The sequence below is a fragment of the Schistocerca serialis genome, chromosome 7 (assembly GCF_023864345.2).
Source record: "Schistocerca serialis cubense isolate TAMUIC-IGC-003099 chromosome 7, iqSchSeri2.2, whole genome shotgun sequence".
Classification (NCBI taxonomy): Eukaryota; Metazoa; Arthropoda; class Insecta; order Orthoptera; family Acrididae; genus Schistocerca; species Schistocerca serialis.
This window is the reverse complement of record NC_064644.1, coordinates 248,334,025-248,403,597: the sequence shown is the minus strand read 5'-3', so window position 1 is coordinate 248,403,597 and position 69,573 is coordinate 248,334,025. Positions and strand designations below refer to the sequence as shown.

Here is a 69,573-nt window from a genome sequence, read left to right as displayed (position 1 = left end):
TTGAGCTTTGTGCTAACACTAACAGTGAGACATACACAACAAGCAGATCAAATTTAAAAGTGCATAGAATTGCTAATTTCTTCAGAAGCATAGATATCATGATGCCTTAGGGCTGCTTACCCTGTTCTAATGACACAATAATACATCAACCTTCATACTTCTATTTCTTTCTCCTGTGTATCCAGGTGTTCCTGTGCAGTGGGAACACTTCAGTGTTTAATATGTAACCCTTCTTGAGCATTCTGCAATAATATTGACTTTTAGAAAGACACGTGTAACATGTTGCCTGGCAAATTTCCTACGTTCTACTTTCTATTAATAACAGAGAGAGGAAATTGAGCCTGTATGAAATTTACAGCTTACTTGATTTATCATGATCCTTTACTACACTTCTCTGTGCAATAAACTGTAAACCTATATGAGAGTACAAACCTTGTATATGGGTCATGTGGCACATAAAGTGGCTATAATTTACATAAGGCACCCATAGTTTTGACTGTTATTATCACTGCCACCTTTTTTTTTTCTCATTGCTAACAAAAACTGACAGGAGACCTACGATATCTCAACATTCTAAACATTATTACTACAAGTTTGGTTACATAAAGTTCACATTCACAACAAAGAATTGACTGTTGTGTTTTATGAACAGAACATATTTATGGAAGGACTCACTCCCAGGATGTGAAGAGAGAAATCAGGAATATGTTGAAGAAACTACCCTGAAAAGTGCCTACATATCATACAGACAAAAGTTGGCACTTCTGGAAGACACTGAATGTATCAAATGTGAAATGGGTAAATTTTTGTATTCAGTTTATTTAAACATGCAAAGGTCATGTTGACTTGAAGATATTTGCAAGGTTAAATTTACAATTGGAATAAATATAAATATCTGTTTTCATGAAGAATTTTTATTGCAAGTTTTGTTTCTCTCTACAGCTGATGTAACACTTCTACTGTCTCTGACTTACGCATGATTTTTTTTAAAAAAATAGAATGTACTTACATTTCTTCCTTCTATTATAAATATAACTAACATATTCTTGAAGCATGTCCTACTTTGTCCTACTTTTATTGAAATTTAACCACAGACAATGAGCATATTTTACAGTTTTATACTGATTTTAGTGCCTTGTTACAGTATTGTGATATTTTAATTAGATTAAAAGAAGAAACTGTGCTGTAGATTTTGTTATAAGTAAAAGTGTGTTATTCTCAAAGTGCCTTTGTCATTGTCTGGCAGTGGCCTTTATTTGCTAATGTGATTTTCCCTATACGAGGAGTGTATTGAAAACCTACTGAGTGAGAGGATGGTCTACTACATATGTCGATATGGGTTGTTCAGTACATGGACCGAAGAAAACTGGTGTTGTATAATTCTCACTATAAATTTTGCAGGAATGTACGCTGGCTTTGGAACAATGATATAAAGCACTGTTTCTGTTCTTAGTGTTGTTTGGCACTAAAGGTTATGACTCTTCCTTGTGCCCAAAATAATCAGTTCCAAAAAAGCTGGTCTTGTTAGCAACAAAAACTTCTTGTTCCATGAATTCAGATTGAGAACAAGATGTAATATCATAAAAAAATCAAAACTTATAACTTTTTTAAAGTCATGGGCAATCATAAAACATAATTTTTAATAACCTTTCTCAAGCTTTATACATATGAAGGCCTTCAATATACAAGAAATATTATATACTGACTACTGTTATTATCGTTATTATACATTAAAATTCTCTATATTACTGAAGATATTATTGAAGTCACATTTTGATAATATTCTTGACCTTTATATTACAGATTATCATTGCACAAGTGCAAGCAGTTGTGTTGTTTAATAAGAGCTTTTTGCAGGACTTCAGTGCAAAAATGTTTATTTTTAAAAGAATGTGACTGGTAGAATACATTTTCTACATGCAACAATAGAAAATATTCTTCTAACAAATAAATAATTTACACTTGTGCCTTAAAATACTTATTATATTTAAATCAATGTACATCTTTAGTTGTTCTGTTGTCTATATGTACAAATGAAACAGCTAACAATAAATTTTTACAGACATTCCATATGCTTGAGTGGGTCTACACATTCAGTGTACAAATCTGGTTTCTATTTCAGCATTCAGATCATTCTTTCATTAATAACCTTGAAATGTCCTGAGCAGCTAACGTATAGAACCCATACTGTTTGTTTAGAACAGGGTCAGCCATTGTGTGCCAAACTGCATGCAATCACGAAGTGCTGCCACATGCGGGCTAAGGCTCAGCCTTTCTCCATTTGCTAAGTCATTCTTGGAAGCAGTCAGTAAAGAGCGACATTTCATTTAGCATTGCAGTGCAGCATTTTTCAGTCAGCACAACTTTTTTCATTTCAGCAGAATCATGACGTCAGCTATGTTCATGATGTAAGAGTAGTTCACAGGTTTGGTGGCTGTTTGCACAAAATGAGGCAGCCCAGCAATCTGTCATCACAAGCCTTTAAAATGAATGGGAATGATAGGAGAGAAGGATAAGAATCCTCAGTATCCATTATGTGATATATAGTTGTGTAATTGACAGGTAATGCAATTTTGCTATGGAATGACATTACCCCACAGAAAGAATTTAATGATTTAGTAGCTAATAAAAGAGCCAAAAATTACAATGATCAAGAGACAGGATTGATTGATCTGTATGACAAGAAGCATTCCATGCTAAATTTGCAGGCATGGAGCATGTGATGAAAATTGGTGGTGTGAGCAGTACATTTTCTAGAGTCACATGAATTATTCCACTGTCAGTTGCAACAGTTTTCCGTTGAACTAAACAGTGAGTATGGAAACTTTATATATTACAGTAAGGTACATTAGTTAAATCAAAGGGCATGCCTGGAATGACTTTTCAATTTAAAACCCACTATTGTTGAATTTATGAAGGAAAAAGCAGGAATGAAAATTAGAATATCCAGAATGGATTGCAGACCTCAAATGTATGTGGCCATGACAGCACACAGCCCACAGTAAGACCTGCAAGGAGAGAAACAACTTATTTATGATTTGATGGGGATGCACTTAAAAAGAAAATTGGATTGTGGAAAGGACAAATTCTGACAAAAATATTTCCCTTTCCCTAACCTCACATGCATTTAAAAAAACGCGACTTTTGAAGTATTCATTGTGGCCTTGAAAGAATTACAAAGATAGTTCAAAATGTCTTGAGGGCATTGCCAGTCTTACATCTGTTTTCAAGACCATCTCCCATTTCAGTTGAAAGTGCCCCTTTGCGTGTGCAGATGTACAGATTGATCTCCATTGTAATTCCCATTTAAAAGACAAATTATTATATATTAAGACTATACAACAGATCTACATTGTTTTCCTCAGGAAGAGTTTCCATGGCTCCACAATGAGGTTGGAAATGTGATAGAAATCTTTCAGTTAACAAGTGTGTTTGTGAATGGCATTTTACGATTATGAAACAAAATAAGTCATGATTACATGGCAACCTGGTGTGAAAATCTGTGAAATTGTCTGCATCTGTCTATTTGCTGACAGTTTATATCAGGTAAATATTAAATATTTATGTCTTCACTATGCCAAAAATAATTAAATAACTCTAAACAGTTGATTTGTTTGTGTTCTGTGTTGTTGCGAATGTGAAATATAAAACAAGTCTTAAGCAGTGTGAGTGCATTAGCATTTAAATGTGGTGCATTTGCAATTCCCCCTTTCCCATCCCCATGCTCAGACAGTGTGCCACGGTGATACATTGAAGTGTGCAGCCAGATGAGAGAGTTATGCCACTCGGACCAGAGCATGGTTTGTGTACCAAATTCCTAGCTGTCCCTGGTTTAAAAAATATCTAAGATCTTTATTTTGTTTCTTACACAATTCCATGACATTATGTGAATCATATATGATACATCATGCAATCAAACTGCTTGTGATTGTACAAAGATGCATTTGAAATCATTGATTTTTATGTTGCTTCACACTGCATTTGAAGCATTTTACAAATTTTGATAAGAAGGTGGCAGAATGATATGCACCTAGTACTTAACTGTTCATCATCAAGTCAAAAGTCTGCTCACTGCAATTTATAATGCCTCCGATTTCTTTTGTATAGGAATTTCTCAATACACTCTCCCAAATGATGAACACTATATTTACCAATTTTAACACTTCAGTTCAATAAGATACCATTTCTTCTTTACGAAAATCCATTAGTACAGTACAACTCCCTTGTACACTGACTTGGCAGACAAACAATTCCCAGCTACTGCTATCACGTAGTAGACTTGGTCATGCAATCTGTATATCTTCGACACCATCAAAAGTGTTACAAAGTATTGTAAGAATTCTCAGGTAATTGTATTTGCAATTAAAAGTTATAGCATTATGAAATTTTGGATACATTAATACATTCTACAAATGGTCTGGCAAAGTTTATCACAAAAATCATCTCCAAAGACAATTTTCATCATTACAAAAATTTACAAAATTAGCACACTTAATAATGTATTTTAATTAGACATAAAATATATTTTAATTACTTAAAGATAAAAGTTACTAGTATGCTTTCAAAGTCATATGTGAACATCCTGTGTATTACAACAGATGTTTTCAGAATGCCTTACATAATTAAATATGCTTTTGAATAAGAATAAGTTCACATTGTTTTTTAACAGAGGCACAATTTTAAAATGAAAATAATGGTTTTCAAGTCTAATAAGGTTTTGTGCTTCTTTACAATGTCAGATATTGAGTGATAAAGTATTGACAGTAAATACATGAAATTATAATGTTCATAATACTAGATCAGCTATATCAGTGCAAGTGTGTGTCCAGTCATGAACTGAATGAGTCTTGGACTAGTACATTACAACCCAAAGAAGAGTAATCTTTAGACTGTAGAAAGAGATGTAAGGTGGTAGATATAAGAATATGGTCATGCTTCTATATGGGCAAGAAATCAAGCTAATGAATGTTGTCATAAGTATGTCTTGTACAAGTGGTGCTCTGCAACTAGCAAATGTTTAAAAATTCATGTTATTTTAAATATAAGTGACATGTATACTGGCTTCTGAGGACAGGCCACAGACATTTGCTGATAACATTCACATAATTATCTAATAATATGATTGTGGTAATCAGCATACAAATTTAGATGTCTAACATAATTGTATTTGATTGTGAAGTTCACAGTATTCTTGTAGAGAAGTTCAAAAATTGTGGTAGCAAAGATTTTATTGGTCCCTTGTTTTCATCCCGTCTAACTAAAGGATATGGGGCATCACTTTAAGAAACTCAGGGTGGGTACACAACAGCAACTTCAGAATGGAGAATACTCACTACAGATGTACCACAGAGATTGATACGTGGGTTACTCCTGTTCTTGTGTAAAAATGATCTGCCATAATATATCTAAGAAGCAGAAATAGTCCATTTGCTAATGAGTTAAGTATTATAATCAGGTCTAATGGAGAAACTTTGACCCTAGAAAATGTAAATAATGTGAAGTCCAGGATGGAATAACAACAATACAGAAAGGATAGATTGCTTCTCGCCACATAGAGGAACCACTGATTCAGAACAAAAAAGGATATGAGAAATATTTGTGCTTTCATACTAAGTCCTTCCTCAGATGTAAAACTCTCACACCTTCACCCAATAACAACCAACACACGTGACTACTGTCTCCAGACACTAGAACACAACACAGATAAAACCCAATACAAGCAATTGTGTACTGCTTGGATCTGACCATATCATTAAAAAATAACACATGAAGGTAAATCAATGAAAGAAATATAATAAGCTAAATTCTTATAAGTTTACATTGGTGAGAACCTGAACTGAGACACACATCTACATCTACATCTGTACTCTGCAAACCTCTGTGAGATGCATGGCAGAGGGTAAGCCTCATTGTACTAGTTATTAGGGTTTCTCTCTGTTCCATTCACATGTGGAGTGCAGGAAGAATGATTGGTTGAATGCCACTGTGCATCCAATAATTATTCTAATCTTATCGTCATGATCACTATGTGAGTGATGCATAGGGGGTTGAAGTATATTCCTAGAGTAATCATTTAAAGCCTGTTCTTGAAACTTTGTTAATAGACTTTCTTGGGATAATTTACATCTGTCTTCAAGAACCTTGCAGTTCAGTTTCTTCAGTATCTCTGTGACGGTCTCTCATGGATTACACGGACCTGTTACTATTCATGCTGCCCTCCTCTGATATGTTCAATATCCCCTGTTAGCCCTATGTGGTATGGGTCCCACACACTTTAGCAATATTCTAGAACCAGTTACACAAGTGATTTATAAGCAGTTTATTTTGTAGACTGATTGCACTTCTCAAGTAATCTACCAATAAACTGAAGTCTACCACCTAGTTTACCCATGGCTGAACCTATGTGATCACTTCATTTCATATCCCTCCAAAGCATTACGCCCATGAGTTGGTGGATTCCAACAGTGACTCATTGATATTATAGTCATAGGATACTATGTTTTTCCATTTCGTCAAGTGAAAAATTTTACATTTCTGAACATCTAGAGCAAGTTGCCAATCTCTACACCACTTTGAAATCTTATCTAGGTCTGACTGAATATTTATGCAGCTTCTCTCAGATTATAGATAACTGTGTCATCTGCAAAAAGCCTAACGCTGTCTCTGGTATGTCATGCTATTCCATATGTATGTGTAAATATGCCTTACGGCAGTCCAAGACACTGAAAATGCATGCTCTGCTAAGTATTTGCGCGAAGTCTTGTATATGAGGTATAGGGTAATTGCCTAATACAGTCTGCACGATGAGGCGGCGATAGCTCAGAGGCTCAATGCGCCATCTTTTTTGGAAAGTAAATGTATGAGCAAAGACCAGTTACTGTCCAGCTGGTGTACAACACCTGCCCGCAGAAGTTCCTCCACTGCAGCCTTAACAAGATGTAGCTTATGTGGTGATAGTCAATGTGCTTTATGATGCACTGGTGGCCTGTCTGTCATGACAAAATTTTTGTGTTGTTCCAATCATGATAGCATTCAGTTGGGCTGACGAACTTGCTCAGAGGCCATGGAAAATGGGAATTGGTAGCACACAAGAGTCAGTAACCCAATGTGCCAGAGGAGCTGTCCACAGCATCAGTGTCAAAGTTCCTTGCAGTGCGTTGCTGGTGTTGGGGGATGGCAGCATTGACAGGCATTGTACGAGGCATTGGGCCTTGGCAATAGCTCGCATAGCCAACAATATGGCATGGTCCAGTTTGATGTTGAAAGTGCGGAGATCATCAAGCACAGAGTGCTCGTATTGAAGCTGGGTGATGGAAGCTGCAAGGCTGTCCACCAGTGGAGAGCACTTGGTGAGACCTATGTCAAAATTGCTGGGATGCTGAGCGGGAGGGGGAGCTGAGGAGGCACCTGAATGCACAATCTGAGTAGATGAGGCATGGTGGAATAATGCGGCCGGCTGGAGATCCGGAGAGAGACCAAAGTGAAAAAGGAAGTCAGTGCCTAATACTGAGTCTTCTACATCAGCCATGCAGAAGGACCAAGTGAAACATTTGCCAAGTATGAGTTCAATAGGCAACTCAGAAAAACCACCAACATGAAGTGGCAATTTATTTCTGCTTGAAGAAACAGTTTGGCTGCTGTTGTGTCCATTACATTAAATGAGGGAGGTATGACACCAACGTCTGCTCCAGTATCAATGAGAAAATACTAGTGCAAATCTAAATCCTAGGCATACAGGCAATGTTGTGAGGTGGTGGATCTGACAGAATACGTCATCTGTGCGCACCCTTCCATATACCTGTGAGCCACAGCACCTTCTGCAGCCCGCGTGTGGCATTTGGGAGTGCACAGGGCGGGTGGCAGTTGCAAGCAGCATTCCTGTAAGTGGAATGAAACCAGCACAAGTGCGAGTCAACACTACTTGTCCTGCCAGCTGAACCACCAGGCAAGGGGAAGGTGGGGAGGGGAGGCGGTAGCCCAGTTGGGGTGGGGAGAGGCTGGCACTGAACTGCTGGTGATTCCCGGTCTTGGCTGCTAGGTAGCTGCTGTTCCATGTGCTGTCCATGATATACACATGCCCGGCCTCTTCCACCTAATGGTGGAAGTATACTCACAGTATTACCAACCTTGGCAGTATTAGGCACTGTGCTATGCAGAGGGAGGCGGCAGTGCCAGATAATGGAGTATGCTTGGTCTGCCAGTCATAGTTTATCCTCGAATGATGCTGTGGTATGGGGAGATAAATGTAATTGTAGTTCTTGCAGCAGCTTCACCAACCACAACACCCAGAGCACTAAGTTCGGCAAGATCTCATTAGTGACCTGCACATGCAAGCATCACCACAGCCGGGAGGGTGTTCTATCACCTGAGTTCTGCCCGCCACCGGCAACTAAGTGGTCAGTGCTACAGAATGTCAATCCTAAGGGCCCGGGTTCGATTCCCGGCTGGGTCGGAGATTTTCTCCACTCAGGGACTGGGTGTTGTGTTGTCCTGATCATCATCATTTCATCCCCATCGATGCGCAACTTGCCGAAGTGTCGTCAAATCGAAAGAATTGCACCTGGCAAACGGTCTACCCGGCGGGAGGCCCTAGTCACACGACATTTACATTTTACCTGAGTTCTCATCATAAATAATGTTGTGAATAGTATCAGCTGCCAAACGAGAAAGGCATTTGATGAGTAGTGCACGTGCAGAGGCATATTTGTTGCTCTTGGGTTCAGTACCAAGTCACTGACAAGATCAGGGTGGTCATGCAGATGGTTCACTAAACACACAAAACGAGTGTCGTCATCCACAATGCCATGTATGTCAATATGTTGTCCACCAATGTAAACCACATCATTTGGTTGTCCGGATATAACAGTGGCAGCTTTGGAAAATGACCTGGGGCCAGTGCTCGCAGGGGTGTAGGAAAGACACAAATCATGCGGGAATTCTGTAATGCTCACTGAGGTGAACTATGCCTCGGTAATGGGCAATGTGGTATGTTGAATGTCCGGAAGATGTGCAGGAAAGACATGGTGTCCATTCCTTGTAGGAAGGAAATCTGTATGGCCACGCAATTAGCATGGTGCAGCAGGCACAGAAGAATCAGTGGCTGATGCAGATGAAATCTCGAGCAGAGGCACAGAATTGCAATTGAGCACCAAGTGACAGGGGGGAACTACGACAGGTGCAATGCCTGAGGTGCGCACGGGGTGGCAGGATGGGTAAGCATATATGTGGCCTGGCACAGTTGACGTGAATGTTCCTTCGACTGGTGAGGAAGGGCACACATTAAATGACAGACCACTCTGAGGAGATGGCATCCATGCGTGTGGACTCTGAAACTGGACATGTGTGTGGTCTGTGTTGGGCGAGGGGAACCCAGAATCTTGTGCTGGAGAAGCATCCTGTTGAGTGTAGAATGCCATAGAAGGCATCTACACCAATGTGTACAGCACCCGGTGTGATATGCCAGTGAAGATTAGAGTCATCTGGCCTGTCAAAGCAAACACTGGAGACACAAACATTCCCAGTGGATTAGAAGTGCACTTCACAGTCAAAGGTCCATTCCTCAGTTGTGGCGTCCAGCATTGCCAGAAATACTGGAGGTTGTGACATTGTCTACAGGCACGAAACCAGTGATACACAGCTAGCGAATGCAATGTATTTTCATGACTCAGGGTCACCAACGTGGATTTTCTAACTATAGCAACTGACCACGCACAGAAAACACCAACTGATTATGATTGGGCATGTTTATCATGGCTCGTATAATTACACCACACCAGGAAAACAGTTACAGACAGAACAAATCAAACATCTTCACCAGAGTCCAAAATCACACACCCCATCCAAAGAACACATCGAGTCCAAAGACAATATACTCTGCACTTGGCAGGCAGCAGTTACTGGCGGTCAATAGTCACCACAATTAGGTGGATTGTGAGGTAAAGAATGAGGAGGTTCTGCACAGAATCAGGGAGGAAAGGAATATTGGGAAAACACTGACAAGAAGAAGGGACAGGATGATAGGACATCTATTAAGACACTAGGGAATGACTTCCATGGTACTAGAGGGAGCTAAAAATTGTAGAGGAAGACAGAGATTGGAATACATCCAGAAAATAATTGAGGACATAGATTTAAAGTGCTACTGAGATGAAGAGATTGGCACAGGAGAGGAATTCATGGCAGGCTGCATCGAACCAGTCAGAAGACTGATGACGCAAAGTAAATAAATTTGTTAGTAGTCTTTTGCTAACTTACAGTCTATCATTTCTTCTAGAATACTCTATAGCAGCCAAGTTTCAATCACAAAAATTTATACTGTTGTTAAGCTAAGGTACTATGGGCACATTTCCATCCATTAAATTCAACGAAATATTTGTTGTGAAAAATTTACATTGTTATTCACTTTTGACACATTGCTGTTCTTTAAACTGCCTAACTGCTATACCACTGCTATCAGTGCATTGCCATCCTTTCAGTTCAATGAAACATCGTTTACACTTTTCCTCTCCGTGCGGTTCTGCACTTAATTTTAGTTGAATGTCGCTTACAGACATCCACATAATATGTTCCAAATAAAACAAGTGCAACACCTATACGTTTCACAAATACATAGAGACAGAAGAACATTATCCTTACACCTTTTACCAGAACATCCACAAGCAGCCCACAATTGCAACCTTTATTGATGATTCTGTTGTCCATGATGTTGTATGGCATTGTGAAACTCCTGACTTCACCAACTGATGTCGAGTTCAACAACTGCCAGTCCATTCTCCCATCTCCAGCCTCAGCATACAGCTCCAGCACAGTTCCATAAAACAATACAAAATGCCTTAAATCAGTTTCCTAATAATTTTAAATAAACATGTTTTCATACATTATTAAAATATAAATACATAATACACAATGTTTTGCATTGATTTTGGGTGTTTATAAACAATTCCACTGTTTACATCGTGCTACAACAGTGGTTCATCAATGTTTTTGTCTTGGTCACAGCTGTAGCTACATACGGCTGGGGCATTGTCCTTCACACACTTTAAGAGCTCTTTGCTTGCTCGCACCATCTGTTATTACTTACTGACTCACTTCAGTAATGGCTCACACTGCTACCCAGCATCACCTGCTATGCTCTTTTAATTCTTACATATGGAGGCTTACAACTGCAATTCACAGGTGCACTGAGAGAACATTTAAAATCGTGCTTCAATCATAATACAATAATTGCTTCATTCCAAAGTATGAGTAGTATTCCTTCTACATGTGAATGTCATATTTGCTACAAATATTACTAGTGGAACTGTATTCATGTAAGGACTGTGTAGTTTCTACTGACTTCTGTATACAAGCATTGTGTGATTTTTTAATATGTAGGGGCTAATTACCTTATTCTTAGTTAGACCTTTATTCTACATTCCTTTCATATTTAAAACTAGTGTGTGTTTTTTACTCTCTGTACTTCATATAACTTGGTCTTCTATATAAATCTTATTTACTACGTTTATGTCTTTTATGAGATCTCAATGTCAATGTTGTGTCCTATGTCGACAATATGTCTACTTCCTTGTGCTTCATAAAATAGTTGGTGGAAACAACTTCCCTCTTAAATAACATAAATAATATTTAACAGCTGACTTACATGTTGCCTTTGGCCTTTCCCCCCCTCATTCTTCATAAATGATTGACCGACTTTTCTGTCACCCAATAACAATACTTTGTGGCGCTGATGAAATCGACACCAACATCGATATGCATTCATCTTTGGACTCTAAGCATTATCTTTGGCTGTTCCACCATGTTCAATTCAGTTCTTTGTGATCCTTGTATGTGTTAAGGTTAATAAATGAACTATTGCTAAATGGGTGTGATTATTAGTGCAACCAACCCGATAATCCTCCTCAACTTCACCTTTCTCTCTCTTTTCTATCACCTAATAATCGTAGCTCTCCATTTACCATAAACTTCTTTGCAAAACTATTCCTAGCCTGTCAGTGTATCATAATTCATTATAGTGGAAACCACTTCACTCTTTCAATTCATACTAAGGAGTAATGATATGTCTGTTTTGATACGATCTGTACATAATCTGAAGACAAGATTTAGTGATTTCGATTAATTTTGCCACCGGAATTGCTTCTATTGTACATTGTCATATTCACTTATCTGGTTTAGTGGTGTCCACTTCTTCTGCAGTCTTCAGTTTATTTTTATGCTCTATTTCATCTGTGTTTTATACAACAGCCCTTGTCATGCATTCCTATTCTTACTATGTTTTCAAGTATAAAGGTTTATGTATTGTTGTTGTAAACATTTAAAAATTATTCCACTAGATACTGGATGGCATGTTTTTGTTATGTGCTTTCATCTGGTACTGTTGTCTTGTTGTAACTATATACTATGTCCTCTTGCTGGTATATCTGTGATCCTATACTTCGTACACTTGGGCCTATCTATATAATGCCAGTAAATGTCTGTTTTTCACCTGCACTATGCAGACATTTATTCTGCTGGATTACTTTGTGTGAGTCATAGTTTGTTTCTTTGTTGTCAGTTTCAGTGTAAGAAAACTTGCTCATCTTAATGTTGATAGTGCAGGATGTTAAAAAAAGACAGATATGGTTCTGAATGAAAGAAGGGGGAGAACTAACAGCAGAAAAAGAAAATTAAGTATGTTGTCAGTTAACTCAGGCACCTGGTAATCTTAATTTACGTAGCAATACAAAGAATGTTACTGCCTCCTGAGGTTTAGTAGTCACAATATTTTTTGATGTTGCTGATTGACATTTCATCCAATAATTGTTGTGGCATTATTTCCATGGTAGAATGAGGCACTTCATTCACAACTTTCTCAAATTTAATCATGTAATCTACCCCTATATGATTTTTCTTAGAACAAAATGATAGCTTTGTCTCCCATAGAAGAATGTAGTAGACCTCTGACCATTTCTTGCTAACGGCCTCTGACAAAAGCTGGCTGTCAAGTCTATGTTTATTGATATCTTGATGCCATTGACTTCAGCACAGGACTTTCTTGACCTTACTCCTATGTGTGGTATAATGGTATTTTCACCATAAAACCTTCTGTTCACAACTACCTCACCTCTTGCTCTCTTTTGTGTGCTGCAAGACCAGCATTGAGTCAAGAACACTTGAACAAATTCTTTAAATTTTTTACATGTGTTCCTGATGCTTGTTCCCTTGCTTCTCCTTCTTGGCTACTGGCCACAAATTTGATTTTTTGTTGTTCTGTCATGTTTTTAGGAATGATGCCCTCAAACTGTGTAATGAAGGCTACTGGGTGTACAGTTCTTTACAACAGTAATCATGGAATTTAGATGCATTAGCATGATTTGCTACATCACTTACATAATCAGTAGCTTTCTTTCTTTCTTGTTCATGCCAAATTAACTTCATTTTCTTTTTTGTCTTACATCACAGGGAATATTTTTTATTCTATGTATTTCTCTCACTTTACCTTGAATCACACTTGTGTTGCCTTTACAAAGGGTTTCATTTCTGTCTTACAAGCTTCTAATTTTTAACCCCATTCTTTTGTTTGATAATCTGTTTCCTTGCAACATCCCTCAGTTTAGCTTCAAGGTGTGAGAGCTTTTGTTCAAAAGTATCGAACATAGCATTAAGTTGAGATATTCCTACATTAATTACTTCTAACCCCTCATCTATTTGATTGCTTAATTCTTATCTATTTTCTCTATATCATTTTTTTTTGTTTTTCTTTATTCCTCCTTATATTCTTTTTGTGCTACTTTTTGTTCTTGTAAAATTAATTTTAGTATAGCCCTTATATCCTGATCATCGTCCTGAGTTGATAAAGTGTCAACTGATGCTGTACAGTGATTTAATTTGCATAACTCACCTATTGGCTCATTGGTAATGTTGATGTCATAGTCATTTTCTCTGGCATTGTCATTCCAATTTATCATTTCATTTTGATGAGGTACCACATATTCAGGATTTATATCGTCATTGTTTCCCACTTAATCTACATTTTCACTGTCTTCATTAAAAGTCAACTCTACATATCCAGTAAAATCATTCGTGGCTACTTCAGAATTCTCAATGTATTATTGTTTATTGAATTTGCTGATTTGGATTCATCAGCAAAGTTTGGATTTACATTTTCATTTGGGTCATTTGTGACTACAATCTGACTTCACTACGATTTACTTGTATCTGACCCACCTGGTCGTCACTACTGCTGTGAGACTCATTTCCTTCTCTACTTCTGAGCACATAATGGTTCAAATGGCTCTGAGCACTATGGAACTTAACATCTGAGGTCATCAGTCCCCTAGAACTTAGAACTACTTAAACCTAACTAACCTAAGGACATCACACACAACCATGCCCGAGGCGGGATTCGAACCTGCAACCATAGCAGTTACGCGGTTCCGGACTGAAGAACCTAGAACCACTTGGCCACCGCAGCCGGCTCTGAGCGCATATCTTACTTCCTTTTCCCCAGACATTTTACTAACACAGATGTTCAAATCACAAATCTTAGACTGCTATACACATGTGCAACACTTACACTATTTTTCTTCCTTGACATACTGCCACTTATTCTCATAGCTGTGGGCTGCACCGCTGGCTGCAACCCTGCTGTCATTGTGTGCTGAAGCTGACACTCCAAACATGCCCTGTACTGCCAACTGTGCTGGCTGCTGTTTGCTGCCTCTGCACCTTTTACCTGTGGCTGCCCCACGCTGTTCTGCACGCTGTGCTGTAGCATTAAGAATCTTGAAGTGATGATTAGTAACATAACCCCATGGACCACAAACATAATGCTAACTTTTCTTCTCATAGCACTTCAGCACTTCTTATTCCTCAATCACCGATACTACATTTATTATAACAGAAAATTTGATTTTGCAGCAACAGGTATTATAGTTGCACTTAAATTCAAAATTAGTTCAAACACAGTTCAAAGCCTGCTTATCACAGTTCTCGTGCAGTTCACTGCTCAGTTACAGTTCACAGGTCTCGCTAATAAAATCTAGCTTCACAATTCCAAAGGACTTGGACTTCGAAGATCTTCACCACAAGGGATGCCATGTATGGCAAGTTGAAAAAGAGAGAGGGAATGAGGGATATATATGTGCATATGATAAACCCATCCTTCAAAAATTTCTCTCTTTCATACCTGCTCTGTGTTACCACAGATAACATGTCACTGATCTCATTTGTACTAAGTTTGCAATAAACGTGAGGTGCCTATTTGTTTTCTTCTGTATTTGTTGCCCCCTGTGCAGAACACAGCACGTAGGTCATGAATCCATTCTGATGCTGTAAGAAACTCTTAACAAGGAACTGATATTATGTCAACAATTACATTTTCAATTATTTTATTTGTGCGAGATGTCACTCACTTTTTATTAGCAGAATACAAGAAACTGTACAGTTACATTCCACTTTAGAGTCAAAAATAATTTCCATTCTTTAACCAAAGAATTCAGTGCATGTTTCCATAGTTACTATCACACTGTTCTCAATAACAAGTCCAAATAACCAGAAATTGCTAATAAAACCTTAACTGATACTGACCATGGCAGGCAACATGTCTGTCGTCTGAGACTGCAAAACCAGCTCTGATTTACAAACTAGACATTGCTAATAGTGCCTTAAACGATACCGACTGTGGCAGACAACATGTCTGTCCTCTGAGGATGCCGAACCAGCTCTGATCGAACTACTTCATCTGGCATCCAAGTTAGGTGCAATCTCAAAATCTCTGAAGCACTTCATCTGCCTTTTCGTTTAGCTATTGTTTTTCATACTACTAATAATTAACACTTTTGAAGTAAAGGAATGATAGCCAGCTGTTGGGAGATGCTTTTACATGAAATGCAAGTAAATTCACTGTTTAGTTTTTCTAATATTAATAACTCAAGATTGTCATTTTGACATGAAACTTCTGAATGCAGAAGCCAATCACAGAGAAGGATCACAATTTAGGTGTCTTTCTCATGATTCCCTTACCTAACAAACCATCTGTCATTGGTACCTCGCACCACATTATGTCATCTTCCCACTGCTGCCTTCTCAACTGTTCTAAGTGGAGCTTCTTGTACCTGAATATGATGGCTGTAAAGCCAAAACATATTACACACCTACTGGTACTGTGGTGAATGATGAAATCAAATCATCTTTCAACACACACTTGTTATGATTATGTATGTTGTTCTCTGTAAGTGTACCCCCCCACCCTTCGTATTTCGTATTCTAACTTTTGAAGTCTTGGCTCCAGTTCGTTTTTATTAAGGATATTACATCTGGTTCCTATATGTCACTTTCTGTAAGATAGTTTTCATTTCTAGTAGTTCTTTGTTTAAGGTCTAGATCAGGGCCAGCGGCAGTCATGGTGGTGCTTATCTGTTGCTCATAGGTTGGCAAGAAGTCAGCTTCGGGTGTAGCCAGTGTTACCATTCTTTGACATAACCAATGAAAGGCGAGAAGAAAGGCAATGTATTTCTAGAGCCTAAACTGAAACCATTGTCTCGTTTGCTGTTTTTCAGTGTATTAGTGGATTTTGAGAGAAATATCTTGTGATTATGGCAGTGAGTGCTATGAAGTGGACTGACAGAAAAAGTATCAAATATGGTGGTGAAATGAATACACAATCGATCTGCATGAGAACAACAAGTGCAGGGATTAAGGTTTTTTAATTAAATCATAGGAGGAGGCAGGTGGATCAATGTTTATTCATAATAGAGTTGCATGTTCAATGTATTAATAAACATTCATCCACCTGCTTTCTCCCATGATTTAATTAAGAGATATTGATCCACCAACCTCCTCTCATGATTTAATTAAAAAACATTGATCCATCTATTGCCTCCCATGCTTTAATTAAAAAACATTGATCCACCTACCATCTCCCATGATTTAATTAAAAACACTGACCCACCTACATAATCCCATGATTTAATTAAAAAACACTGCTACACTTACTTAGCGTGCAGATTGATTGCATAGCAACACAGTGCAGAGAAATATTTCACTGCTTTTTTGAATATATCATGGGTTGCAATGCTGTCCTTGGTTTGCAGATACTAGCATAGTTTTAACAGCTGCATCTCAAACAAGGAACAATTATATTTATAATCTGGTTTACAACAATGTTGCACCCTTCCTTCCAAATGAATTATTTTGAAACACATCATCTGCCTGCTGCTCTCTCATTGGCTGCATAATATAAACAAGCTGACACACCTTCTTTTGTTCCCATCATACCTCACAACAATCACTGGCGACATTCCTGCACAAAACATGGAAGCAAGCCACTGGCCCTATTATAGACTTTCATCTAGTTCCAAAATCTCTATTCTTTTAACTAACTCATCCTCCATTGATTGAATATTATGTATATGTTCTAATGTAAGGATGTAGAGGCATACATCACTAGAGGTAAGATAGATACTGCCTTCAGGAAAATTAAAGAGACCTTTGGAGAAAAGAGAACCACCTGTATGAATAGAAAGAGCTCAGATGGAAAACCAGTCCTAAGCAGAGAAGGGAAAGCAGAAAGGTGGAAGGAGTATATATAGGCTCTATACAAGGGTGATGCATTAGTGGGCAATATTATAGAAATGACAGAGGGGGTAGATGAAGATGAAATGGGAGATACGATACTGCGTGAAGAATTTGACAGAGCACTGAAAGACCCAAGTCAAAAAAGGGCCCGGGAATAGACAGCATTCCATCAGAACTACTGATAGCCTTGGGATGGCCAGCCATGACAAAATTGTACCAACTGGTGAGCAAGGTGTATGAGATAGGCGAAATACCCTCAGACTTCAAGAAGAATATAATAATTCCAATCCTAAAGAAAGAAGGTGTTGACATGTGTGAAAATTACTGAACTATCAGTTTAATAAGTTGCAAAATATTAACACAAATTCTTTACAGATGAATGGAGAAACTGGTAGAAGCTGACCTCAGGGAAGATCAGTTTGGATTCCGCAGAAATGTTGGAACACGTGAGGCAGTACTGACCCTACAACTTATCTTAGAAGATAGATTAAAGAAAGACAAACCTACATTTCTAGCAGCTGTAGACTTAGAGAAAGCTTTTGACAATGTTGACTGGAATACTCTCTTTCAAATTCTGAAGGTGGCAGGGGTCAAATACAGGGAGCAACAGACTATTTACAGTTTGTACAGAAATCAGGTGGCAGTTATAAGAGTCAAGGGGCACGAAAGGGAAGCAGTGGTTGAGAAGGGAATGAGACAGGGTTGTAGCCTATCTCCGATGTTATTCAATCTGTATATTGAGCAAGCAGTAAAGGAAACAGAAGAAAAATTTGAAGTAGGAATTAAAATCCATGAAGAAGAAATAAAAACTTTGTGGTTTGCTGATGACATTGTAATTGTCAGAGACAGCAAAGGATCAGTTGAATGGAATGGATGGTGTCTTGAAAAGGCAGATATAATATAAACACCAAAAAAGGCAAAACAAGGATAATGGAATGTAGTATAACTAAATCAGGTGGTGCTGAGGGAATTAAATTAGGAAATGAGACACTTAAAGTAGTAGATGGGTTTCGTTATTTGGGGAGCAAAATAACTTATGATGGTTGAAGTAGAGAGGATATAAAATGTAGGCTGATTATGGCAAGGAAAGCATTTCTGAAGAAGAGAAAGTTGTTAACATCAAGTATAGATTTAAGTGTCAGGGAGTCTTTACTGAAAGTATTTGTATGGAAGTGAAATGTGAACGACACATAGTTTAGACAAGAAGAGAATAGAAGCATTCCAAATATTGTGCTACAGAAGAATGCTGAAGATTAGATGAGTAGATCAAGCAACTAATGGGGAGGTACAAAAATCGTAGAGGGAGACCTAGAAATGAATACAGTAAACAGATTCGGAAGGATGTACGAGGATCACTCCAAAAGAAATGCACACTATTTTTTTTTTAATCTGTCTTTTATTCTACATGTTTGAAAGTTTTACAGTGTGTAGATACATCCTTTACAAACAATATTTTCATTTCTCCACATAATTTCCATCCCTCTCAGCTGCCTTATGCCATCTTGGAACCAGCGCCTGTGTCCGTACGGTAAAATTCTGGACCAACCTGTTGGAGCCACTGTTTGGCAGCATGCACAAGGGAGTCGTCATCTTCAAACCTTGTTCCACGAAGAGAGTCTTTCAGTTTCCCAAAGAGATGATAGTCACATGGAGCCAGGTCAGGGCTGTAAGGTGGGTGTTTCAGTGTTGTCCATTCGAATTTTGTGATCACTTCCATGGTTTTTTGACTGACATGTGGCCATGCATTATTGTACAACAGCAAAACATCCTGCTTTTGCCGATGTGGTTGAACGCGACTCAGTTGAGCTTGAAGTATCTTCAGTGTTGTCACATATGCATCAGACTTGACTTCCGGAAGGCGTTCGATACAGTTCCGCACTGTCGCCTGATAAACAAAGTAAGAGCCTACGGAATATCAGACCAGCTGTGTGGCTGGATTGAAGAGTTTTTAGCAAACAGAACACAGCATGTTGTTATCAATGGAGAGACGTCTACAGACGTTAAATTAACCTCTGGCGTGCCACAGGGGAGTGTTATGGGACCATTGCTTTTCACAATATATATAAATGACCTAGTAGATAGTGTCGGAAGTTCCATGTGGCTTTTCGCGGATGATGCTGTAGTATACAGAGAAGTTGCAGCATTAGAAAATTGTAGCGAAATGCAGGAAGATCTGCAGCGGATAGGCACTTGGTGCAGGGAGTGGCAACTGACCCTTAACATAGACAAATGTAATGTATTGCCAATACATAGAAAGAAGGATCCTTTATTGTATGATTATATGATAGCGGAACAAACACTGGTAGCAGTTACTTCTGTAAAATATCTGGGAGTATGCGTGCGGAACGATTTGAAGTGGAATGATCATATAAAATTAATTGTTGGTAAGGCGGGTACCAGGTTGAGATTCATTGGAAGAGTGCTTAGAAAATGTAGTCCATCAACAAAGGAGGTGGCTTACAAAACACTCGTTCGACCTATACTTGAGTATTGCTCATCAGTGTGGGATCCGTACCAGATCGGTCTGACGGAGGAGATAGAGAAGATCCAAAGAAGAACGGCGCATTTCGTCACAGGGTTATTTGGTAACCGTGATAGCGTTACGGAGATGTTTAATAAACTCAAGTGGCAGACTCTGCAAGAGAGGCGCTCTGCATCGCGGTGTAGCTTGCTCGCCAGGTTTCGAGAGGGTGCGTTTCTGGATGAGGTATCGAATATATTGCTTCCCCCTACTTATACCTCCCGAGGAGATCACGAATGTAAAATTAGAGAGATTAGAGCGCGCACGGAGGCTTTCAGACAGTCGTTCTTCCCGCGAACCATACGCGACTGGAACAGGAAAGGGAGGTAATGACAGTGGCACATAAAGTGCCCTCCGCCACACACCATTGGGTGGCTTGCGGAGTATCAATGTAGATGTAGATGTAGATGTAGAATTTATGGTGCTTCCATTTGGCGTGATGTTCACAAGCAAGAGTCCTTCGGAATCGAAAAACACTGTAGCCATAACTTTTCCAGCAGAAGGTGTGGTTTTGAATCTTTTTTTTCTTGGGTGAATTTGCATGATGCCAATCCACTGATTCCCTCTTAGTCTCTGGTGAAAAATGATGGAGCCATGTTTCATCACCTGTCACAAGTCTTCCAAGAAATTCATCTCCACCATTCTCGTACTGTTCCAAAAGTTCACTGCATACGGTTTTTCTTCTTTCTTTGTGAGCCACTGTCAACATCCTGGGAACTCACATGGCACAAACCTTTTTTAACGCCAACACTTTCAGTATTCTGCAAACACTTCCTTCCCCTATCCCAATGTAGCATGACAATTTGCTCACTGTGATGCATCTGTCAGCAGTCACCAATTCGTTAACTCTCTGCACATTGTCTGGAGTGTGTGCAGTACAAGGCCTGCTGCTGCGAGGACAATCCTCAATATTGCCGTGCACGCTTTCATCATGTAACCTGCTTGCCCACCAACTAACTGTACTGCAATCGACAGCAGCATCTCCATACACCTTTTTCAACCTCTTGTGGATGTTTCCCACTGTCTCGTTTTCACAGCACAGGAATGGAATTCTATGACAGCACGTTGCTTCTGACGAACGTCAAGTGTAGCAGACATCTTGAAGACATGCTGTGACGGTGCCACTCACAGGAACAGATTGAACTAAATTTGAAAACAAGTGGGAAGGATGTATCTACACACTGTAACTTTCACACATGCAGAATGAAAACTGTATTTTTACAAAAATAGTGTGCATTTCTTTTGGAGTGACCCTCGTAGGTTGCAGTAGTTACTCTGAGATGAAGAACCTCGCACAGGATAGCATAGCAAGGAGAGCTGCATCAAATCAGTCTCTGAACTGAAGACCACAAAAAACAACAGATGTTCTAATTTGCTATCTGATTTCTCTTGCACTATTTCTAGTTACAAACCTCTTCCTTCATTGTGTTTGAATCCCATGCGTAATCTCTTCTCTAAACAATCCATCCTACCTTTGATTTGAAATGTGAAACCGGACATTTTCTCCCCCATTTGACTGAATCTGGTATCTATTTTCGAAAATTTACTATTCATTTGTTCAGTTAATTGGTTAAACAGTTGCATTAATGTTTGCATGAATCGTTCATTGTTAAATGGCTGTCTATGATAGCCATGTTGGCTGAGGAAATTGCTAATAATTTATAAATACCAGAATATTTAATTAACACATGGGCTGCTGGATGTGAATCACCCAAAGTTATGTACCAGGCCAAAACATTTTTCAGGTTGTATAGCTGTTATGCTTGTGAAATTAATGTTTTCAATACTGTGTCCACTAGAGCATGTGTACCTGAGGTGTGCACAACCTTTAATAACAAATCAAGACTCCTTTCAGCATTTCAGACACCTGACATTTACTTTTTTGGAAGAATAGAGCAAAAAATAATATAAAAATCTGAATATTTAATATCTCAACAGGATGGTTTATAAATTCACAGCAGATGTAACAACTTATCTGAATTAATTAATAGGTTGTATGTGAATACTGAAAAAACATTCCAATCACATGAACTTTTCATTAGGATAGCATTAAAGTTTGTGATAAATTGCTTTGATTTCTTTACAGCTTCAGCTTGACCAAAGTTTTGATAGTCTCTTCAGTAGCATGATGCGCATATCTTTTTCTTGCTGCAAGTTTGCTGGGAGACACTGTTCTGTGAACTTGGGATTCCTGGTACATCTTTCAGGTTTCTATTGTTTGTCAATGTAAGAACAACTTTCTCTCGAAAAATGTGCACATTTTTGTCATATAATGAGAAAAGTTGCTACTCACCATTTAGCAGAGATGCTGAGTTGCAGATAGGCGCAACAGAAAGACTCTCACCATTAAAGCTTTCGGCCGTTAATTCAATCCTGAATTTTCCATTGTTTGATTTTTGTCAATTACTTGGTTGTAGATAGCATAAGTATTGACAATTACCATTTTTGTGAAGAGCCTGAATGCAGTCTTGTGATACCACTTCACTCATTTTTGTAAAGTTGAGGCATAAGATTTCATTTGATCTGACACAGCTATGAAGTATTTTGCTGTACTATATTCCAAAAACATGGATGGTTTTTTGATTGCTCCTTTTCTTGAGGTCATTGCTACAGCTTCTGAAACTTTTTTGTGGTCAGAAACAAGATAGTCTCATCAGTAACATGATGCACATATCTTTTCCTTGCTGCATGTTTCCTGCGAGACATTGTTCTGTGAACTTGGGTCTTCAGTTTTCATACAATAACATTTGTGTTACTCTGCATACATAATACAGGGTGAGCACAAAGTCTTGCCCTGATTATAACAATTTATTACAAAATAACCGTTTGACATAATAATTTACATTTGATGCCGGTTAGTAAACCTCAACACGTACTCCTTTGGTAGTTTAGAGAATGTCGAGGTGGTATTCAAGCTCCCGCCAGGAGTTTCGCAACTTGTGTTCTGTCACAGTACCCACAGCAGCTTGTATCCTAGTCTTCAGTTCATCAACATCAGCAACTGGGTTGACGAAGACTCTGTCCTTGATATAGCCCCAGAAAAAAAGTCAAGGGGCTTAATGTCTGGAGAGGGGAGTAATGTCTGGATCGGTGGATTGGAAGGAACAGTCCAACACCCTGGCCAACCCACTCTCCAGACATTACACCCTTTGCCTTTTTTTTCTGGGGCTGTATCAATGTCAGGGCCTTTGTCACACCAGTTGCTGATATTGATGAACTGAAGGCTAGGATACAAGCTGCTGTGAGTATTGTGGCAGAGCACATGTTACGAAACACCTGGCGGGAACTGGAATACCACCTCGACATTCTCCGAGCTACCAAGGGAGCACACATTGAGGTTTACTAACATAAGTGGTCTAAAAAAAAAAAAAAAACTAGCAGCGCTAACCTATGTAACGGCATCAAATGTAACTTGTTATGTCAAACAGTTATTCTGTTATAAATTTTTATAATCAGGACAAGTTTTGTGCTCACCCTGTATCTCGACTTTCTTGATCTTTCATTTCACTGTGGTTGTTGGAGTGTTTTTTCTGTTATTCAACAATGTAACAAAAAAGTGGGTTGAATATTCATTCAGTTTTGGGTTAAGGCAACCCTTTCATAGTAATTGTAGAGTATATTCAACATCTAACAATGGACCCGTCAACTCCATCACTTCACGGGAAGACACTTCATGATCTGCAGCAACAATCTCTACTTCAGCATACACTTTCGTGTGTCATGTTTAGCCTCCCTGAACACACAGCTTGAGTGGCTTCAGACCAAATTTATGATGTTTCCTCAGAATATACGGGCAGAACCCCAGGTTTCCTCTAACTAGCACCACAGCTTCCTTTATCAATGTAAACTTTCTCATCAAGACAATACACTTTGCGAAATTTATTGTTAGCTAGATCAGCTAATGGTAACATTTTGTAAAGTTTGCCTTTGTTTGTCCCAGAATCGTCCAAACACTGTAGCATACTCAAAAGAGCCTCAAACCTATCGTGGGGCAAGGATTTACTTACTTCATTTTTGTTCACTACATTCTTTGACCAATAGTTTTGGAGTGTAGATTTTCTATCCAAACCAGTCCACAAAACAAATCCAAAAAAGTAGCATTTCTTCATTACTCACATCCATCCGTGGCTGTAGTCTGCTTTGTTCTGTACATTTTCAATTGTCAGTACTGTCAACAATTTGTTATTTGGCATAGTGACTCATCTCAGTGACAATCATTTCCAAATCTGGGTCATCAGATCTTGCAGTCCCTTTCTCTTCACATGATTAGCAATTCCCTCATAACAGGTTGAGTAAGATCATTCATATTTCCAGGTATATCACACCAATAACTTAGGAGACATCTCTGGGATACACATTCACTGATTCTCCAAGGTTGGTCTTTCTCTTTTCCACAGTCTGCCTGCATCAGATTCATCAGAATCATGATCAGAACTCTCAGGATAGTATTTAGGATCACTGCCATCAGTTACTTCACCAAACAAACTGGGTTCACTCTCAACAAATCCCCTTTCCTTCTCTAACCAGCAATCAACTGTTTCCATGTCAGATTTTGTCACAAACTCATACGAAAACAAGCTCAATTTTTCACGGAAACATGCCTTCAAACACACGTAACTTCTAGCAATGTTGCCACATGAGTTACCACAAGTGTAACAAAGGTCATAAATGCAAGAACAGTTAACTGCAGGGAAAACTCTAGAGTTGACTACCAGTCTATCTGCCAACAAATTTCAGAATCAAAAGTGCAAGGCTTCTCCAGGAGGCCAGGGTAACTATACATTCATTTGAATTAGGTGGAGCTGTATATACAAATTATACACAAGATCTGGGAGACACTTATCAATTTTGTGAATATGGCCTGCCAGGAAAGTCACCTTGTGTATAAATTTGATACAGATGGCAGTTAGTGTGTTAATTCTAACAAATATCTGCAAGCGGACACTGCATATCATACATACTTTCTTAGTTGATTCCCACAAAAATTGTAGATAACTGTCTGACGCAATGTTACATGTATCACATCACTGTTTTCAATAGAATTGTATGTGGTCTACTGGATAGTTGTCCATTTTCTGTGCTGGCTGCTGTAACTGCTAATGATGCTACCCAGTTGTTGGAGTGGTGTGCTGTGACCTGATGTTGCATGACAAAGAGATGGATCTCACTGAATGCTTCCAACCATTGTTGGCATACCTGTGGGTAGCAGCAGTGAGGGGATGTGCTCAGTCACTGACAAATTATTGGTCTAATTTAGACTTAATGTCAATGTGGAAATATGTGTTGCAGCTGACAATTAATCTTCTTACAAATGGCTGAGTTTAATCAAGGTAGTTATTTTCAATTAAATATCCTTTCACTTCATTGTGAAGACTTGTTTATCTGCCTGGCAACCTCATGTTCATTGCTGTCGCTAAGTCAGATTTCTTAATATTTTGTGCAAAATTTATTTCACATGGTTAAGCTCAGCTTACTGTCTTTTTAATAAATAACATTGCTTTTATCAGAGGTAGCAGTCACAATTTTTAAGTTCTATGTTGCACAGTTGTTAACACTTCACTACAATATCACCACACTGTTATCATAATTATTTGTGTTAGTTTCTGTTTAGCATTTTGCTATTCCTCCTTTTTCATTTAAATTGTTTCTTCCATAGAGGAGTCATTACTTGTAAGGCTGCCACAGTATATCCTGCATGTGTCTTCTTGTTGAAATTCTTTTACTCACATGTCAAAACACTGACAGGTTACAGACTTTGTCTGCATATTCAAGGCTCTGGTGTGTATTTTGAGGTTTTCTAATGCACAGTCACCACCTGTGAGGGTTCCAACAGCCTTGAAGTGAATTTTTGTGTATGTCATTCAGAACACAAGCTACTGCCAGCATGTAATGCAACTCCTACTTCAAAGTAAAAGGTCACGTATACAGAACAAAGTTTGGAATTATTACCTAATTTATAGTCTATACATTTTACATCTCAGACACTTGGCATAAACTTAACGATCTGACATTTCTTAATTGACAGTTTCCTTTTTTGTTTAATACAGTCAGAGAGAACTTCCTGAATTGCTGTGAAGCCCAAGCAACAGAACTTTGCATGGAGGGGCTCCATGGCACAGGGCACTGTGCAGTAGACTCTGAGGAAACACAGGCGATGATGTGAGCATGTTGAATGGAAATCATTTGTTGATGCCCAATACTGAAGGAACACCTCAAACATAAAATAACAAGCAGACAAACCCAGACTCACATATTAATACCATAACTAATAATACTAAAACTATCTGAATGCTCTGTATTTGAAACTCACTACTTTCCCACTATACTTACTGTGAAGAGCACAGTTATTTTACTCACACCTACCAAGTTCATTAAGTTTGCCTTTACCCTTACAAGGCACACATGCCATACCCTTACAAGGCACACATGCCAGCCCACTGCAGCAAGAACCATCGTTTGTCAGGACCAGAATCCATTGCACCAGTAAACCTCCACTCCCATTCCTGCGCCAGTACCGACAAGCCAATTGCCAAGGCATTCCATGCTGGCTCAGTTGTGCTGTCAGAAATGGGTAGTATTGCTAAGGTGTCCAGGGAAAACCTTGTGGGAAGTACCTATGCTCACCTGCTGCTCAGAGATATGTAACCCCACCAATGTCTACCATTCACCCTCAGGCGAGGACAAACAAGTAACGTCATGCACTTAAGAGCTGTCAGGGTTTCTATGGTATTCTGGGAGCACCTGAGGCTCAACAGTCCTTACTACACTGGAACAGCCTGACAGGTCACTACAACAGGAGATTTAATTACATTACTATGATTAGAGAGTACAAATAATACAAACAAGAAAATAAATTAAGGCTGTCATCAACCCATAGATTGGTTTGAACACTGCAGTTCTCTATGAGGCAAGGTCCTATTGGATGTGACTTGCCTTCCTCTGGCCTTTGAACTGACTTATCCAGTGAGTTATAGGATAACTAAGTGAAATGTGGACTCTGAATCATGAAGCAACATAGTATTTTTCACAGTAATGGACACTGCCAGAAGTGATAAGCAGCATACAAAAATCCTGGCACTGATCAGGAATCAGACCCCAGACCTTTGGATCTTTAGTCTGACACTTAACCATTGAGCTGTCAAAATAAATAAAAACGTGCACTGTTGTCTTTTAAACAGTAGTAGCATTAAACTCTTCCACAAAAACAAATTGCAGTCTACTGGATAAGCATCAACATTTAGCTCTATAAAACTAAACGCAGGAAGACAAATACCAATAAAAAGACAGCTTGTATGTTGTATGATATACCAGTAGTTCTCAGACTGTGGGCCACTACCCCAAGGGGAGGAAAGGCAGAGAGATGTTTTGCTTTTCCTTCAAGCAAAGATGATGTCATCGATCTGCATGCAATCAATGACAATGAAATTGCAGTCATATTTTTAGTGTTGCTTGAAATCCACTAACTAGCGGAGGGGAGGGAGATACTATTAAGGCAAAAATGAAAAGGTATGATGAGAAATATTTACTGTTAGGCTTCACGAAAACTGCAGTCAGTGGTACAAAGAATGCCTATAGCGTGGAATTTGTTGAACCTTTTTTGCTGCTGATGGCATGAAGCCTAACAAGTTAGACAGAGACCTTGAAATCAAACAGCCTGAACTAAAGGAAAAACCAAACGAATTTTTTGTCTGGAAACTAAACATTTTATTGTCTACACAGACGAACTTTGCCAAAATAATTAATGTGACATCTAAGGCCCTTTTTGCCTCTTACCAGATTTCAAATTGTTGTTGTCTTCAGTCCTGAGACTGGTTTGATGCAGCTCTCCATGCTACTCTATCCTGTGCAAGCTTTTTCATCTCCCAGTACCTACTGCAACCTACATCCTTCTGAATCTGCTTAGTGTATTCATCTCTTGGTCTCCCTCTACGATTTTTACCCTCCACGCTGCCCTCCAATACTAAATTGGTGATCCCTTGATGCCTCAGAACATGTCCTACCAACCGATTCCTTCTTCTGGTCAAGTTGTGCCACAAACTTCTCTTCTCCCCAATCCTATTCAATACTTCCTCATTAGTTATGTGATCTACCCATCTAATCTTCAGCATTCTTCTGTAGCACCACATTTCGAAAGCTTCTATTCTGTTCTTGTCCAAACTATTTATCGTCCATGTTTCACTTCCATACATGGCTACACTCCATACAAATACTTTCAGAAATGACTTCCTGACACTTAAATCAATACTGGATGTTAACAAATTTCTCTTCTTCAGAAACGCTTTCCTTGCCATTGCCAGCCTACATTTTATATCCTCTCTACTTCGACCATCATCAGTTATTTTGCTCCCCAAATAGCAAAACTCCTTTACTACTTTAAGTGCCTCATTTCCTAATCTAATTCCCTCAGCATCACCCGACTTAATTAGACTACATTCCATTATCCTTGTTTTGCTTTTGTTGATGTTCATCTTATATCCTCCTTTCAAGACACTGTCCATTCCATTCAACTGCTCTTCCAAGTCCTTTGCTGTCTCTGACAGAATTACAATGTCATCGGCGAACCTCAAAGTTTTTATTTCTTCTCCATGAATTTTAATACCTACTCCGAATTTTTCTTTTGTTTCCTTTACTGCTTGCTCAATATACAGATTGAATAACATCGGGGAGAGGGTACAACCCTGTCTCACTCCCTTCCCAACCACTGCTTCCCTTTCATGCCCCTCGACTCTTATAACTGCCACCTGGTTTCTGTACAAATTGTAAATAGCCTTTCGCTCCCTGTATTTTACCCCTGCCACCTTTAGAATTTGAAAGAGAGTATTCCAGTCAACATTGTCAAAAGCTTTCTCTAAATCTACAAATGCTAGAAACGTAGGTTTGCCTTTCCTTAATCTTTCTTCTAAGATAAGTCGTAAGGTCAGTATTGCCTCACGTGTTCCAGTGTTTCTACGGAATCCAAACTGATCTTCCCCGAGGTTGGCTTCTACTAGTTTTTCGATTCGTCTGTAAAGAATTCGTGTTAGTATTTTGCAGCTGTGACTTATTAAGCTGATAGTTCGGTAATTTTCACATCTGTCAACACCTGCTTTCTTTGGGATTGGAATTATTATATTCTTCTTGAAGTCTGAGGGTATTTCGCCTGTTTCATACCTCTTGCTCACCAGATGGTAGAGTTTTGTCAGGACTGGCTCTCCCACGGCCGTCAGGAGTTCCAATGGAATATTGTCTACTCCGGGGGCCTTGTTTCGACTCAGGTCTTTCAGTGCTCTGTCAAACTCTTCACGCAGTATCATATCTCCCATTTCATCTTCATCTACATCCTCTTCCATTTCCATAATATTGTCCTCAAGTACATTGCCCTTGTATAGACCCTCTATATACTCCTTCCACCTTTCTGCTTTCCCTTCTTTGCTTAGAACTGGGTTTCCATCTGAGCTCTTGATATTCATACAAGTCGTTCTCTTATCTCCAAAGGTCTCTTTAATTTTCCTGTAGGCGGTATCTATCTTACCCCTAGTGTCCTCTAGCCATCCCTGCTTAGCCATTTTGCACTTCCTGTCGATCTCATTTTTGAGACGTTTGTATTCCTTTTTGCCTGTTTCACTTACTGCATTTTTATATTTTCTCCTTTCATCAATTAAATTCAATATTTCTTCTGTTACCCAAGGATTTCTACTAGCCCTCGTCTTTTTACCTACTTGATCCTCTGCTGCCTTCACTACTTCATCCCTCAAAGCTACGCATTCTTCTTCTACTGTATTTCTTTCCCCCATTCCACCTTTTTGCAGTTTCTTCAGTTTTAATCTACAGGTCATAACCAATAGATTGTGGTCAGAGTCCACATCTGCCCCTGGAAATGTCTTACAATTTAAAACCTGGTTCCTAAAACTCTGTCTTACCATTATATAATCTATCTTATACCTTTTAGTATCTCCAGGGTTCTTCCATGTATACAACCTTCTTTCATGATTCTTAAACCAAGTTTTAGCTATGGTTATGTTGTGCTCTGTGCAAAATTCTACCAGGCGGCTTCCTCTTTCATTTCTGTCCCCCAATCCATATTCACCTACTATGTTTCCTTCTCTCCCTTTTCCTACACTCGAATTCCAGTCACCCATGACTATTAAATTTTCGTCTCCCTTCACAATCTGAATAATTTCTTTTATTTCATCATACATTTCTTCAATTTCTTCGTCATCTGCAGAGCTCGTTGGCATATAAACTTGTACTACTGTAGTAGGTGTGGGCTTCGTATCTATCTTGGCCACAATAATGCGTTCACTATGCTGTTTGTAGTAGCTTACCCGCATTCCTATTTTCCTATTCATTATTAAACCTACTCCTGCATTACCCCTATTTGATTTTGTGTTTATAACCCTGTAGTCACCTGACCAGAAGTCTTGTTCCTCCTGCCACCGAACTTCACTAATTCCCACTATATCTAACTTCAACCTATCCATTTCCCTTTTTAAATTTTCTAACCTACCTGCCCGATTAAGGGATCTGACATTCCACGCTCCGATCCGTAGAACGCCAGTTTTCTTTCTCCTGATAACGACATCCTCTTGAGTAGTCCCCGCCCGGAGATCCGAATGGGGGACTATTTTACCTCCGGAATATTTTACCCAAGAGGACGCCATCATCATGTAATCATACAGTAAAGCTGCATTTCAAATAGGATTGCTAAATGCAACAAACCACACACAGTTCAGAAATCCTCATTTCAACAGCACTGACTGAAATAGTGTCAAAGTTGTTTGGTGACTCATTTGTTTGGCAATGGATAAGTATTCCTATCTCTAATGACAAAGTATGTCGAAGAATTTTTTATATTTCTGATGATTTACTCCAGCAGTTAAAACCAATAAATTGCATCACAACTATTTGGTACTTCAAGTGGGAAAAGTAACTTATACTCATAGAGATGCTCATATGATTGCTTATGTTCATTTCATTGACGAGTTTAACATCTGAGACGAATTGCTTTTCTGTGAACAGATACAGAAAACAGCTACAGCTCAAAGTCTTTTTGACATAAATAATTTTTTTTTTTCAAAACGGTGTATCATGGAATAGGTGTACTGCACTATGCCCAGATGAGACGGAGCTTCCTCAATGTGCGGAATTCACAATGGATTTCAGACGAAAGTTACAACTGTAGCTCCTGATACTGCATGGACACACTGTGTGATAAATTGGGAAGCTCCCTTTATGAAGGAAAGTTACAACTGTAGCTCCTGATACTGCACGGACACACTGTGTGATAAATTGGGAAGCTCCCTTTATGAAGTATGGCAAACAGTTGTAGAAACATTTAATATTATCAAAGCTAAACCTAAAAATTCAAGACTTTGAAGTGTTGTGCGAGACTGAACACACTCAGCTGCTCCTTTTTAGTAATGCTCATTGGCTTTCAAGGGGTAAAATACTAAAAAGAATGTTTGAACAGAGGAACAAGGTATTCTGTTTCTTGAAGGAGAAAAGCCCTCTCCAACAAACAGTTTCAGCAACGGAGATTTTCTATTGAAAATAGCTTACCTCACTGACGTTTTTGAAAAGCTAAATATTCTTGACACTTCCCTGCAAAGTAATCAGGTAACTGTACTACTGCGGATGGAAAAGGTAAGTGTTCATATAAAAATTAGAGCTGTGGCAAAACTGAGCTGAAAGTGGCATGATAGGTATGTTTCCTACTCTAACATACTGTTAGAGGACACAGATAATCCAGTACTTCCAATGGAGATAAAAACCTACCTTCTTCTTCCTCTTGCAACACAAAGTTCACTTCAAAAAGTATTTCAGTGACAATTTTGATAAATGTAATTCGATTATCTAAACATAAAAGAGCAAGAACAACTTACCGATCCCTCTTGTGGTACTTCAGTGATGAGTAATTTTAATGAAGTGTCTGTGTTGGAGTTTTGGCTACATATTAGCAAGGAATTCCCTGCACTGAGTCAAAATGCAATGAGATCCTGATTCCTTTTGCACCAACATGCATGTGCAAGACTGGTTTTTCAGCTTTGGAGTTGAACTATCATTTAAATTTAAATGTAAGAGAACAACTTCAAGTGGATGTTACCGCTATTACACCATGTATTGAGAAACTTTCTTCTCAAAAGCAACCTCATCTGTCACTTAATTCATAGTGCTTTTGTAACCCTTTTTTGCTGAATTTGTAAATGTTGTTCATTTCATAATTCCTGAATAAATGAAAATGTGATGAACATAAACAATTTGTTCCATACTTTCGTTACAATAATTCGTGCAGTTTTAGTTTCTGTTGCACAAAGTCCTTCAAAACTGAATTTGGTAAAACAGAAAATAAAGCTAAGAAAATACAAAATGACTATTTTTATTATTAAAATGGGTTGGTGTGAGGGGAGCTGATACTCTTTTTTCCTCACAAGGGGGCGGGGGGGGGGGGGCCACAGGAAAAAATTTTGAGAACCACTGTGATATACACATATGGGAGGTATTTAGAATTCTCCTTCCTGGCGATACAAGCATTATAATCAAGCTCATCCGAGATGCAACAAATAAAATAATGATGAGTGAGTTTATGTAAATGGAGTTACGTAAGTCAGTAAAAACCTATAACAAATTTCATGACAAGATATGAAATATCATCAAGAGTAGACAACACAGTAAACACAATTAGGCAACACAAAATGTTTGACATTTCTAGGAACACACGATGACTAAAACATTCATTGAAAATGGCATATTTGTGCCTTAAATATTTAGTTTTAGTAGCTTTTGCTCTTTGATCTCTCAGATTTCTTGGTGCGAGTGGTTAATAGTGTGCTTTTGGGTGTTGTATAATGTAGGGTTTGAAAAGAATAATCAGAGAATTACTCCTTGATATTACTGCATTTAAGCTTCATTTTCATATGGAAATAATTGTTCCAATTGATCCCCAAAATCAACAACAGAGCACTTGTCAGAAAATAGTGAAATGGGACAAATCTTGACAGGTGTTTTTGGGTATATCCACACAGTTTCAGCAATATAATGACAGTTCTTTGATTATAACCCCCTCAGAAGATGACATTCAGCAAACACTGCCTGAGATTATCTCACCTGAAAATATAATTCTGCTGTCTAAAATGAAGATTTGGGAGAACTTTCGAGCAAAGCATTTGAATATGTGCTTCTCAAAAACACCTAATAAAGAATGAATGGAAGGAGAATGCTTGGGAAAAGAAAATCTTGCTACTAAGATTGAAAGACTTACCACAGAAATAAAAAGAGTGTGATGTAGAAACAAATTGACATAAGCTGGATTTGTCATTGTTCCATCTTGGGTTTTCCACTGTTTGTAAATTTGTTTTCATTACACGGATTTTTTTTAAAAAAAAAAAAAAAGGAAGAAGACAGATCAGCCAGGCAGATGATTATTCTTCATGCTCAGATTCAAATATCTCAAATCATGATTGTAGCTTAGATATAGATATGGATTTACTATACGGCGAAAAACATCCACAGAAGAAGATCCTGGGACGTCAAGATAGAATAAGAGGATCTAAAAAGTATACTATTACTGGTTACCTATATAGCTTAGCCTCTGTAATTAAACTTGTTTCGGGTTTCCCTACTACTTCTCCTTTCGTGAAGAAGAAAGTATTTTTAAGCACTGTTCTAATTTATGAGGTATTTCAGTTCAATATTATGTTGGATAACTTGGCTACAAATCATCAATGTCACAAAGAGTTATTTCAAGTGTTTTTATTAAGCAGTCATCAATTTTTATCCACATTTACCTCAATGTTATAGCTAAATTTTAAATTTATCTATAATTAATAATCAAACAGAGCTGGAACTTGGATGAGATATACATAACAACCCACCCCGGACTTCAGTTTGAAGTTGGAGGGAACAACTACCTCTTATTGACCGCAATATTATAAAACTGAAAATTTCAGAGCATTATGCCCACCTAACCTACGCTTGGCAAACATTGTACATCTGCACAGTTGTTTGGCAAATCCACAGAAAGCAGACAGTGAATTTGACTGTTTACAGGGGCCTTAACATCAGCCTCTGAAAACACTTATTACCAAATCAACTATACCTTCATACCTCAGGATGTGTCCTATCAGTCAACCCACTCTTTTAGTCAAATTGTAGTATAAAACAATTCTCCACAGCACAATTTAGTACCCATTCATTACATATTCGATCTAATTTTCAGCATTCTCCTCTAACATATTTCAGATGCTTCTATTGCCCTTTTGTCTGTTGCGTTTATTGTTCCAGTTTAATTTATGTATAATGATCCACAACAAGCAAATGTCTTCTGAAAAGACTTCCTAAATACTTTAATTTCGATTCAGTGTTGACATATGTGTATTCTTTCTCCTGTCACTCATTTTACAGCACCCTCTACTTCATCTATCATCAGTTATTTTGCTGTCCAAATGGAATAACTACTACTTTTAGTGTCTCATTTCCAAACCTAATTCTCTTGTCACCGTCTAATTTAAACAATGTAAAATCCAATAGGGAATAATGACATTATGAAAAGGATAGTTGCTTCTCACCATATAGCAGAGATACTGTGTCGCTGATAGGCATGGCAAGAAGACTGTCAGCAAGTAAGCTTTCAGCCAAAAAAGCCTTTATCAAAAATAGACAACATACACACATACAATCATGCAGTCATGCAAACGCCAGAGACTGTGGTCGTGTGTGTGCGTGTTCTCTGTTTTTGATGAAGGCCTTTCTTGGCCGAAAGCTTATTTACCATCTAATTTAATATGATTCCATGCATAATTCTTGTTTTTCTTTTGTTGATATTCAACATACTACCCATTCCATTCAACTGTGCTTCCAACTCCTTTTCTCCTTGAGTTTTATGCTTGACAATTTCAGAATTTTTACACATTAAAAATTGTCTCCAAATCTATGAAAGTTGATTTCCATTTCCTCAACCTACCTTCGTTAAGTCATGGGGCAGTGTTCCTTTGCACATTCATACATTTTTCAAATCCTAATTGTTGTTCCCCTGGTCTGCTTGCAGTTGTTTCATTTTTCTGTAAACAATTCATGTTGATACTTAGTTACCATGGTTCATGCAATGTTGGTTCAGTAATACTCACCTCTATCAGCAGCTGTCTTCATTGCATTAAGATTATTGCTTTAAGTCCGAGTGTACATCTGTCTCATAATTCCACACATCACTGATAATGACATTCCAGAAAATGGGATCCAGAAAGTTGTCACAATCGCCTTTCCTCATGTCCTGTCCTCCAGTGTGAAGTTTCTATGAAGCAGTTTTGAGCAGATTTTTCTCATCCCCAATTCATTGGTCAGTACTTGATGAATGGTTGTATGATTCAAATTCTGTTCTGCTCCAATCATTCTGACTGTCAACTGCTGATCTGCACACACACACACACACACACACACACACACACAAGATCCCAGAGTCTGTCACATCAATTCATGAAATCGATAGCTCTCCACTGTGAATTTCATCTTTAATTGACTGTCTTCATTTTGCAAATGCCTTAAACCACCCTGACAACACACTGTCTCCTTGGGCCTGTCAAAGGTTTTGCAAATATTTCAGTTGCACTGTGTCCAAGACTAAAACAAAACCTGATCGCATACTATTGCTCAAAATTCATGTCACTTACTGCTAGAATGCAGAAGCAAACCCTTCTTTACTAAAAAAAAGTGCAATCGACAACTAACATGACACTAGTGTTGTCCAACATGTACTGACTGTTTATCACCTTCTCCTGTCCTCCAAGTCTGGCACCACCAGTGCTGTCAGATCAAACAGTAGACTTTCAGTCTCATCACTTTACTTACACACTTCATATACTGATATTGTTACAGGTGTCAGCATTAGTTCTACACCATATATCTGCTGACAAAAAAAAAAACCTTATTCAGTAAATCAGCTGGTGCTACACACACATACACGAGAGAGAGAGAGAGAGAGAGAGAGAGAGAGAGAGAGAGAGAGAGAGAGAGAGAGAGAGAATTATTGGAATAGGGAAACGAAACATTAATTTATGTTCAGAGTATTAAATGTAAACAGCAACTAATAAGTCATGTTTATTTTGCCAAACAGTTGTATATATAAACTCTTTAACATATCTTGCATTTCAATTTTTTGTTGCTTATTTTGAAAAACAATATGAAGTACATCTTATTCACATACTATGAATATTCAATACAACTTCATAATTTTTACAAAGTGGCCGTCTGAAACATTTGTCTAGTTACAACAACTAGCATAGAACACTTACATACATAATCTGAATCCATATGAGACGTTATATAATTAAAACCACATGTAGTAAGCATCCAATTATCTGTAACAGGGTTGGAATCAGTGTTTCTTTCCCAGTTGTTAACATGCTTTGCCAGATACAACATCAACAGTTTTTTTATTTATTCCTTACAGTTCTCCTGTTTCTCCAAGGTACTATCAGTGGTAATTTGCTTTTTTACTGAACTACAAGTATCTTTGATAACATCAGGCTCACCTCCATCACTGTCACTATCTCCTGTTCTGTCATCGGCTTCACTCTCAACAGAAACAGGTTCACAGCTGTCACTGGCACTCTCTCTTGCTCCATCATCCAAATCACTCCCACTTTCATCGTCATCACTTTCAGTTTCATCTGATTCACTCACTTCCACAACCTGTCTATTCTTGTTCACAAAGAGATCTTCATCTTCACTTGTATCTCCCGCTTCTCTTCCATTCTTGAGATTTTCTGCGCCACTACCATTTTTATCAAATTCTGGAGGCCAAATTCCAAGCTCACGATAGAACTTTTCATGATCTCTTGTAACAATAGTGACAATCTCAGCTTTCACCTAAAAAAATTAAACAATTTCATGGAGAAGGAAAAAGATGCATATTATAATGCAAACATAACAGGAGAAAGTGTGTGTGTGTGTGTGTGTGTGTGTGTGTGTGTGTGTGTGTACTCTAAATATGAAATCACTGTTTGCAGAATGTGGCTTGTCTATCTACTGCTCGACAGTCCTTGTATCCAGCGAGAATTTGGATTTCAACCCAGGACTTTCTTTCATCACAGTCACTATTTTTCGTGACTAGTTCTCAAAGACTTCTTAAGTAATATAACCCAGTATGTTGGCCCTGAGAGTGAATATTCAGCTGAGACAAGGATATCATCAGGGGTGCCCCACAGAAGTGTGGAAGGACCATTGTTATTTTCTATATACATAAATGATCTGACAGATAGGATGAGCAGCAGTATGTAGTTCTTGCTGTTGATGCTGGGGTGTATGGGATGGTGTCGTCATTGAGTGACTTCTGGAGGATACAAGATGACTTACACAACATTTTTAGTTGGTGTGATGAATGGTGGCTAGCCCTAAATGTAGAAAAATGTAAGTTTAGATGAGCAGGAAAACAATCCTATAATGTTTGAATACAGCATTATTAATGTGCTGCTTGACACAGTTTCATTGATTAAATATCTAGGCATAACATTGTAAAGCGATATGAAATGGAATGAACATGTAAGGATTGTAGGAGGGAAGGCGAATGATCAACTTTGGTTTATCAAGAGAATTTTAGGTAAGTGTGGTTCATCTGTAAAAGAGACTGCATACAGGACACTACAAAAAACCATTCTTGAGTACTGGTCAAGTGTTTTGGATCCCTACCAGGTAGGATTAAACGACGACATCAAAACAATTGTATGGCAGACTGCTTGATTTGTTGCCGGTAGGTTTGAACAATGTGCAAGTGTTACGAGGATGCTTCGAGGACTCAAATGGGAATCCATGGAGGAAAGGCATCATTCTTTTCAAGGAACACTACAGCAAAAATTTAGAGACCATCATTTGAAGGTGACTGCAGAATGACTCTACAGCTGCCAAAACACATTTTGTATAAGGATCGAAAAAATAAGAGAAACTGGGGCTAATACGGGGGCATATAGGTAGCTGCTTGTTCTCTCACTCTATTTGCGAGTGGAACAGGAAAGAAAATGATTAGTGGTGGTGCGGGTGCCCTCTGCCACACACCATATGGTGACTTGCAGAGTATGCATGTAGATGTAAACATTATGAACTGAATGTAAATACATAACACAGATGACTATAAAGTAGCAGCCCATTTCTATACAGAAAATATGGAGAAAGGGGCAACAGTCATGCCTGTAAAAATCATGTTCAGATAAATATGAACCTGTAGTTTTTTGTGCTTAGACAAATGCTTGTGGACTATTGCTAATGGAAAAGTCATTTATAACTACTGCAGTATACTCAAATATTCTTAGTGAAATTTAAGTCATTAGTGCCTGGCAGACAAGGGAAAGCAAATGATACTCTGCAGAGACTTTAATATTAATTTTGTGCGTGATTTAGATTTTAAAAATGTTTGGAGATGTTACTTAACACTTATGAGTTGTGTTATTAATTTTCCCACTATAATTACACAGGAAAACAGTAAACTAACAGACAATGTATTTGTAGGTGAACACTTAATTATATAAATTTTAATTTGGCCTTGATGGACAACTAGCCATAAAAATAAATTAAACTTGATGACAGTGATGCAGTATCAAGAACAAAACTTATGAACTCTTAATGAATAGACACCAGAAAGTTTCAATAAAGACTTACAGAAAGCTGACTGGAGAAATATGTATAACATGACAGATGTCAAAACCAAATTTAATGTGGTAATAGGTAGGTTTCTACTGATTTTTAACAGCTGCTTTTCCAAACAGAAAAGTAAGACACTAATAAGGACATAAAAAAGAGCCCTGGATTACAGAAGAAATCAAAATAACTTGTCCAGGGAAAAGGGAACTGCTTGAAATATTTAGAACTAATGGGGAAGTAGGACTAATTACATATCATGAAAAATACTGTACTGTCGTAGGCTAGAAAATCAAAATGCCCTTTTATAATGCTAGAAATTAATAATTCAGTTAATAAAATTAAATTATATGTGCTATAATCAGAGGATATTATATTAAAGAAAATAGTCAAAGAATAAATGACAGTCAGGTAGCCAACATATTAAGAACTACATTTTGAAATAGCTCAGAGGTGAGGCATGGATAGAAGGAATAGGGGTGTTAAAGTACCAACTGTAATGGTACTGGGTTCCTCCATACTTGACGTGTCAGACACAAAAGGAAAAACCATTTGATTACTAAATCTATATACAAATAAAAATGTAAATGTCCATTTGTTCAACGTCTGAAATCTCTGATTCAATGTCGCAATCGAATATGTGAATTTATATACTTGCTGGAGTGCATTTTTATTATATATACTGGATGGTCATACTCAGTCTGAGAGCTTATAAGAGTGTTGCTGGGAAGATTGTGCTGAAAAATAATTCTTAAGAAAAAGCTTCAATACACTGCACCATTTGAGTTAATTAGCACTGAACTTAGCCAATCAGGCCACTGCAATTGCATAAAGAAACGGTCCACCACATACAATTAGTGTCAGTTGTTCTCTCAGCACAGACTTAGTGCACTACACTTTTCCGCCTTTGGCTCTGGTTCCATCCTTATCACTAACCTATGTCCAATTGTTGAATTAGTGTCTTAAACAGATTAGGAAAAGAACTGTTTGGCCTGACCGACTCTGGGACGTCAAAGTTTTTGGCCAATTTACTGCAATTTTTTACAGGGCACTCTCATAAACTTTCATATGGAAAAAGGAGATTATATATTTTAAATAAAAATGAACAGGTTTAAATGACCGTGAGAAAGAAAATGCTCTGTTTGCTCTGCTGTGAGTGTTGCAGTTTTGTTTTCTTTCTCGCAATCAGTTTTACCTACGATAGTATGGCATTTAAACTATCAGAAAAATTGTTTCTTCCATACATATTCTGTCTCACTACACACATATTTTTAAATAAAAATGGTATACACATCAATGTGCTGTTTTGTTTTCTTCTGTCACAGTCAAGTTTTTCACAGAGAACAGAGAAGTTATATTTACAACTTACTGACTTATTATTAGAATGCTACAACAGAATCTGAATTTGCAATAACAATAAACAAGGCACAAGGTCAGGAGAGGAGGAAGAGTAGATGGACACAGAGAGGGGGAGGAGGAGGTGATGGACAGAGAGATGGGGCAGGACAAGGCAACGGGCAAAGAGAGGGAGATGAGAGGGACAGAGAGAGGGGATGAGGAGATTAGGATACACATCCAATACACATATACATACACATTTTGCAAATGCAAAGCTTAGCCAGATTCACTAGTCACAAGTAAAAAATGGAGGGAAAATCTGGCATACAGCATCCGTAAGAGATGTTAAATTAAGATTCAGGAGATAAAATATAATACACGGGTTGGATTGTTTAATGATTACGGGATGAAACTATGAGGTCATCAGTCCTGCCAACCTGGAACAGGCAAGTCAACAAAACTAAACACAAAAGAAGGGCCTAGTGCACAAAACCCAAACAAAGAAAACCCTCCTAGGTCTAACATAGGTCAACTAAGCCTAGCGAAAGAAACAAGGAAGAAGAAAAGGGGGGGAAGGAAGAAATGCGATCGAGGTGCCCCATACGTGGAGAAACTGGAGGTCCCAAAAGGCAGGAAGTGCGATGGGTGACATACCCCCACCCCCCCTTACTGTATTCCATATCCTCAAAACTTGACGATTTAATACTGATCAAAGGTCCGATACTGGAATACCAATCTCAAGAGGTGGCTTAGCGGTAGCCAATTTGGCCAGCCTGCCAGTGAGTTCACTGCTTGGGATCCCAACAAGATCTGGGGTCTAGAAAAAGCCCACTGTGTGTCCACATTGTTCGAGGGCAAAAAGGGAACCTCGGACAGTCAGGACCAAGAAATGGAGGAGGTAACACTGGTCCAGTGATTGTAAACTGCTCAAAGAGTCACTCAAGATAAGGAAGAACTCAGTGGTGCATGAACGGACACATTTAAGAGCAAAAGAGATGACGATCAACTCCACAGTGAAAACACTACAGCCATCCAGCCATCAGTACAGACTACTTTTGAACCATGAAACGCACCAAGAATGGAGAACTGGCGGCAGAGGGCCTCAGGATGAGCTCTTTTGGACCTCGTGATATGTCAAGACAAGAGCCGTGGATGAGGGTTGCACCATGAAAACATTCATTAGTGGGCCTGGAGAAGAGATGGTGGGGGCCAAAACTAGACTTCAGAAGAAAGGAACCAGATGTGGATGACGATCTTAACCCCCCCTCCCCCCCCCCCCCCCCCCCAATAGCCAGGATGAAAGTGCACGTAATAACATGGCTGTCCTCAGAACCTCTTAAGGACTCGCTGGACAAAATGAGCTCCTTGCTGCAACAGATTAGTCCTGAATTCCACATCAGATTGAAGGAGGAGGTCTATATGGAAAATAATGCCCTGGGTCATAGTTAAGGACATGTGAGGAGTGATGCTCAATGGGATGTCTCCTAAACACTCAAGCATAAAAGGAGACGCCAATTGACTGGCAGTAGATGTTTTAATCAGTAAGGAACCACATTTCATTTTACTAAGTGAGTCAATTTCACCAAACTTACCTTTGGTATGTTCTACAAAAAGTGTGGTTTGGTAGCGGTGAAAGTCTCCTCGACTGCCCTGGAACAAACCAAGTAATGGGGAAAGGTTTTCGCTCTAAGCCAGCAGACCTGGTTCTCCTCCCAGGCTGAGGAAGCAAAAGTAAAAGCAGAGAGAGAATCAAGGCTGCAGAAGAGGGGCTAGAAGTAGGGAGCTTAGCACACTTCACGTGCAGATTGTAGTGTGTCTGCCATGGTACCACTGATATGGGCTCACACTGTGGGCACTACTCGGCTGCAGCAAGGGCTGCCTGGCACCCCGGTCATTGCTATGAGTTTCGATGCCCCAAAAAGATGACCCACTTCTAAGCGTACACATAGGGAGGTGACAGCTCAGGTGCCAGAAGTGTGATCCCTGTCTTGTCAGGGGGCTCAGCCAGATGGGTACATAACCCCACCACATGGACTGGTTACACATGCTGGTGGGAAGGGGGTGGGGGGGTTGGAATGGGGGAAGGACCCACACTGGAGATGCTAGGAAGATAGTTCCCCAAATGGTGCACACTGCAGAAACAGAATTTAGAAAGGGAGGTCAAACCCTAAAGGGAACCTGGGGAAGGGAAGGGGGCAGGGGGGGGGGGGGGGGGAGGGGAGGACAGTGGCAACACAAGACCGAAAAGTAATCGCAAACCCAACGAAATAGCAGGGTATTCATTAAGGGAAACTCGGAGGGGATAGGAGGGGGAGGAGCTAGAATGGGAAGGTCTAAATAGGTGGAAGAGAATGCAGACCACGAGAGAAAAAAAGCTGCAATAGCTCTGGGCCCTATGCGTAACACACACACACACACACACACACACACACACACACACACACACACACACACACACAGAGAGAGAGAGAGAGAGAGAGAGAGAGAGAGAGAGAGAGAGACAGGGGGAGGGGGGGGGAGAGAGAGGGGGGAGGGGAGAGGGGGGGAGGGGAGAGGGGGAGAGGGGAGAGGGGGGAGGGGGGAGAGAGAGGGGGAGAGAGGGGGAGAGGGGGGAGAGGGGGGGAGAGGGGGGGGGAGAGGGGGGAGAGGGGGGGGGGAGAGGGGGTAGAGGGGGGAGAGGGGGGAGAGGGGGGAGAGGGTGGAGAGGGGGAGAGGGGGGAGGGTGGAGAGGGTGGGGAGAGGGTGGAGAGGGTGGGGAGAGGGGGAAGAGGGTGGGGAGAGGGGGAAGAGGGTGGAGAGGGGGAAGAGGGTGGAGAGGGGGAAGAGGGTGGAGAGGGGGAAGAGGGTGGAGAGGGTGGAGAGGGGGCAGAGGGGGCAGAGGGGGAAGAGGGGGCAGAGGGGGAAGAGGGGGCAGAGGGGGAAGAGGGGGCAGAGGGGAAGAGGGGGCAGAGGGGGGGAGGGGGGAGAGGGGAGAGGGTGGGGAGAGGGGGAGAGGGTGGGAGAGGGGGGAGGGGGGGGGAGAGTGGGGAGAGGGGGAGAGGGGGAGAGGGGGGAGAGGGGGGAGAGGGGGGAGAGGGGGGAGAGGGGGGAGAGGGGGGAGAGGGGGGAGAGGGGGGAGAGGGGGGAGAGGGGGGAGAGGGGGGAGAGGGGGGAGAGGGGGGAGAGGGGGGAGAGGGGGGAGAGGGGGGAGAGGGGGGAGAGGGGGGAGAGGGGGGAGAGGGGGGAGAGGGGGGAGAGGGGGGAGATGGTTGGTTGGTTGGTTTGAGGATTAAAGGGACCAAACTGCAGAGGTCATCGGCCCCTTGTTTCATAAACACACAGAGCACAGGGAAACCATCCATTAGTCATTCGAAGCAGAAGATTAAAATTCTAGGGGAAGAAAATCCCCAAGGTCAATAATAAAGAAACACGGTAAACGGAGCACAGCAACAAAAACAACATAGAGAAGAAAGGCAGAAGGAATTAAAACTGCACAGCAGAGGACTGTGGCTGGCTGATCACGAAAATAATAGGATGAGCCAGCCACTCTGCAACACGTTAAAACCTCCAGCCTAAAAGATTAGGATGGAGTCGATTACAACACAAAACTAATTAAAAGATACAGCTCAAAAGAGGGTGATGTTAAAAAATTAAATGGACCTATAAAAGCCGCTTGCGCGAATAAAACTTAAAACCCGATCTGCCATAGAGACATTGTCACCTAAAAGAGATGATAAATCACCCAGGAGATTAAAAGTTCGCCTGAGGGCGGTTAAAGCAGCGTGACACAATTTTAAAAAAGAAAAACTCGAGTGAAAGTTGCCTCTAAAAATGTGATGATTTTCAATGACTGGTAACTGCAAAATATTTTGCAGATGTTTTGGTGGCACCTGTAACTGAACACATAGTGTCTAAGACTGGTGACTATAGTCTGCCCTGTTCAAATTTCCTTTATAACACTTCTTTTTTTACTGTTATTTAAATTCTGCATTTTTTGTCACATGGAAATTATAATAAAAAATACTGAATCATAACTTTTCTTAATTACGTGTCACATGAAACAATTAAAATCCAATACAGGCACTTGAAATGACATATACATCTATAATACTCCATGACGAATTTGATTCTATATCTCCTCTGTTTACTGCTAATGCCCAGTAGTTTCTCCTTTCTTCAATCTGTGGAGAAACGAGCATACGAAATGGACCAGTGTTACAGATGAAACTACCTGGCATATTACCTGCAGGTTAATTGTTCATTTATTATTATCAGTGCGGTGGTGTACGAAAAAACCTGTGAGGAAGTTTCATTTCAGTGCAACTCCACTACACAGTGAAAATTCATTCTGGAGTATTACTGATGTATGCAAGTCACTTTTTCACCTCTATCAAATTTTAATTTGTTTCAAATGACTTAATTAAAAACAAAATGGTATTTTCATTATAAAATTATGAATCAATATTTTTTATTATAATTTCCTCCTGACAGCAAATATATAATTTACATAAAAGTAAAAATAAATGTCAAAAGGATATTCAAACCAGACTCTTCCATCACCAATCTGCAACACTACACATTCAGATACAGCTACAAGCACATACAAAACATCTGGGAAATGTTTTCGGAAATTGTTGTCCGGGTAAACGCTTTCAAATCCTACAAATACACAAAGAAAATCGGACTTGACCAGTCCATAAGGTGCCCTAGTCAGATAAAAACTCATATGTATACACTCAAGTGTCCTAGTCAGATAAAAGCTCATATGTATACACTCACAGGTGTAAAATCTGTGCAAGCAGATGTGTGACCATGGTGTGTAACAAAGCCAACAATAATTCAAATACATTGCAGTCATTTTCGCAAGTCTTGAAAAGAATGACTCATTCAGTGTAACATCTACTGGCTGTGACAGGTACTTGCTGGGTTGACATCATGAGCTACGACCCCAGAAAGTTCAGCATATAATGCAGAGTGTTAATAAGGGATGCCAGGATTGGTTGGTTGGTTTGGGGGGATTAAAGGGACCAGACTGCTACGGTCATCGGTCCCTTTGTCCAAGTACTAAAAAACACCCACAGAGAATAAAAAAAAACGAGTAACAGAATAGAGCACAGACGACACTGAACAAGAGAAACTGAGACAAAGACCAGACAAAACGAACTAAAAGCACACAGAGTGTGACGGTGGTTGGCCGACCAGAGAAATAAAAAAGGAAAAGCCAACCACTTGAAACACATTAAAAAATCAGTTTAAAATCGGAGGCCAAAGGCCAGAATCAACACCAAACAATACGATAAAAACAGAAACACTCAGATTAAAGAATAAAAACCCCCTGCCCGAATAAAACGTAAAACTAAGTCAGCCATAGCCGAGTCATCTGTTAAAAGGGCAGGGAGCGAGTCAGGCAGTGCGAACGACTGCCTGAGCGCGGCTAAAAACGGACACTCCAATAAAACATGAACCACGGATAAAACGGAGCCGCAGCGACATAGAGGCGCGTCCTCATGGCGCAATAAGTGGCCGTGCGTAAGCCGAGTGTGCCCAATGCGCAGCCGGCAGAGGACAACAGACTCTTTGCGAGAGACCCGCAAGGAGGAGCGCCACACACCGGTAGCCCCCTTGATGGCCCGAAGTTTGTTGCATGAAGGCAGGGCGCGCCATTCAGTGTCCCAAAGGTCCAGAATTTTGCGGCGTAGGAACGCTCGCAAATCTGTCTCCGGGAGGCCAACGTCCAGAGATGGTGCACTAGTCGCCTCTTTCGCCAGCCGGTCAACATTCTCGTTGCCGGGCATCCCAACATGGCCTGGGATCCACACGAAGACCGCAGAGCGGCCGCAACGCGCAAGAGTATGCAGGGACTCATGGATAGCCATCACCAGACGGGAACGAGGAAAACACTGGTCAAGTGCTCGTAAACTGCTCAGGGAATCGCTACAGATAACGAAGGACTCACCTGAGCAGAAGCGGATATACTCTAGGGCTCGAGAGATGGCGACCAGCTCAGCAGTGTAAACGCTGCAGCCAGCCGGCAAGGAACGTTGTTCGGAATGGTCCCCTAGAGTGAGCGCATAGCCGACTCGACCAGCAACCATCGAGCCGTCGGTGTAAACAATGCCAGAGCCCTGATACGTGGCCAGGATGGAATAAAAGCGGCGGCGGAAGGCCTCTGGAGGGACTGAGTCCTTCGAGACCTGTGCCAAGTCGAGCCGAAGGCAAGGGCGAGGACGCACCACGGGGGTGTACGCAGAGGTGCCCGGAAAGGAGGTGGAACAGGGACAAGCCCAAGCCCGGAGAGAAGCTCCTTGACGCGTATGGCGATCGGACAACCCGACCGGGGCCGACGTTCCGGCAGATGGACGACCGACTGCGGGAACAGGAGACGATAGTTAGGATGCCCGGGCGAGCTTAGAACATGGGCAGCATAAGCGGCCAGCAAACGTTGGCGTCGGAACCGCAGTGGAGGGACACCTGCCTCCACGAGTAAGCTGTCCACAGGGCTGGTGCGGAAAGCACCAGTGGCAAGGCGTATCCCGCTGTGGAGAATTGGGTCCAGCACCCGCAACGCAGACGGGGATGCTGAGCCATATGCCAGGCACCCATAATCTAGACGGGACTGGATTAACGCCTGGTAGAGCCGTAACAGGGTAGAGCGGTCGGCTCCCCAGCGGGTGTGGCTCAAACATCGCAGTGCATTGAGATGCCGCCAACACGTCTGTTTGAGCTGCCGGATATGAGGCAGCCAAGTCAACTGGGCATCGAAAACCACCCCCAAAAACCTGTGTGATTCCACCACCGAAAGAAGTTCGCCGTTAAGAGAAAGCTGCGGCTCCGGGTGGACAGTACGTCGCCGGCAGAAATGCATAACGCAGGTCTTGGCTGCCGAAAACTGAAACCCATGCGCTACAGCCCAAGACTGCGCCCTACGGATAGCGCCCTGTAGCTGACGTTCAACAGCTGCAATACCAGGAGAGCTGCAGTAAAGGCAGAAGTCGTCAGCATACAGGGAAGCGGAGACAGAGTTTCCCACGGCCGCAGCAAGACCATTAATGGCTATTAAAAACAGACAGACACTTAAAACGGAACCCTGTGGCACACCGTTCTCCTGGACGTGGGAGGAACTATACGAGGCCGCGACTTGCACGCGGAAGGTACGACACGACAGAAAATTGCGGATAAAAATCGGCAGAGGACCCCGAAGACCCCATCCATGAAGCGTAGAAAGGATGTGATGACGCCACGTCGTATCGTACGCCTTCCGCATGTCGAAAAAGACAGCGACCAGGTGCTGACGGCGGGAAAAGGCAGTACGGATGGCCGACTCCAGGCTCACCAGATTGTCGGCGGCAGAGCGGCCTTTACGGAACCCACCCTGAGATGGAGCCAGAAGGCCCCGAGACTCCAGTACCCAATTCAAGCGCCGGCTCACCATCCGTTCAAGCAACTTGCAAAGAACGTTGGTGAGGCTAATGGGACGGTAGCTGTCCACCTCCAGAGGGTTCTTTCCAGGTTTGAAAACGGGGATGACAATGCCTTCCCGCCATTGCGACGGAAACTCCCCCTCGACCCAAAGACGGTTGTAAAGATCGAGAAGGCGCCGCTGGCAGTCCACTGAAAGGTGTTTCAGCATCTGACAGTGGATGCCATCTGGCCCAGGAGCGGTATCAGGGCAAGCAGCGAGGGCACTGCGAAATTCCCACTCACTAAATGGAGCATTGTAAGATTCTGGGTGGTTGGTGCGAAACGAAAGGCTCCGACGTTCCATCCGCTCTTTAATGGAGCGGAAGGCCTGGGGGTAATTCGCAGAAGCGGAACTCATAGCAAAATGCTCTGCTAAGCGATTTGCAATGACGTCGGAGTCAGTACAAACTGCTCCATTCAGTGAGAGCGCAGGGACGCTGACAGGTGGCCGATAGCCGTAGATGCGTCGAATCTTGGCCCAGACCTGCGATGGAGTGACATGGAGGCCAATTGTGGACACATACCGCTCCCAGCACTCCTTCTTGCCTTGGCGGATAAGGAGGCGGGCCCGCGCACGCAGCCGTTTGAAGGCGATAAGGTGGTCGATGGAGGGATGTCGCCTGTGACGCTGGAGCGCCCGCCGGCGATCTTTAATCGCTTCAGCGATCGCAGGCGACCACCAAGGCACAGCCTTCCGCCGAGGGGACCCACAGGAATGGGGAATGGCAGATTCGGCGGCAGTAACGATGCCGGTGGTAACCGATTGAACCACCGCATCAATGACATCGGTAGAGAGAGGCTCAAAAGCGGCAGTGGAGGAGAACAAGTCCCAGTCAGCCTTATTCATAGCCCATCTGCTAGGGCGCCCAGAAGAGTGGCGCTGTGGTAGTGACAAAAAGATCGGAAAGTGGTCACTACCACACAGGTCATCATGCACACTCCAGTGGACAGACGGTAAGAGGCTATGGCTACAGATTGAAAGGTCAATGGCGGAGTAGGTGCCATGCGCCACACTGAAGTGTGTGAAGGCACCATCATTTAACAGCGAGAGATCGAGCTGCGACAATAAATGCTCAACGATGGCGCCTCGACCTGTTGCCACTGACCCACCCCACAGAGGGTTATGGGCGTTGAAGTCGCCCAATAGCAAGAAAGGTGGCGGCAATTGGGCGACCAGTGCAGCCAGGACATGCTGCGAGACATCACCATCCGGTGGAATGTAAAGACTGCAGACGGTAACAGCCTGTGGCGTCCACACGCGTACAGCGACAGCCTCTAAAGGCGTCTGGAGAGGGACAGACTCGCTGTGCAGAGTGTGAAGGACATATATGCAGACACCACCAGACACCCTTTCATAAGCTGCTCGGTTCTTATAATAACCTCGATAGCCATGGAGGGCGGGGGTTCGCATTGCTGGAAACCAAGTTTCCTGGAGAGCAATGCAGAAGAAAGGGTGAAGGCTGATAAGTTGGCGGAGCTCAGCTAGATGGTGGAAGAAACCGCTGCAGTTCCACTGGAGGATGGTGTTGTCCATGGCTGGGAAAGGCGTGACGGGACTGGGAAGGCAGATTACGCCACTGGGTCACCTGCTGCCTCCAATGGAGCATCCGTGCAAATGCCATCCATTGCGTCCGAGGGACCGGCAAGAGCGAGGTCCTCAGCGGACGCCAGAATCTCCACCTGGTCCTCAGAGGCAGAGCTTGTAGGAAGCGGTGGGATCGGTGCCACCGCAATACCGTTGGTCTTGGGGACTTTCTTCTTTTTCTGCTTGTCACGCTGTGCCTTCGGCGGTTCAGGCTGCATGGGCTTCACTGGGTCAGTCTCAGGGACAGACGACGACCGCGAGGCCCGACGACCAGGGACTGGCGGTTGTTTCAACCACTTGCGGGCGTCCGCTTTTCCACTGGTCGGAACTTGCGAAGGGAGGTCCCCAAGGGATCCCTTCCTGGCGAGAGCAGCCGAAGAAGTCTTACGCTTCTCCGGCTGGGAAGGGGGAGCTGATGTCCCCGATGGTTGGGAGGGTGTTGCTCCTGGAGAAGATGGAGCAGGAGCAACAGGGTGTGAAGTGCCCCCCACAAGCAAGGGGGCCGGTGGATGCTGACCGATCTTAGAGCCGATTCGTGATGACGGGAGAACCGTCGTTGCAGCAGCGGCGTAGGTTGACATCAGTGCCACAGGATGGAGCCTCTCATATTTCCGTCTAGCCTCGGGGTAGGTCAGCCGGTCCAAGGTCTTATATTCCATTATCTTCCGTTCTTTCTGCAATATCCTACAGTCCAGCGAGCAGGGGGAATGGTGTTCTCCGCAGTTAACACAGATAGGAGGCGGAGCACACGGAGTATCGGGATGCGAAGGACGTCCGCAATCCCGACACGTGATGCTGGAAGTACAGCGAGATGACATGTGCCCGAACTTCCAGCATTTAAAACACCGCATCAGAGGAGGGATATATGGTTTCACATCACAACGGTAAACCATCACCTTAACCTTTTCGGGTAAGACATAACCCTCAAAGGCCAAGATGAAGGCACCGGTGGCGACCTGATTATCCCTCGGACCCCGATGGACGCGCCGGATGAAGTGAACACCTCGTCGTTCGAGGTTGGCGCGTAATTCATCGTCGGACTGCAGAAGAAGATCCCGGTGGAATATAATACCCTGGACCATGTTCAGACTCTTACGCGGCGTGATGCTAACGGAAACATCCCCCAACTTGTCACAATTGAGCAACCTCCATGACTGGGCAGAGGATGCCGTTTTTATCAACACCGATCCAGACCGCATCTTGGACAAGCCCTCCACCTCACCGAACTTGTCCTCTAAATGCTCTACAAAGAACTGAGGCTTCACGGATAGAAAAGATTCCCCATCAGCTCTGGTACAGACAAGATATCTGGGCGAATACGTCTCACTGTCACGCAATGCCTGTCGTTCCTCCCATGGTGTGGCCAGGGAGGGGAACGATTTGGGGTCATAAACGTTACCTTTAAAATAGGCTCTCGAACGCTTAGAGACTGCTGACGGCTGGCCGCCAGCGAGAGATGATGTACCACGCTTCATTGCAGGTCATCCGCCCTGATGCCACCTACTCCGACCAAGGGCCCTCCCCACGGGCGCCACCCAGCCACAGCAAAGGCCACCTGGCAGGATGGCCATTGCCGGGAGTCCCGATGCCCCAGGGCGATGGGCATCTACTCCTTGGCATACGTGGGGAGTTAACGGCGCAGGCATCAGTAGAGCGATCCCTGTGTTGTCAGGGGGCTACAACCAAAAGGGTACATGGCGGCCCCACCACAACGGACTGGCTACCGTGCTGGATCTTAGGTGCAAAACTGGCCAAGGTCGTCGTCGCAGTTAAAAGAAACACTGCAGAGTGCAGTGTGGGAATCGCCCAAGAGATCGAAAACGAGTGGGACACCATTGCAACGACGAGAAAGACGGCTAAAGGTCTAATTGCACGACGGATACAGTGCACCATGTAAGGCGCCCTTCCCCAATTGGCTCGCTCTTCGGAATAATTTAGAAAGATGGAGGTCAAACCCGAGAGGGGACCATCACATAAGGCCGAAACATGTGAGACTCCTTTTAGTCGCCTCTTACGACAGGCAGGAATACCGCGGGCCTATTCTAACCCCCGAACCCACAGGGGGAGGATGCCAGGACTAACAGTGGCTTATAGCCTGGATGATGTTTGTGGAGTCACTGCAAATTTAGGAGAGACTCATGTGATTCAATGTGAATGCAGTGAATGGCACACCATATTTCCATCAATTCCATTGTAAGGATAGTGCCTCCACTAACCAGGGAGTGTTGCTTGCTACTCTTGTTGCATGTAAAAGCTCTGTCTGTCCTTCAACTCTTGGGCTATGAGTATAAATTATATTCTGAATTGATGTACTCACTGAGTATCAAGATGAATAACTGACAGAAATCTAAGATGTCTATCACATCCTTCGGGTTAAGAAAAAGATCAAGGCAAATATAAGGATAAGGCACCCATCATTAGGGCATTTGTAAGTGTGATGTAACATGAGGATTGATTGGAGGTAAACAAAATTAGTAACAGGCAGACTGTAACTTGATCGATACTGGAATTTCTGACTAATGTCACTTTTCTTGAAACACAAGGTATTGACTCGGTTGTTCTAGATGGTTACAGATGTGTACAGCACTGTTCAGCCATAATTGGTGGTGCCTGAGCTGTGAAGGGGGAATCGCTGCCTCTACTAGGAGGCTGCCCACAGGTTTGTTTGATAGGCACCATCCTCCAGCCTTGTCCCACAACAGTGGGTCAGATATAAGAGGTGTAATATCTATGACACTGCCAACCCATAGCCCACACTTCCACAAGCTTAATGTGATAAAATGAGAGCTTTGTAGCACTGAAAAGTGGTGCAATGGTCTGCATTCCACTAGGTGTTACTGAGAAACCGTAGGACATTAAAATTTAACTGGCACACCCATTTAAGCTGTCATATAAGGGTTACTCAAGTTAACTAATCGAACAAGAGTCTTAAGAAGCATTTTAAGTCTCGGCCATATGAAGCAGGTCATTATGTAGGTTCTGGTTGCAGACAAATAATTCTGCACTGACAAAAATACATTACACAAGTTTATGTAGTGGTAAATTTGAAGCCATGTGTACATTCCTAACTGTCTGCTTTCCTTGTACAGCCACGTAGTCATCATTCAATGACCCTCATATGGGAAAAACTATAGCAGATGCAGAGGTCAACAACATTTAACGATGGTGAGACTATAAATCCACTGCATCTGCAAGTCTGATTATTGCCATTAAGAAGAGGGTCTGTCTAAGAATGGAGCCTTGTGGGGTTCCATTTCCCTGTTTGTTGGAAGCATAGTGGGAATTACCGATTTTGACTGAAGGACTGTCGAGAATGAAAATTATGAATAAAGATTGGGAGGGAGTGTCACAGAAGGCGCACACCAGTAAGTTTTTGGTGATATGGTACTGCCATGCAGTGTCATAAGCCATATGCACACCAAAGACAGTGATAAGATGCTGATAATGGATAAAAGCCATTCAAATAGCAGGCTTTAGGCACAGTAGATGATCACAAGCAGATCAGCCCTTCCAAAAAGCACACCAATTGCTAGACGAGGTGCCAGTCATCTTGAGTGCTGAGCATAGTCATTAGCTTACTATGTTCTTGAACATGCAAAAAACGTTATTACAGCAGATGAGTCTGTAGCTATCCATCTCCTGTGAGGGTTCCTTGATTTTGGGATAGTCATACTTTCCCTCCACTGGAATTGAACTCTCCCTCAAGCCAAATTTGATTAAAAAACAGCAAAGCTATGGTGCTTGCATTTTATAAGTAGACAGTGTAGCATTTGAATATGTATTCAATCAGGATCTGGAGCTGTATTTTGGTACACTGTAAGTGCATTGTGCTGATGAGTTCTTACTTCTTTTTTTTTAACATTGAAGAGTTTCAAACTTTGTATGTTTCAATACAGGATAATACTGTCTGCTTGTCTTTTGTGGAGATGAGAGAGAGTTGCCAGATGCCAATGGTTGGACATAGTGCATCAACAGGTGGTCAGCAATGACAACAGTGTCAGATTACAGTGTGCCATCCTTATAGAAGCCTCAAATAAGAGTCACCTTTTGTTGACCACAAATACACCAAGACTTTTTCCCTTGTCTGTGAGAGGAAGATACAAGTTCCAATGGTGAATATGAAACTTTCCCAGCATTGCTTCTTTTGTAAGTGTGTTATGGCTTGGAGACGTTAAAATAGGATACAAATCTCCCTTGACAGATGTTGCCTATAGAGTCGGGAGTTCCCTGTGTAGCATTTATGGCTGTGGTGATCTGTGTCCGTCATGGGGCTGGCGTATGATGGGGGTGGGGGCCTTGAGGGAAGCAGTGTCGCTAGTCCTACTGAGCAGTGCTGTGATGGTCATTGTGTGTCTGACGGTCTCTTCAAAGGTCCCACAGTGAGGCATATAAAGCATTATGAAAGTTCTAAAAATGTGCCAGTCAGCATTCTTAAGAATCCACACAGTTGAGTATCAATGTGGGAGGGATAAAACAATCAGATAGTGACCATTACCACATAGTTCATCAAGAACCTTCCACTGCACGGACCACATTGTCGATGGCTGGACAGGATCCTGGTGCTGTGTTAAAATGAGTGACAGTGCTATTACATAACATGAAAAAGTCAAAATTCAAAAAACCCCACTAAGTTATCACAGTTAGTGGTCTTCGAGTGGCCCCATAATGCATTATGGACATGAAAATTATCAATAAAAGAAAGGGTGATGGTAGGTGAGAGATCAAATTGAACGTCTCCCAGTACATTAGTTCTCCTCCAAGGAGAAGATGGGCTTTCCAAACGGTTGATTTTATATTTGATATTGTGTGTTCCAACATTGTTTCCATCGTGGTATGTGGCCATGAAGTATTCGGTCGATTGTACAAAAGATGCTCTTTCAAGATCAATTACAGTCTTGTATTAGTTTTAATAATTACATAAATTGAGTGAATGTGTTGTTGTGAATTGGTTTTCCTGCAAAGTAAAATGAGAGAAAGTGCTTCGGTGCAGCCAGATGGCCACAGTAGCCATTACAGTTTCAATGGATTATGTTTGCACAAACAGGGTGTAAATAAATTCCCTTTACAGCCACTGAGGGTGTGTAGTGGCGGTCAAAACGGTTCAGTTTAAAATAGAAACTCGTGTCTGAAAATGTAGTATTTTCCTGATATGCACAAAATATGAAACTTTAACCCAAAATCTCTCCTCTTATGGAGTTAATAATATTACAAACACAATGCTGGAATTCTGTACTTTACATATATGCAGTGTATTTAGTCAGAAATGCAATACACTACTATCACTAAGGATATTTACAGACATATTTAAATTTGCTGATGTCAGACCTGTTTACAAGGCCGACAGTAAAACAGATAATTGTAATTATTGATCGGTCTTGTTACTTAGATCCTCCTTGAATGTATTGAAAAAACATTGTGTGTGCAAGAGCTGTAACAACCCTCTCAAAGTAAGATACTTGGTCTGAATTTTGATTGCACAATCTCTCCACAGAATGTGCTACAGTACGTTTCATGCATCGGATTATGCAAGACATAAAATGATAAAAATGTTGCCAACTAGTATTTTCTGTGACTTTTCAAAAGCATTTGATTCTCCTAGGTGTGCAGGACAAAACAGCTATCTGAGAATGGGAAATAATCCCTACAAGTGTACCACAAAGACCAATATTGGGCCTGCTCTTCTTCTCGTTGTATATAAATGGTACACACAAGACACATAAATAGTTCTCTCTGCTAAGAGTGCAAGTAGTGTAAGTAAAAATGTAGGAACATCAACACCTGAAAATGTAAACAATATATTCTTGAAAATTAGTAACAGGTTCTCTACAAATGGACTGTAACTGAAATTCGATAAAACAGAATACACGCAATTCAGTACTGCATAAGAGCTGACCACATAGTTATAAATAATCTGTGAAGGTTGATCGATAAATGAAACAATATTTTCAACTCTTACATATTTATATTGATAAGGATCTGAATTGAAAGTCATGTGTGCAGATTTTTACGACATCAATACGGCAGAAAAAGACTACTTTCAGTGTGTAAAAAATGCCGCAAATGATGTCACTGCATACACACAGCAAAAAACGCAGACAACAATAAAAATAACACAATAGTATCTCACTCTAAAAATGAAATGAAACTGACAGGACATCCATGGAAAACTGTATTTAGGGCAGGGAGACACTAAATACACAACAAGAAAAAAACATTGCACCATCCTAAATAAATAATATAAAAACATTTAAATTACAACACTTCGCTACACCAATTAATCCACAGGAATCTGACATTTCCCTTGAGCTATATAGTTTAACGGCAGCTATCAATGCCAAAACAACTGACAACTATAACCATCAATAGCGGAATCTGACATTTCCCTTGACCTACGAGGGTCACTCCCAAAGAAATGCACACTACTATTTTTTTTAATCCATCTTTTATGCCACATGTTTGAAAGTTTTACAGTGTGTAGATACATCCTTTAGGAACAATATTTTCATTTCTCCACATTATTTCCACACCTCTCAACTGCCTTGCACCATCTCGGAACCAGCGCCTGTATACCCGTACAGCAAAATTCTGGACCAACTTGTTGGAGCAACTGTTTGGCAGCATGCACAAGGGGGGAGTCATCTTCAAACCTTGTTCCATGAAGAGAGTCTTTCAGTTTCCCACAGAGATGATAGTCACATGGAGCCAGGTCAGGGCTGTAAGGCGGGTGTTGCAGTGTTGTCCATCCGAGTTTTGTGATCACTTCCATGGTTTTTTGACTGACTACTGGATACATAAGCATCACATATACCCTTGTCATAATCAAAGAGATTGTCTTACATCTGGTATGCTTCACATGACATTGCGTGAAGCCAAATTTTTGAAGCCTGCAATTCATCCATGTGCCTAGGTCACAACAATCAAAAATATATCACCACGCCTAGGTCACAACAATCAAAAATATATCACCACAGTATTATGGTGTAGCGCAATGACTAGCGTAAAAATCCCACTTTTAGTAGGTCGTAGTTTCGATTCTTATGAAATATACTGATGTTTTTAAAATTTCTATATCTTTTCAAGAGAGTGATTGCTAATTTTGTTCAGTTAATCTGTTCAAATGTAATTTTTTTAAATATTATTTCTAATTCTTTGCTGCATCATTTTCATCATTGTACTGACTTCATATCCGCTTATTTCTGTAGCCTTTAACCTGTAACCAAGTGCTAACGAGGCCTGCTCTTTGGTTGGTAACATGGCATCCCTTGTAGCCAGTGTGAGAATAGTTTCAGACGACGGCTCACAAAGTTGCAGTTAGTTTCCAACATGAGTTTTAACTCAGGGCTCCAAAAAGTGTTGTCTGCCGCAGTTCAGTCACCAGTCACTTAAAGTCAGCTGTCGAAGGGGCATCCCTCATTTGCGACAAACATCGCAGTGGCCACTTACACTGTGTCGTATTACACACCTACAGCATTTGTGAACTGACCCACTCTGTGTGTGTGTGTGTGTGTGTGTGTGTGTGTGTGTGACCTACAATCTACCAGCAGCTCATGTGGCAACACTGTAGCTGCACATGACAAGACGTCAACTCTAATGTAATTTTAATTTGACTGTAGTGCGTGTTCCAGCTTTCATGGTGGGTGGTAAGCAGTAGGGGTTTTAAAAACACTTTCATCAGGTTTTCGTAGAATTTTAACATAAGAACTTTGAAGTCATTATTATTATTATTATTATTATTATTATTATTATTATTATAATATGCTTCAACTTCCTGTAACTCTGTTTTGTAAAATTTATAAAGTAAAGTTACTCCTATACTTTATAAATCACCCTCTCTCTGGAACCAGTGGGGAGTCCAAAAATTTTACTAACAGATATGCAAAAGAGGGCAGTAGGTAAACTCCTTATATACTTTACCGAACATACAAATCTTTCGGGACTAGTGTAGCAGGGGATACAACCCGTCGGCTTTGGACAATGACGTCACAAGTCGCCAATCGAGAAGCAATTCTTCTTAGTGTTGTAGCTCCCTTCAGTAGCTGATAAGTGTTTTTTGGCTTTTTTTAAAAAAAATCTCACGAGATAGAATAAACAATCCACTTTATTAAGCAATCAGTAAAAAAACGAAACTGAAACATAACAGCAAAAGCGAAAATGGTAAATTGCTCTTTGGCGAATTGTGACGTCATTGTCCAAAGCCGACGGGTTGTATCCCCTGCTACACTAGACCCAATCTTTCTATCTCATTTACGTGCCCTCTGTAGTTTGGTAACCACCGCATCATTATCAATGATGCAGGTTTCAACAGGGATGTATTCAAAATGGTCAGGTCTATTTGTTGACATGAAATCTAGTATACTTCTGTTATGAATGAGCTTCAAAACTATCCCAATAGTGTTCAGAGAACATGTTACATTGTTTTGAATGATGTCTTGTCACACTTACCAGTTACAAAACTGTCATCATTCTGGTTGTTGAATGAATCAGGTGTCTCCAATGAAGACTGTGTGGTGGGGGAAAATATGTAATATGAAGCTGAGGTTCAATTTAAAATTTTCAGCGAGTCTCAGATAAAGCTATATATTGGATCCCACCTGAAATCTTGGTTGGGATGAAAGACTGATCTGTATTGCAGCCCAACAACTAGGTTATTATGCTGGAAAGTGACAATTTGGTTATGAGTTTACAAAGTCAAAAAATGTGAAAGCTGAAAATCTGGTTGCGGTAACAAACTGAACAGTATAAAGCCTATTATTTACATCGGCTCCATATTAAAAAATGCAAAACGGGGGGTGGGGATTCAATAAATAACTTTTATCCAAGTCTGGTGGTCCACAGAAGGGCCCAATTATTAGCTCATGCTCACCCTAGATTCTGCTGCGTTTTGCCCTAACAACAACCTCATGTGCAACTTCTTTCAAAACTTTTACATTTTTATGTAGATTACTTTTATTTCTTGTGCAGCTTCTGTAAAATTAGGCATGTGTATTATGTATAGGTAACATTTGCCTTTATCCTTGGAATGCTAAAACAGTGACAATTCACATTAACTTAACATATATGCTATGTATTCTTAGATTATTTATCTTACACGTGAAACAAGTATAGCAGAATATTTTCGACTGATACACGACCATTACATCCAAGAAAAAAACTTATTCAGTGTAACTGGAAAATAGATACAACAAAGCCGGACAATTCGCCCACAACGATATACAGATTACTTTCACTACCACATGTAATGGTTACATAAGGCTCATTATCACTTACATCAGTACGCAACTTCACGGCTGCAGACAACCTAAGTGCACTTTTGTCCCAATGCGCTTGTTGCTTGACAAACTATAAATTATAAATGTAAGTAGTACCTTTGCTTCCAGACATAGTAAGTTTCAATCTATCACTTGTTTTATCTTACACCACCAGATAATTTCCCACTTCGGATTATGTCGACGTAAAGAAGTTAATAATTGGAATTACCTTGTCTCCTTCCGGTATGGGTTCTACAAGCAGGTAGTCTCCACGTTTAATCCATACGTTACGACGGAATTTTGTGGGCATTGAGGCAAGAAAAGGTTCTCCTGAAGCCGGAGCAACAAGATGCAGGTTATTTCCTCTGCCGGCAAGGACTTGTACAACAGACTGTTCCTCAGTTGGTGGCCGTATCTCTTCTACCAAGACTTCACGGATAACATGCTTCCGTTTTGTAGCACGAGACATTCTCCTGCAATATTAAGGCAATGAAAACGTTTCACTGTTTTTTTAGCAACAGACAGACATTCTACAGCAATACTTAGGAAATGAAAACGTTTCACTGTAAAGAATCGTCATGCAGACGGCAATACAGTGCTACTGTTACATTTACCAGTATCCCACATGTCATTTAGAAATTGTAACTACGCCTTCGTTTTGTGCGCCATAATCTGCACATTAAATACTAAAATTCTTACCACGCAATAAAAGTGATGACCCATAAACAAACAAACAGGTTATCTATGAACAACAAATGTACTACGAAACCAACACCACGAACTAGCTATTTACCTAGTTTTGGAAACTCATATCTGACGTATAACAAATCATCCAGTTGTCAACGAAGCATACAAATTGAGAACAAAAACTTCAATCACGTCCCCTTCCGCACGTAATCGTAAACAGTAGGCAAACCGGATAACCACGCGTGTCAAAGGATGTCAACCAAGAAGCTCACATAACAGAGATAACAGTCGGCCGTGGTCGAGACATGGGGAGCGGGTCGCGCCAGTAAGGCCGGTATTACAACACCATACTTCTTTGTCAAAGTTGATACGTCAAATGTATTTGATAGTGTAATAGCGAACTTTGTCAAATGTCGCCTGTCGTCAAAAATAAATATGATCAAATCTAGGGCCTCGCTGTAGATTTGATCATTAAAGTCGCTTGTCTTCTGTTCACTGCACTGTCCCTGGAGCTATAGCATCGCTTTAGCGTTCTGTCACCACACTAGTAGTATGTTTGTAGATATGGCTGCGGAGTTTAATTCGTGTGTGCCGCCAATTACAAAATTAATAGGAATGTATGAAGCTGATGAGGCGCTTTACAACGTGACATACCTAGAGTACAAAATAGATTAAAAAGACTGGAGAGGTACAAAAAAATTGCAGAGGTCATTTACCGCGAGATACGAATCGGGTGCACGGCTGACGACTTGAAAAAGAAAATTAATGGCCTCCGCTCAAGCTAGTCTCACGAGAAAGCGAAAGTACGTATTGGCATATTTATTTCATGAGCTCTCCATGCACTGAGGATGCCTCACATTGTAAAGCGCCTTATCAGCTTTCATAGATTTCTATTAATTTTGTAGTTGTGGGACGTAAAATCTAATCACTACTTCGATCTACAATAAAAATAGTTCTTAATGCACATAAAGTGTATATAATATTTATTTACTTCGAAATATTGGTCCGTTAGTGCTTTATAAATTGCTTCACACGTATTAGGTGCTATATTAGTTTGTGATAACTGTGGAGGGAGTCCTGTGCTGGGCACTTATGCAGTTTAGCAGGTACGAAAAAAATTTTTCATTCCAAATGTATCTGGCTTGGAGAGCTTTGTGGGTGAATATGTAAAGTTTGTTGGTGATTGTACTTTGTATTTTCATAAATAAAGTGATCTGTAGCGTAGCCCACTTGAGGTTAGGTTGGGGATTTGAAAATACTGATTAGTTAGTGTATTACGCAATGTTGCGTCATCGGCAGCGCCGCGCTCATCGGGCAGAAGATATCGCCGACGGTCAAGGGAAAATGAAAATGGATGTTATATTCGAAATCAGCGCATCAGAATTCACTATATCGACAAAATATTGAAAAATAAAAAAATTTTAAAAAAATTTAAAACAATTTTTTTGATGTAAATAATTGACTGGGGCGAAAATAAATATCGTATTCGTAATCAGCGTATCAAATTTGACTATAATCGATCAAATTTCGAAAAAAATTGATAAATTTTTTCCATACCTGCTAAACTGCATAAGTGCCCTGTGCTGTATGCTAAAGTAACTCTCTCCTGTAGCAAGCAATCGGAGTCTTACTGTGAGCCCGTGTTCTGAAGATCTAACAGATTTTGAGTGAGTATTGTGCTTTGTGATATGACGAGACACTTCGCTGAGAAAATACGGAAACGTGTTCTCGTCCATTCTTACGTAATTTATGTACGACTTGTCGTCCTCCACTAGAAGCTCACATAACAAATTTTGTTAAATGTTTTTATCGTCTCGTCTTAAAACTCACGGTTTCACGCAGGTACGTTTCCTTTTTCTCGCCCACTTCTCTTCCAAATAAGCACACAGTGCAATTGTGGTACATGCAACCGCTGCGCGTAACAATAAGTTGTTGTTGTCAGCCATCTTGAACTTTGACGAAAAATATGACAGTGTAATGCTCCCTTTTAGTGGCACGCCAAATATCTTTGTCAAACAAATTTAACGAATATTTGATCATATCTTTGATCAAAACTTTGTCAAAGAAATATGATAGTGAAATACTGGCCTAAGGGATAGCGTTAAATCGAGTTTCCACATGAATTTCTTGCATGTTCATTCCCTCGCCACTACGCTTAAATGCACGCTAGGGTTTCCACATATCGAAGTTGGAAATACTACTTACGCGACTTTCAAGAACGAAACAAGTGACACACAAATATTGGGCGGGAAATGGGCATTTCGTAGGAAGCTTAGTAAAATCTAATACGCTACAAAGGGAATTATCTGCCGAGGACGATGTTTCGTTCGAAAATCATTTTCGAATGAGTAAAACCAATATTAACATTTTTTGAGGCAGAAATGTATGTAAGATGAGTGCCAGCTGGCATTAAATTACTAGTTACACTAAAATGTCTGGCACAGGAGTCACTGTAATATACAGGGTGGTCCATTGATCGTGACCGGGCCAAATATCTCACGAAATAAGCGTCAAACGAAAAATCTTTTTTTTGGTCATCAGTCTACTGACTGGTTTGATGCGGCCCGCCACGTGAATGAAAAAACTACAAAGAACAAAACTTGTCTATCTTGAAGGGGCAAACCAGATGACGCTATGGTTGGCGCACTAGATGGCGCTGCCATAGGTCAAACGGATATCAACTGCGTTTCTTTAAGTAGGAACCCCCATGTTTTATTACATATTCGTGTAGTACGTAAAGAAATATCAATGTTTTAGTTGGACCACTTTTTCGCTTTGTGATAGATGGCGCTGTAATAGTCACAAAGATGTGGCCCACAATTTTAGACAAATAGTTCCTAGCAGGTAGGTTTTTTAAATTAAAATACAGAACATAGGTACGTTTGCACATTTTATGTTCCAATGTGATACATGTACCTTTGTGATCTTATCATATCTGAGAACGCATGCTGTTACAGCGTGATTACCAGTAAATACCACATTACCGCAATAAATACTCAAAATGATCTCCGTCAACCTCAATGCATTTGGCAATACGTGTAACGACGTTCCTCTCAACAGCGAGTAGTTCACCTTCCATCATGTTCGCACATGCACTGACAATGCACTGACGCATGTTTTCAGGCATTGTCGGTGGATCACGATAGCAAATATCCTTCAACTTTCCCCACAGAAAGAAATCCGGGGACATCAGATCAGGTGAACGTGCTTCGACGACCAATCCACCTGTCTTGAAATATGCTATTCAATACCGCTTCAGCCGCACGCGAGCTATGTGCCGGACATCCATCATGTTGGAAGTACATCGCCATTCTGTCATGCAGTGAAACATCTTGTAGTAACATTGGCAGAACATTACGTAGGATATCAGCATACATTGCACCTTTTAGATTGCCATCAATAAAAAGGGGGCCAATTATCCTTTCTCCCATAATGCCACGCCATACATTAACCCGCCAATGTCGCTGATGTTCCACTTGTCGCAGCCATCGTGGATTTTCCGTTGCCCAATAGAGCACATTGTGCCGGTTCACGTTACCGCTGTTGGTGAATGACGCTTCGTCGCTAAATAGAATGCGTGCAAAAAATCTGTCATCTTCCTGTAATTTCTCTTGTGTCCAGTGGCAGAATTGTACACGAAGTTCAAAGTCGTCGCCATGGTACGGATGCAATCGATGTTGATGTAGCATTCTCAACACCGACGTTTTTGAGATTCCCGATTCTCGCGCAATTTGTCTGCATCATCATTTGTTGCAGGTCGTGGTTGACGTTTCACATGTGGCTGAACGCTTCCTGTTTCCTTAAATAACGTAACAATCCGGCGAACGGTCCGGACACTTGGCTGATGTCGTCTAGGATACCGAGCAGCGTACATAGCACACGCCAGTTGGGCATTTTGATCACAATAGCCATACATCAACACTATATTGACCTTTTCCGCAATTTGTAAACGGTCCATTTTGACACGGGTAATGTATCACGAAGCAAACACCGTCCGAACTGGCGGAATGTTACGTGATACCACGTACTTATAAGTATGTCACAAAGCGAAAAAAGAGGTCCAGCTAAAACATTCATATTTCTTTATGTACTACACGAATATGTAATAAAAAATGGGTGTTCCTATTTAAGAAAACGCCGATGTTATCCGTTTGACCTAAGGCAGCGCTATCTAGCGAGCCAACCATAGCGTCATCTGGTTTCCCTTCCTCCTTCAAGCTAGACGAGTTTCTTTCTTTGTAGTTTTTTCGTTTGATGCTTATTTCGTGAGATATTTGGCCCGGTCACGATAATGGACCTCCCTGTGTACGTATTACATTCTGAAGAACACTGTCTCTACATTTTTATGTTGTCTACAATACAATGAAGATAGATTAGAAAGTAAGGTTTTTCCCCAAAAGTTCATTTTTGTTTTCATTTTTAGGGTTAGTCAAGGTTATGATAGCTAACAGGTGCTGTAAATATGCATTGTTTCACCATTGTAGAGATTACATTAGATCCAGTTTTCGTTCCATGGACCCAAAAACTGAGATGCTTCTCTTGGATGTGGAACATGTCAGAAAGTATAATATAAAAACATAAAACATTTGAATATAATACTTACCACCTTCATCATTTGTCAGGAGATTGTCAAAATAGGTGAATACAATGCAGTAAACTGGTACAGCTAAAATTTATAGAATTAACACACTGTCAAAATGAAACATTGTTATGCACTATTAATAAATTTATCATACACAAAATACCTAATCTTGACTGCTGTGACCAAGTGCTGTCAAGACTGAAATCTTACAGACATTTTTACTTAAGCTTGCTTAACGGTCTCTGTTAAGATATTCATCTATAGAGTAGAAGGACTTGCCGATCAAAAAATCGTTTGAACTCTTGTTTTCAAAGAAACTTCCACACTGGCTGCATTAATGATTTTTATTATATTCTTTGGGAGACGTGAGTGTCATTTCCATTTTAGTGAATTTGTTTCTAATGACTTGTCTCAGATTCTCCATTGCACTGTTCACCAAGCCAGATAACCCGAAACTGTCAGTAACACAAATGAAGTACTTGTTTAAGAGGTTTGCAACACTACATGTATTTGTTACCAAAGTCTCATTTGTTTTTAGAATTATCTGTTCCTCTTCCTTTTTGGCCCCACCTGTCTCTGTCTTCACTATATCCCATACAGTTTTGTTGCCTGATATAATTACCTTTTTCTCATAATAAAGCTGCTTTGATTTCTGGATTACTTGCCTTCAATATTTTGCTGTATTCTTTGCAGTACATTAGAATTCTAACATCAGAGCTGTTCCTAGATTGTAGTTAGTGTCTCCTTTTTGTCCCACATGATATATTTATTCTTCGTGTAATCTACAGTTCATTTTTTGACTTCTGTGTGATTTGAGTTACCTTTGGGTGAAAAAATTTTCGAAAGTGGAGGTAACTTTATTAATGAATGCTTTGTGTTTTCCAGTTGAGTCAGAAGTATTGTAAGACTCTATCCAGTTCATGTCTTTGAGCAATTTTCAAATTTCTCTATTTTCGAATTATTAATTACTCACCTGTACTCAGATTTAATAGATATTTTTGTTAAATCCTGACTGGTTTCAACATTTAACGCAAGATGCTGCATGTCACAATCAGATCGCCCATTTACTATTGGTTTTGTGATATGACATTTTTCCTAGATTTGTCTACAAAGATACTATCAATAGCAGTTTCATAGCATTTACATATCCTAGTAGCAAAGTTCACAGCAGGCTCTAAATTGAATGACAGTGTTACTGACTGCAGTAATCGTTCACTAACAGAGTTTTTCAATTAATCCACATTAAAATCATCAGCAAACACTATTCCCTTGTTCTTTACCATGAGATGGAACAGCAGAGCTTCAAGATTTCTTTTATGAAGAGGTTAAAATTTCCTGAAGGTGATCTGCATATACCTACTGTTATAAAGGACTTATTGTGAAATACTACTACTGTTGCACAAGCTTCTATGTGCTGCTCTGAGCCAAATTTATTAACATCAATATTCTTGAAATCAAAACAGTTTCTGACAGATGTGGCAACTCCTCTTTTCTCCATATTTACTCTAGAGAAGTAAGAAGCTAATTTGAATCCTGTAACATTTAACATATCTGTACCAGTGGTCATATGATGATCAGAGAGACAGATTATATCAACTGCTTTGCTCAACTCTAATTCTTCAACACAAATAAGCAATTCATTAAGCTTACCCCTTTGTACTCAGATATAATGATGCAATAATGATAAGTGATTTTGTGCAAAGGCTGAATTACAACTGGATGAACCTAATTTTCCTGTTAATTTTTGAGTATCTCTAGTTTCAATCGCAGGCTGTCTGCATGAATTGTGTACATTAAAATTTGCTTTCTGGCTGCCTGTTTTATCAATGTGAATGTTATTTTCAGCTTGTCTCTGAACATATTTTGTTGCTGCCCTCCCTTCCCTTAAAAAACTGCTGATCTGTCACTTGTAACCACTGGTACTTTATCACTTGTGATAGTGCCCCCCTCTTAAGTTATTTGATACTAGCCCAGACAATTTTCCCTTCCCTTCCCTGTTGAGTTGGAGGTCATGCCTAATATAGTCCCACCTGCTGATAGACTCAACAGGAACCACACCTATATGAGACCCCATATCTGACAGAAGCAGCCATTCCACCTCTAAATTAACTCTCCTAACAGAAGAGTTTAAATGAGGCTGGCCATGGTGCCTCAGAACAGACACAAGCCCAACACCAGTATGTCTCGTTGCTGAAGCTATCTTTATCAGGTCACTCTCAATTGAATAATAAGGATTCCTATCTGTACTGTTGCCTGCCCCACGCACTATTACCATGGTGTCTTCCTTTGTGAAATCTTTGCAGTGTGAACCTACATCCTCTGTCACCTGACCTAGATTGCACCAGATTTAAAAAAACTTGTGACATGGTAACCTGCCTCTAGTTCATCCTGCAACAGTTGGCCAACACCTCTACCATGTGAACTACCTAACAATAAAACTTTCTTCTTGTTCACAACTTTTCCCGACTTTTTACTTTTCAGACACTTTTTGAAAGTTTGTTGTGTTGTCTACTCCTACATCTATTTGTGGCTCATCAGTTTCCAACTGTGACAACAGATCAAATATATGTTGCAGTAAAACTTTGTACTAAGGTGCAGAACAGTCATTACTCAATGATAGTGCAAATACAAACGCTGTTATATTTGTATATACTTTTAATGGGGGTCACGACCAGTCTTAAATCTGTAAAGCAACAAATAAATTTCCTGTTTACTGTAATATTTACAGTCAATGACTGTATTTCATTCTGACAGCGTTTTAATCCTGTAAATATTAGCAATGGAAGTTTACTGTAATGTGTTCACATATTTTGACAATCCCATGAAGAGTGATCAGGGAAGTGAGTATTATATTCAGATGTATTATGTTTTTTATGTTAACTTTCTGACTTGTTCCACATCCACGAAAATCATATAATTTTTGGGTCTATGAAACAATAATTGAAACTAAACTAATCGTGTCTAAAGCGAAAAAGAATTTTTTTCATGATTATACTGAAATAAAAAATTCCTTCACAGCTCTGACTGTTCGATAGTAATATGATCAGTTAGTTCACACTCTCCATTACAATACTTTTTGATCCATTTCGTCATTTCAAGCGAAGCTGTATTACTCTGTTACAAACAAGTGATTATTAAGAGTTGCTGAATGCTAGAAAGATGTTCCTATCACATTTTACAACTTTAGAAGGTATTTATTTACTTATTTGAAGACAAACTAGTTCACACTGTCCGTCATATCATGTCGTATCACATCCAGTTGTAACATTCTGAAATGCATTTCAAATGGCAGCATCCTCACTGGCCATCCTGTCATGTCACGTTACTTCATAGCATTGACCAGCTTTCTTAGGAAGAAAGTTTTGACCATTGACATTATCTGTTCATTGTTGATCATGTGACCCCAAAGCTCATGTCCACATGATACATATCCATATGCACATCTCCACCTCGTGGTTTTCGTGGTTGATATCAATTGTTTACTGTTCATTATATGTTATAACTTGTTTTGTTCCATCATTTCTTTTGTTAAAAGATGTATTTTTATAATAAATGACGAAAGATTAATTGAAGCACTGAGGCAGCATCTCAATCGTATGACATGAGCGTACTAAATTATTTGCCTTCTACTACATTCATAAAGTTAATTTTTATATATACCAGTACCATATTTAACATTTAACAATCAGACGAACAGCAATATGGCTGCAACTTGAAGTGAAAAAAGTTCTTTGGAGAGAATCAGATTGGTTAGTAAGTGGAATTAATTTGCATGTTGTCTAGTATTTGTGATGTTTCATAAAGAAATGGACTGGAGCCTTCAGGCAGTGCAACAGTAGAATAACGCTTTTTTCTGAAGTATACATCAAATAATGTATTTGAGTTGTTTGTTTATGTATATGTTTGAGCCAGGCTTATTTATTTTTAAGTAGCCCTCTGGGTTATGTGTGAAACAGTTTTGCAAGCATCGGTAGTCAATATTTATGTTGTCTTACTAGCTAATCACAGTACGAATAAGACATCTGAACTATTAAAAGCCAAACACAAGATGTAAAAGAAGCTCTGTAACTCTTGAAGGGATAGGTATTGCGACTACTGCACACAACTTTGCACAGGACTGGCAACTAAACTTAATCTTACACAAACTAACTTTTCACAGGATGTGATGGCAGCTCACAACACTGTACTCTTTATAGTAATTCTGACTGAGACTTGACTTAAAAAGGAAACAACTGGTGCTTCGAGTTTCTAAAGTACTTATAAAATACAGATTTCCCTTTGTCAAGCTTTTTGTATAGTGTGTGAATTTCCCCATCTGTACTACATAATGACATGTTTACGGCCCACATTCTTTTTGGGCTGTTTTGCACTTCTGTCTTCCTTCTATAATATACAAAGTGTTCCTGCAAGCTGCACTTTGTGCATGAAGACAGTTGAAAATGACATTGGAAAGATCGGAATTCCCGCGAAAAATTAGTTGAGAGCAGCTACATGAATTGACGTCAAGAGACTTGAACTGACTTGATGTTCCATGAGGTGATAGACAATGGTGAAAACACATTGAAGTTTTGGTTCTGTGATGGCCCATGTGAATTGGCCTGAAGCCCATTATTTTGGCATGGCACCAACTTTCCTCGTATATAAACGAAGCAGAGCAGGATGAGAACATATCTAACGATCAGCAGTTGTTGAAACTCATAGGCAACGGTAGGGAAAACGACATTGTGCAGGAAAATAGAACGCCTTTCAGTTTTTGTAACTCACACATAAACTGGCATGATAGTGTGCATGTCGGATGCTTCCAAGTGTAAGTTGACTGAAGTGAGTGGTGATTGGGGGGATCCATGTGTAAGCAATTCATACCTGTGAAAACCCATCTTTTTACTCACATTGGAATATCCTCATACCTTTAGGAAGTTCTTGTAACACTCCCTTGGTTCACTGCCACGCCCCTGTAAGTTTATCAATCCTAAGGCCGCCCATAGACGATCATATCTGCTTGACAAACTCTCTGTTCGTGTAGCATGTGCTTGTCAAGCACAATATTCATGCAGACTGTCAAGTCTTTCCCACAGCTTGGAGTGCTGAGAAGCTGGTCATGGCTGCACTGCCATAGCTCATTAGATGCAACAATCGAAAGTTACTAAAAAGTTCACTTGAAATTCGAGTTTACTGCTATCAAATTCTCATTTGTAAGTTGAAAATGCTTACTGGTGTAGATACAGGTTCTATTACATTGGCTTTAGCATTTTTATGAATGAAAAGAAGAAGACACTGATGAACCAAGGAATGAGTGAAATTGTGAGAGAAGTACACCCACAAAAATTTGCTGTCTGAGACGTTATCCACAGAACCCAGCGATTGTAGGAATTTCCTGTGAATTGACAGTCATGCTTTTGATGACTTATTGGAGTTATTTCGGCCTTGAATTGAGAAGAAGGTGCTACATCAATAGAGATAGAAACTCAGTTTCATCTTTGTTCTTTCCAGAGGCTCATTGGTACAATGCAGTGTCTTATTTGAGATTCTTTGTGTTATTTATTTTGAGTGTTGTATGAATAATTTGTGGTATGGAGTTTATCTTTGCTAGTGTTGATAACGAAAATGCGACAGTCAAATTGCTTTGGAGGAGCAATATGGAGCTCTTCCACTACCATTTCTTTCATTTTTCTGATGGCTATAGCCCTTTTATTTTTGACTGTGTATTCATTGCCATGTATCTTTTACAGCTCAGAGATTATCTGCATGCAGGAATAAACTGTAAAGTATATTCGTGTTCAGTCATGAAAGACATTTTGGAAACTATTCATAAATCGCCTTCAAAAAGTATAAACACGGGTATAAACATTAACAAACACATATGGTCGATGCTGTATGGTTAGCTGGAGGGTGACTGACCAATCAAGCATATCCATCAACCCATAGCCCCAAAAACCATGGGTTCGTGGTAAAGCCTCTTGAATCTCATGAATCACAGTCACATTTCTCATCATTCCTGATATGCTTGTCAAGCAGGTTT

The 69,573-nt window shown here is 40.5% G+C and overlaps 1 protein-coding gene across 1 annotated transcript; it reads right to left on the bottom strand.

The window, feature by feature from the left end:
* Positions 1-36,111: 36,111 nt before the first annotated feature.
* Positions 36,112-59,235, bottom strand: LOC126412763 (probable RNA-binding protein EIF1AD). Its single transcript, XM_050082516.1, has 3 exons — positions 59,079-59,235; positions 58,515-58,758; positions 36,112-36,913 (listed from the first exon to the last, which is right to left on the bottom strand). Exons 2-3 carry the CDS (start codon positions 58,752-58,754, stop codon positions 36,482-36,484), a joined length of 672 nt encoding a protein of 223 aa, XP_049938473.1. The 5' UTR covers positions 58,755-58,758; positions 59,079-59,235; the 3' UTR covers positions 36,112-36,481.
* Between the last annotated feature and the right edge of the window lie 10,338 nt (positions 59,236-69,573).

Excerpts from the sequence above, each read along its gene's own strand:
- LOC126412763 (XM_050082516.1), bottom strand. The coding sequence starts at position 58,754 with ATGTCTCGTGCTACAAAACGGAAGCATGTTATCCGTGAAGTCTTGGTA. Across the intron at positions 36,914-58,514 it reads CCATACCGGAAGGAGACAAG|GTGAAAGCTGAGATTGTCAC; the intron begins GTAATTCCAATT and ends TAATTTTTTTAG.